Consider the following 72,089-nt stretch of genomic DNA (forward strand, 5'->3'; position numbering starts at 1 on the left):
TACAGCAAATGACTTGTCCCAGATAAATATATGACTCCATCTTTTCGATTACTGCTCCTTCAATCATTATGTCCCTTTCTGCGGCATAGAGGAGAACAGGCACTCTGTGTGTCATCAGACACTCAGTCTAAAACACGAATGGGCCCAATATCTTTCTGCTTAGAAGAAGTCCAGTTGACCTGTCCCCTAACATCCACTCATGCACACCTTCTAGGTGATAAGCACATGACAGCACGACAAAACAAATGGCCCTCAGTCCTCAGCAGCTTTCACTCCCCCTCTTACGGCAGCGAGAGGATCACGGTGGAAGCAGAGGATGTTAAGAATCTCTGGGTACGACCAGGCTGCCATGAATGGAAACTGAAATTGCCTGTTACAACGTATGATCGCTCATCGGTTTGTGGTTAATGGGATACAAACCACTGGCTTTCTTGAGTAGAGTCCACTTGAACTAAGCCTTCTGAACACAGTCTGGTTGGAAATGTTGTCACCTGTGGCTGCAGTAAACTCAAGAGACAGTTTGTGAGAGAAACTCTTAGGTTTCTGTATTGTTGATAGAGACACATAGCGGTCTGTTCTGGTTGACGTAGTACTCGGACGACCTTGGTCAGCTCTTCTTGTAATGGTCTCCCGAAACTGCTCCCATAGTGCCGAGACGATACTACTTGACACATCCGAGAAGTCGCGGACGACTCCGTCTGCGACTTCCGGGATTCAACTTGTCCAACGGCCCGCCATCTCAAAGAATCATCTAAATGACGATGACTTGCCATCCTGAGTACTGGGATGTGGCTATCCCACTGAGCAAGCTAAAAAACGTGCAAGAAGTGATTTGGTCACAACCCGTGTTTCTATGGGCATGAATAATTTGCAAATGTGCGGCTCTATAAGGTGGAAGATCGATTTCTATTGGTTGTTGTTGTTGGTGTTTTAGGAGTATCGGCAATTAAGGTCATGTTGCACCGTGTATATTGCCTGTAAATTGGATGTGGTCCGAGATCGATTTTCTGTTTTCCCGAAAAATTCCGAGTTTCTGGGAGAAAAAACCATGCTACAGGCAATATACACGGTGAGACCTCTCCTGAGACCGACTAACTCAGCCACATTGTGAGAAAAGACCCAAATATTTGTTTTCAGCGACACTGTTCACAATAAAATATTCATGAAAAACATTTTGTTCTGTTAATTTTGTCGAGCAGTGTATTTTATAATATTATTTACATCATCCTACTCAACGTTATTGGACATCTATCCGTGATTTTCATAGGATAATATGCACTACTCTACAAAATGTATGGGTTACCCATCGGTTCATTTCACGTCACTGTCACTCATTTCAATAGAGTTGTCGTTTACAAATAACCAATGTAACATCGATCAATAGAACCCCTTTCTCGAATTCAGTCAGCTCGTGTCATGTCGAGAACAACTTGCCTGCGTGGTTCATTACTGGTACTTCGCCACAATTATGAACAAATGTGTGCTTTTATTTTGGAGACTAGTGCTCATAATTTTATACAAATGAAGTGTATGTATTTGTGCATACGCTAAATACTTTTAACTGTCAAGCAGGATAGTTATTAAGAAAATAAATCGTGAGTTGGGTCAGTCAAGTTAAAATCAAGAAACAAAGAACAGCACTTCGTTTTGGGAGAAATTTTTATTAACGTCATCTTGTCAATAGAAGGAATCGATTTTGCAGAGACGATATACATTTGAAGAAAGGTGGTGGTGCAAGGATATTAGTCAGCATCATTGAGAATGACTTAAGGGCTCGAGGAACTGCTAGTTAGTGGAATAGGGGTAATATAGATACGCGTTTATCTGATGATAGGCCAAATTACTCTACTTTTCTTATTATTTGTATATTATTATATTTTATCTGGTGCAGGAAAAGTAGCCAATACTACACTGGTGTGCAAAACTTAAGGACCAACACTGTTTCTAAAGGTTACACCACAAAATCTTTACTTAAGATACTCTTTGCAGATGAGAGTAGATTCAGTCTCCGCAGCGATTCTGGACGTCAGCTGATCTGGCGAGAGGTTGGAACATGGTATCACCCCGCAAACATCAATAAAAGGGATCGATATGGCAGTCGAGGCGTTCTAGTCTGGGGAGGCGTTATCTTGGATTGAGGAACATAACTCCAGACACTGGAAGGCGGTACTGTAACCGGTGCACGCTACTGTTCTGAGGTAATCCTTCTCCATGTGCGTCTGTTCCGAGGTGCCATTGGCCCCGAGTTCGTGTTTATGGATGATAACGACACACCCATCGCACTGCAGCTGTTGATATGATTTTGGAAAGTGAGGACATTGTTCGTATGGATTGGCCTGCCCGTTCCACCGATCTAAATCCCATCAAAATCATATGGGGCGCTCTGGGGAGACGCCTAGCTGCACGTCCACACCCACCAGAAAATGTTCACCTGCTGAAGATGGCGCTGACAGAGGAATGGACGATATTACCGCAAGAACTTATCAACAACATTGTTGTTGATAAGTTCTTGCGGTATGTACAGCCTGTGCAAAGCCTGAATCGACATTAGAGGGGGTGGCCATATCTCCTACTGAGAACCACCTCTTCCCTCTGTTCCATCTTTGGCAGTGATGCATCTGTATCATGGCAGCCAGTGCTATGTTGCCATTTTTGAATAAAGTCCCTGTGTACCGTTTTATTTCCGGTGTTGTTTCCTTCATCATTTCTGTACCTCACGAGGTTCCTCTGGTATGCTTTTCCCATATCCAAGCCACTCCTATGAGAAGCTACAGGTGAAAACCTGACTGGTCCTTAAATTTTGCACACCAGTGTAATACTAAATTTACTTTTTTACATAATGTAAGACGGAAATTCGTCCAGTCTTTGTGGACAACTACAATATAAAATTGAACATCCCACTTGCCTTTTCTGTCATAATCTAATAAAACATTTTGATTTATTTACTTTTTTTGCGCTTACTCCTTTACTTTTTAGGGTTCGTGTACGTCTCCTGTCTATCTCATCTTTGAATAATCCATTGCACATTTCAAAGATGCCAAAGGAGAAAAAAAGTACAGTATTAAGGGTAGAATAATCGATTTCGATTAATGTTACTCTGATAGCTGAAAGCTCTAGCTCATATAAAACTCAATAATCCGGTTGCTCAGTTTCAAGATTGAATAGCTGGGTACCATGGAAACTCACAGACGCTCTACTGCTACACAGTTGCTGGAAATTTGTTGAGATGTACGAGAAATCCCCTGGCAATGCTGGATGCACTTTTCCCAGATCAAAGAAGTTAAACTTCTGAAGAATAAACAGTACTGGGTGTTTTTTTCTGAAAGCGGGCAATTGCTTTTTGATATTGTGGCAGTGTACATTCTAGTGCATTCAGTGTTTGGTACCTGAAGAACTCCAGGTACCTGTGGTGGAAGTTCCTATAGCTGCCCCCCCTACATATGTCTGGCTAGCTTGGCAGGCTAATGAAAATGATAATGAAGAAAATGCAATCAGACTGAGGAGATACATCACTTGGTCTTCTAGATAGGTAGATCTTGGAAGCAACGACACCGTCTGTTATTTCCAAAGTCAATTACATCCAGGTCCATTAAACTGAGGAGCTTACCTTACCGACTTGTATTTTTAATGGACTATCCCTGAGATATTCGTTTTAGGATTTATATTGATGATGATTCAAATTGATGAATGTTTTTGAAAAGTCAGTCTTCAAAGATACACTGGATTAGGATCTGAAGAATTAGGCTGCCAAGGTAGACTTTGGAAATCCTGGGAATGTTCCTCGACTATTCCAGATGAAATTTTGGCAAGTAAATAATTGCATTGTGGTTTTGAAAACAATCCATCGCAATCCGATAAAATAAAGAAGAATTTCAGGATGAAGTTGGTCTGATATTACAGAAGGATATTCAGTGGAGGTAACATTACCTTCTAGAGTTATCAGTGGACCCAGTCCGCACTAACAAAGCTCACCCCAATAGTAAAGATTTTTAACAGAAAGAGTACATGTTCCCAAGTTTCGATGGATCCACAGTAACAAAATGGATCTAGAGCCAGTCCAAGGAGAAGAAAAGTTGCGGTAAGTGATCCATGACCTGTAATAAAGTGAGATCAATAGATGGTGAGAAAGAATCACTTTCTAGTGGCCTCGTCCGTAGCAAAAGTTACATTCGAAATAAGTTTTAGTGGTTTGTCTTGTTTCATTTGAGTTCCAACGATGTTGCCAAAGGGACATAAATTGTGTCCAGACATTTTATTTATTAGGTTAGTGGTCGGATCTGGTTATGCTTAGAATAGATCTTGAGGTTGTATATCGTACCACGAAAAGCAATGTAGAAGTATAGTGGAAGTATTCCATTTATTACCTGAAAAGAGTGAGTTGATGCAGTGCCAGAAATTCTGTTGATGGCCAGTAGCATTTTCCGCTGGAAAGACAGAAGTTTCCCTTTAATTTTGACTTTGGTTACTCTGTGATACCATGCTCCCCCTGCATAAAAAATGATAGGCAAGAAAAAAGTATAGTGTAACATCAAAGTTCTTCTATTGAGCCTCCAGTTAGCCCATTGAGGTGAAGTTGTTGATTTTACTGAAAAAGTGATTAACATGGCTTTGGTAGTTCAGCCTGTCATCAATAATAACACAAATGTGTTTAGTACTTGAAACGTATGGTATTTGTTTGCTATTGATGGTTACTTTGGGAGGACGGTTATAATTCAAGTGGTGTTGAAATATATTAACTTAGTCTTTGATGAAGATATCTTTAATTTATTGATGGCAGCCCACGACCGGAGGTCACTTAAGACAATCTGTGTGAGTTCCTCTGTGGCTCTTCGACAGTTGCCAGAAATGTAGCCTCATGCGTTCTGTTCTTAATCATCAGTCAAGAACAGAAGTTCCAAAATAGGATTCCAAGAACAGAGCCTGGGGGCTACCAAGCGAAATAAGTTTAGTGTATGACAGATGCTAAGCAATTACAGTTACTGATTTATTGCTGAAAAAGGAACGAATTACGCTGCTCAAGCGAAGGGACCTGAAGGCGCTTTAGTACCAAAAGAATTCAAAAGCACTCTCAGAGTCCACGAATTTGGCTAGCTGATAAACTGCACACGAATTAGATGAATGTTTAACTAGATGTACGGAGTGTACAGTATGTTTAGTGTCAAACGGCACCAGGGGTTTCCCCCATCTCCGTGGGGGAAACCCCTGTGGGTGTGAAACAGAACACTGTCAATGCCAGTGGTTTAAAAGTGTATGGATTTTGTACTGTGTAGTGTCGTGTACTGTTGTTCCTCTGGTCATTTAGCGGTCACTCTGCCCCGTGGATGCAGACCAGGTACACCAGTATTATAGTTATTTACTCTGGCAGGTCCTGCCACCTAATTTCCTAAGATTTCAGTGGCAAGGACCTAAAAAAAAGCCGTTATAGATATGGGTCAGCCAAAAGGAGCACTAGTTATGAGAATTGATGTTATTAAGTTTTTGGGTGTAGGGCTCAAGCAATTTAGAGATGATTCGGACACTAGTAATTATAAGTTAGAGAGAGGGGTGGGCAGACTGAAGGCTTGGGGAAAAGACAGAGATAAGGGGTTTATAGAGAAGATGTCCCCTAAATCAGTGGTGCAGGCCCATGCCCCACCAGAGGGAAAACAGGAAGGCGAGGGGGAGGAGACAGGAGTTACCTCCCCCTCCCACCTGGGGAGTGGAAGCAAAGGACCACACAAGGGAGCGTGGCTAGGAAGGCCTAATGACAGCATCTGAGCTGTGCTGGTGGTTCTATCACTCCTGGGACGAACCAAGGAAAGAGTTGTATGGCTCTATTACCGCGGAAGGAGATTTACGGTTGAGGTTCGTTACCTGGCAAAAAGGTCTTGGGCAAACTTGGAAAAAGCGCGGTAGTGTTGCTCGTGTTTCAGAAGATTTTCTTGATACTGCGGAAGGTAATGAATCTGTGAAATGAGGATGATCTTCGTAAAGCGGGCAGTGGTACATAAGGTGATTCCAGGTTTCCTGGGATCCCCAGTTACGTAGAGGGTTGTCTGTTATATGGAAGGAAGTGAGTTTTGCACGAATGGAACCGTGCCCTGTGAGAAGGAACGTGGTTTGCAGTCCCGGGGAAAACCATGTTGGGCATTTGGGATAAACTGTTTGGACTGCTGGAAGAAATTTTCGGGTTATGGCCGCCTTTGTAAACACCGTCCACCTAGTCTGCCAGGCCTATGTTAAATGGGTGATAAGTCTCTTTTCTTCTGCAGTCCTGTTGTTGAGTGGATTAGAGGTGAAGTCTAATGTTGTGTCTGATTTTCCTTTGGAGAGTTAATAGAACAGACTGTGCGAACAATTTCTAGGTCTAAAGGTAGTACACCTGCTAGCACTTGCAGGGCATGGGTTGAGACTGTGCAATAAGGTCGTGTTATTGTTAGCAGGATAGAGCGCTGGATGGTTTCTAGCTTTCGGCGATTGACAACGGTCTGCCTCTTTGCGAACCACAACCCGAAGGCGTAAGTGATGGCAGGGATGAAAACTGCTTTATAGAAGGTGTTAGGGTGCGCTTTTTGAAGCCCCAGCCCCGCCAAGTTACCCTGGCTACTAGGGCAGTGTAGTTTGTGATCTTCTCATGAAAGTTGACGAGATACGGTAGGAAAGATAGATTTTTGTCGATGACAACTCCAAGCTATTTCATTTGGGCTTTTAGTTTTGTGGTAGTGCCATGGATCTTTATCTGCGGCGGTCTGGTTGGTGCAAGCGTGCCCCTCAGTGAGACAGAGCAGGTCTTAGCATGTGAGATGTTCAGTTGGTTATGAGTAGCCCATTCTTGTAGCACTCTCTGCGCACGATTTGCATAGGTCTCTAAGAGAGCCCTGGAGTCTGTCCCCAGCATCAAGATCAGGTCATTCGCGTCCACTTGTGATTGGACTTCTCCAAGGTCGATGTTCAAGTAGTCATCCAGGATATAGTTCCAGAGTAGTGGCCCTAGAACGGAACCCTGCAGGCAACATCGGTATATATACCTTGAAACGTGAGTGTAGGAGGTCTTCACCATGATGTTCCTATCTGAAAGATAGCTACTAATGCAGCAGTTATATTGGTTCTCCGGGATCTGGGCTCATCTGAGTCGACCGAAGACACTCGGCCACCATAAGGCGTCGAATGCCCCGGCGAAGTCCACGGATATTGCCAAAAAGTATTTATTGTTGCAGTTTGTGGCTGTGGCTATAATATTTTCCAAAGCATCGACGGTTGATTTTCCTGGCTTGAAACCAAATCGGTTTGGAGCCAATTTGGTTTCAAGAACATCAGCAGAAGAAGATGATGAAGAACATCATCTTCTTCTGCTTCTTCTGCGGTTTCGTAGTGGGTTTATAATCTCTGGAAGGAGCTGCTCAAACACTTTGCTGAGGACTGACAACAGAGCAATAGGCCTATTGGATTCTGGCCGTTTTGATGGTTTGGACGGATTCTTGAATATTAGAAGGACTAATGCAGTTTTCCAATCTGTTGTGAATGTCCCACGTTTCAGGCACTGGACAATAGCATCCAAAACTTGTATTGGAACTCAGAACATAAATACAATGTTTTGCAGAAAAACGTGTCAACTAACCGAAGTGCAAGAAATTGCTCACTTTCCCAAGTTGTCAAGCAAGGAGATTGACCTGACGCCCTATGATCCACGTGGAACTTTCCCAAGTTACGTAAGATTTTTAGTAAATGAAGTTTCCCAAAAAGTAGGAAAGATGTCTTCAGCTATTAAACAAAATAATCTTCTTCTGTTAAACAAAACTAAAAGAACATCTGGGTAAAATTAAAAAACCCTTTAATTGTGGCTTTTTCTAATGAATTCTGTCCTTGACATTTCTTGATATTAATTTTGGAAATGGAATCTTTAAGCTCAGTCAAAGAAAATAGTTCTATGGTAGAAGATCCAATATAACACGTTGTCCTGTCTGATCTTATTCTGTTCATCGCTGTCCAACAAGGGGTTATCGCCTAAAAAAGGTTATCAATGAGGGCAGGAACAGTCGACGTCCAGTCAGTGGTTTCGTCATTGTTACGTGTTGTAAATCTCGGGACAAAGTAGCTTATCACGGGCAACCTTGTAAATTACACCCTATCGGTCCGAATTTCTCGCTTGCAAAACCAAGGCTTCCCAAGAACGAAGTTTGTGTAAGGCTATTTCCTTATGGTAAGTGTTACGTTTCTCCTTGAAGACATTCCTCGATTCAGCGAGCATCCAAAGGCCAATGCCTGTGTCATTGAAGGTTTTTTTCGACTTGGTCGGTTTTATTTCGTACATCAGTCAATAGTGGCGACCGCCAAGGTGGGGGTGTTTCAATTGTTTTCTCCTAGAAGAAAAAAACCTGTAAATAATGTTATATACAAAAAAAAATGTTCCGTGGCCGGAAAAATAATTCAAGCTGGCATAGATATCGTAATTCAAGTCCAATTCTAACGAGTGTTACAATTTAGCCTATTTAAAGCTTTTCATTGAATAGCGCTGAAGATCATGAAGATAGAGGTTACTCGTAAGAGTTGAGTCCCGAAGACCTACACCCAATTATCATCCCATTGCACTTACCTTTACGCTTTCCAAAGCAATGGAAAAAATCCATCAACCACCAACCCTTAAATTATATCGAAACGTTCCATCTGATCAACGAGCATCAGTATGGATTCCATGAGTGTCGATTCGCTGGTAATATTTTATTTTACTCATTTTCGGACGAATTCTATGGAAAAGTTTGTTGAACCTCAAGCCTTTGACACTTGTCTTGCGCTTCTAAGCTTTTCATTGAGTTTAGCATAAAGGTCTTCTAAAGGAGCTTCCATCTTTTGGATTGCCGAGTGTTTTTTGAAATTGGGTATCCGGTTTTCTCTCTGAACGCTCACTCCGTGTAGACGGTGCTCTGTCTCATATCTCCCAAACAAGTCCTTCAGCTCCTGTGCTTCCATGACACTCAGATTCCTATCACATATCTCTATTTGCAATTTCTGTTTGCTAGACAAAAACCCCAAGTTTTCGGGAGAAAAAAGCCATGCTACCTCGCCTGAGACCGACTAACTCAACTGTGTTGTGAAAAAAGGTCTATAAAATTTCCTCCATTCATCGGGGGGGGGGGGATTAACTCAGATCTTTTCCACACGGTGTGGGGAAGACAGCGATTCTCTCAACTTTGCTGCCCACAAGTGCCTTGAGTTTAGAAGCACCCATGTGATACTTTACCCTAGGATCACTGCTACCTGTCCTAGTACAGTAATACCATTTTCCACATCTCATGTAAGTCTTGCATTCTCTGTTAAACAGACTTTGTTTTTAGAACGAAATTTTCTGGAAGGAAACAAAAATCACGAAATACTCTGCTTAGATTTATTAACTTGACTATGTTGTGAAAAATAAGTAACCCTTTGCCATACAGCGTCTGGCACTGGCATGTATCCCAATCGTCTCATTGAGTGCCTGTGTGTATTGCGACAATGGCGACCGACCTTCTGAGCGGACGCTATTTTGCACATAATTTGAGAGGTTAGTATATTTAAATGCATGGTGTTCAGTGAAATAATAAGCAACACACAGTACGTAGTTTTTCTGTTTGAAATTACACTTTTTTATAAACATACTTTATATAAATAACAAACATTTAGCGTTTAAATTTACACATAAATATTTTTCTATACAAACTTTTTTTTTATAAATAACAAACATTTAAAACATTGTGCACGGTTTCTTGAGATGGTATGTTGGGGGATGAAGTCCTCACGCATAGTACGAATAACTGTTCTTTGTACGATAAAAATTGTTCGATGGTATTTACAAAATGACTTGAAATGAGACTGACTGAGAGGAATTTTTAAAGAAAATTCGACAACAGATGGCGCTACTATCACTTTACACACTGGCAGTATACATCAAAATAGTGATAAACATATTCAATCTGTCCAGATGCTTTATTTCCTTTAATTAAGGGGCACTGCCCCTTGTAAGATATTTGATTTTTTTGGTTTTTGATTAAATTTGAGTCGTATTTTTCTCTATATAAAATCGCACCATCTCCAAAGAACAGAATATTTGTTCAATTATTGTTAGTGGAAAGATGGGTTCCAGTTAAGAAAATATACAAAATATGTACAGAACATGACAACCATCTAAAGATGTCATCTGGACAGAATGAGATACAGTTTCCAATTACAATCTCTTCTTCTGCATCAGAAGTTGTGCATTTTAAGACGGACCACAATTAAATCTTTGGATTCTTCAACAACAGTAAAACTCCCACGTCACACATTAATCTGGCCTTCAAAACTACGACTCACTACGTCCCTATAGTCCTGGTAACGCCATCTAACCGCTGTTGACGGATTCACGGAAGACCAATGAAGTCCAATATCTCCACATGAATTGAGGCGAACACCAAGTCCGTGTTCTGCGCTATTTTCTGTGCCAATGTTGTACAAGCTGGAAGCACTGTGATTGGTGTGACTTGGAATCCGTCCATCATCTTGAGCTAGAGATGGATGACGTTGGGTACCTAAGCTAATGATAATGTTCTTATAAACAGCACTACTGGACGTGTCTTCGCTCCCACTACTAGCACTTTCTTCGACAACAGATGAGGGCGCATCCAAGACGCTATCACTGTCTCTATAGTTTGATGAACCTTTGGTGTGTTGAGAATCCGTTGGCGAAACTAAGTCCGAACCAACAATAAAACTTTTCTCGTGGAGAAACTTCGTGTCGGAGTCAGCAGGAGTCCTCGCCGATCGTTTCTCACCACCTGTTTCGTATGGAGGAAGCCGATCCGTGTTTAAAGATAGATGGTACGAACTAGACACCAAGGCCAGCTCACAAGGTTTCCTGATTTCTGGTTTTCGACCACGTCCTTCTGAAGTTAACCGATAGCTTATTGGCTGGAGAGGAACAGCGCCACCCTCATTCTCAGACATGAGCCAATCGTGGACGCACAACTTTATGGCAGGTTGTCTCTTGGATATACTGGAATTCCATTTGATGTCCATGTCTCCGGACACAGACGGGACATAAGAAACTCCACTGTTCCTCCTCAGCGTTGTACTAAAATTAATATCCTCCTCCTCTGGGGTCAGCATTGAAATCATGGTCTCCGAACGTACCACCTGTCGTCTGAGCCTGAATACCAATGCCTCGAGCAGTTCATCACCAGTCTGACAAGAAACGGTGTGCTTCAATCTCCTCCGTAAGGTCGAGGTGGGACAGATCCCTTCGGCTACAGTCGGACTGCGCGTATAAGCAGACTTCAGGATTCCCACTATGTTCTGTTCTTCTTTGCTATTACCGTCAGAAACGCTTCTCTGGGCTTCCACCTTTGTCAGCACCGGAAAGTTCAGAGAATCGGATCTTCTCATTTTGGTCTGTCGATCCAGAGCCTCTGCTTCTCTTATGGCCTTGATCCTCTGGATCATCTTATCAGCCATCTTGCTGTGTTTGTGCAGACGAAAGCGATCCAAAAAATTCTTCCTGCTCCTGGGCTGTTTCTTCTGCGTGTGTTGGTGGTCGAAAGTGACATCCCTAGAAACAATCAAGAAAATTGAATTTAAAATTTTCATAAAAATTAAAAATTCTCTGCAATTATCTGAAATGCTGTTTTTAATATTGATGGATAATAATCGAAGTTTTCAAGATAATAATTTCATAAAATTGTCGAATATTATTGGTAAATATTATTATGGATTAAATATAATGTTTAATATTGCATCAGGGGGGTCTAAGACATTGCCTTATCTTAAAATACCCTTCAAAGGATCAGCAGACTCGACATCGAAAGATTTTCTATTGATTTTCTCTCAGCCCTAGAAAAATCTTTCTTCTGAAAAATCTGAAAGAGGAATCGTGAAACGCGAACTCGTGTACCAATTACTCCGCACGGGGATTGTTAAACTTTTATACACAGATCTTTGCATGGATAAACTTGCAATTATTGCTGGAAAATTATCGATGGATTAGAAATCCAGGAAGGAATTGTGGGAATGCAGGCAGGGATGAATGCGTCTGTCCCGAACCGTGTTTTTAATAAAATGGAAAAATATTTGCGTTCCTACTTAACGGAATTGGAAAAGAGCAATTTTTGGTTGCCATGGTGACAGTATGAGTAAGAAGGAATGTTTTAGTGCTTCGGGGATAACATCAGGGACTCAGGTATTTAATATTTATGCGAACAATGCTTTTAATAAAATGCTGTTTTTTCTTGCACACAAGATGGAATGGCACCGTTGAAATATTCCAATTATATGTAATATATACACCGAGTGAGCGCTGTATTAGATACACGTATCGAGTAGGCCCCTTTAACCATTATACCAGATTCTTCATGGATGGATTCACCGATATGACGAAAGTGTATCAAGGGGATGTTTGTTTGTGTTGACTCATCTTCTTCTACAGTTGATGTATATTGGATGGTTCTGGATCTCTACTCTGCGAAGGCGAGATAGAGAAGGAGGTTGTTTTGTCGTGGTATTTTAGAGAGCGCTGTACTCCCTGCTCTAATGGGATTTTAAGATGAAAGGCGATTATGTTTTAGTAGAAGGTTGACTCCGGTGAGCGAAATGATTTTCTGTGAAGAAAGAAATACGTTGCTATCGGAATTGCTCTCAGTCCCGACCCTTGCATTTGTTTATTCATATGAAACATTTTAAGACGTGTCCATGATGAAAAGCATGTTTCTTTTATCAGAAATAAGCAGGTAAAATTTTATATAAAGAAAAATACTGTTGTTCTTAAAAGATCTCTTATTTCAGAAACTGGTCTTTTGACCTTTAAAACTATACTTGTGATCCGGACTCAACTCGTCGCCTGATGATGGAACTTATATTGACTTATTTAAGTGCTACCAAAACAACTTCTACTGCTTCTTAATAAACTCTATGTGGAACACCAGGTCCTTCTCTCTAAACTGGCTACAGCGGACAAGAATTCCCTCCCCATTTCAGCTGCTGCACCTGGTTCTTTATTCTACACTGAAGGAACGCAGGCACCTTCTGCCTCTCCTCCACCTGTGACGACGTGTTTTACTGCCTTATCTTCCTAGGCCCCCAAATCTGATAAGTGCACTCCCAAAACAGAATATTCTTACACTCAAGGCTGGTGAGAATCATTATTATGTCAGATTTCCACGATAAGTGTAATCTTTGGTTTAGTGCCTTTATTGATGCAAAAGGCAGGTTTATTGGAGAATTTCTCCCCTCACATCAGTTAGTTGTTTGCAATCAACCAAATATGCCACTCACCTCAACCAATGGTGAAAGTAATACAGACATTACAGTAACATCCGGTCTGGCAATGTACGATTTCTGCTCTAGTGAATATAGAGCCATTACTTTTCTTATTAATTCTTCATCTCCTACTGTCGCAGCTCCTTTTCAAGATCTTCGGCGCTTCTCTCTTCGCAGCATTCTTTGGGATCGATTTGACAATCTCGTTAATTCCTCTTTTTCTGACTCTAAGCTTGATAACCTTTCTAAATTATCTGATGAAGATTACGCAACTTGCGCTACTGATGCTATATTCATTGCCAGTTCTCGCGCAGCTAGATTTAAAGCCACACCAAAAAGACACAACACCTTGGTGGACTCACAATCTCACCATCTTACGTCGTCGGGTATTCCGAGCACGTTGCAACTTTCAGCATCACCGAGAAGCTGGCCTCCTGAGGATATGGAGCAACTGCGGGATGAATACTGCGCTCTTAAGAGAATACGTCAAGGCCATCAATCACAGAAAAAGAACTATCTAGCGTTGGTTCGTCCCCTCCACCAGTACTTTTAATCTCTGAGGCTCAATTCATCGGTTCAGTGGAATTAATATTCATTTTGTATTGACTGATAGAATTTATTCCAGAAATCTATCAGTCAATACAAAATAATAATTGAAAAAACCCTCTCCTGGACTTAAACTGTCAACTTCATCTTAGATGCTTTTTACCCACGGATGATCTCAGCTGGGCTCTTCCTGAATATCACTAGATCAGGAGTAATAATTATTCTTATGTCTCTTCGGTCACCACCGCAGCTTTCACAAAACCAGAAGTCGCACTGCATGAAAGCTGTCCTGGTTTAGATAACTTAAAAGGCACTTTTATTAAAAGAATAAACAAACTCTTTTGTTCCATCCTAGTAGCTCAATTGAACGTGCTAAACTGAACAGATAAATCCGCATCATTTGGAAAACATCTCTATTGAAACAGCCCTATACTATGTTCTCTCTCTCTCTACACTTGGACTCTCTTTTTACTGAACTCTCATTAAAATCAGGGGCTTTTGACTCCAACCCCAGAAAACAAACTGACCCTCCATATGGAGGATCGCTTTGTTTCTCACCTTACACCTGTTAACCGTTGGTCACAGAAGTACAATCTTACCCGTAGTTACTTCTGCCATCGCTCAATTCAAATTATTTCTAGTACTCAGAAAACTTGCCTTTCTGTTTCACGAGGATGCCCTTAAAGTTCTGTTCTCGGCCCATTCGTTTGGGATTTTGTCCTGGGCCAGTGGCTTCGCTCTGTTCCTAATATTTCAAGATTTATGGGAACTCAAGTTCTCCACTAGCTATATCTGCTAACAAAATTATGACCGATTTACATTCTTGGACTGTCCCGAATAAACTTTCCATATCCTAAGCAAAAACAAAGCTTCTGTATCTCAAAAGGACTCTACCTACATCTAGATCTCCTGTTGTATGGCTCTATGAAAGTTCCCTATCCATGGTTAATTCACATAAATTCCTGGGCATCATATTAGACCATAAACTTTGTTTCCAAAACCATATTTCCCACCTATCCGTCTGTCTAACCAATCTTGGGATCTTGATCAGCATACGCTCCCTCTGTTATGTAAAGTTGTGTTTCTCCCTCTCTGTTCCTCTGGTGCTGGCTCCTGGTTCTGGTACGTTACAAAGCTTCACCTTCAGAAAAAAATTATCATCTATTCAGCGATGCATGCTTTTAGTCACGAATCGAACATGTCGAATAGGTTCAACAGCTGCTTCAGGTCATAAATGACTGCCTTCCACCAGATCTCTAGTTGATCTTCCATCTTCTTCACTCGAGAACAATTAACTTTCTTGGATACACATTAAATGTGTCCCGAAAATTGAAAAGAAAAGCTGCTAGGATTGCGTTGTCGAACTTTGGCAGGATCGTTGGTTCTGTAGTTCCAAAGGTCTGGTAACATAAAAAATTTATTCCATTAGCTACTTCAGCCCTTGAAAAACAATATTTAAATTAGTTTTTCCGAAATTTAAACACATTTTCTTACTTAGTGATCATTGCTCACTTGGAGATAAACTTATGACATTTAAACTACCTGATTCGCCTTCGTGTTTTGTGAAGTTCTTTAATGCGTTTTGGTCTAACTGTAACAATTCTTCCAGCAAAATATCGTATAGGCGCAATAGAATTGGAGGAAGAGGGCTTCATTGCCGAATAGCTTTTACCAGCATATCCTAGACATTCTCAACAGGATTGAGCGTGGTGAACGTTTTCCCCATTCTGACTTCGGATTACCGCAGTCGAACAGCCTGTGCAGTCTTCATACTCAACGGGCAAGACACCACCTCCCCACGTCACAGTTTTGTTTGCATCTATTTGCAATTCTTCTCTCTATCACTGTCTTAATACAAAAGTTCGAATTTTTTTGGCTAGTATGTGTATAAAGTAGTTTTAAAATAATAAACATTACTTATTTATTTTATTGTTTTTAAGCCCAACGTTATTACCCCATGCAGTCGTAGAAGATAAACGGATGAGAATTATTCAGAATGTAAATTTTAAATTAAATGAAAGTGATTTAAAGTGAAAGTTTTGAAAAGGAAAAATATGCGAGTAAGTCCGCTATTTAATTTAATACCCACACCATCGTGATTTTACTGAACTAAATAAACCATCAATTGGCGATATGTACCTGGGGGACTCAATGTCTGTTGTCGAGTGGGAAGAAGTCCTGGAGACTGCAGCCGCGTGATATCCAATATGGCAACGAAGGTCTTTAGTGGTCGTGAAGGCACTTCGATTGTTCTTGTCAGGGCGAAATAGGATGATGTACACTTTAGGGAGAAAGAGTAACACGAGGGCCACCATTGCACTGAAACTGATGCACAGACACATGGTCACCACCTTCGATTCACTCCCGAAGTAGATGGGGACGAATGCCATCCATATGACTAAAGTGGTGTACATCGTGAACCCGATGAATTTTGCCTCGTTGAAGTTCTCCGGCACGTTCCTCGTCTTTACAGCGTACAGAGTACACATGGCGATCAGAAGAAGGTCAAACCCGAGAGGAGCGATGATGTCCAGCGGGGTGGTATTGCACACCAATCTTGCTCTGTCCTTGGCGTACTTCACTATGGAGTCGGCGGGGGCCCACGCCAGCATTGTGGCGATGATAGCACTCTCGACAGCAATCAGCAAACACGTGATCACCACCTGCGCCATTGGACTCATGAAGCGCGGCTTCTTAGTGATGATCTTCTTCTTGCTCCCGGCCAGGATCCTCGCTATCCTCAAAGTCTTAGTAACGAGAGCTGCGTACATCATAGCGAAGCTGAATCCGGGAAACACCCGCGATAATATGCACGAAATCTTGGTGGGTTTCGCCAGGAGAGGAATCGTGGTGCCATGGCACAGGCACATGCCGATCAAGATCAGATAGGACAGCTCTCTTGTGGATGCCTTTACAACGGGGGTGTTATTGTGTCTGATCAGGACTCCCATCACCCAGACTGTAGCGGTGAATCCCAGAGAAGCAATTGACAGCGCAACCACCGCGGTCGTATCCGACCACTGGATGTATTCCTGCTTCAACTTGTAGCAAGCTGTGGGAGAAGAAAATGAAGTCATCACAATGGAGTATTGATTAATAATTAACACATAAATGAAATTCACAACGATTTCTTTTTTTCTTACTATCGCATTTCTTTTTCTACTAATGAGTTGTCTGACCTCTGGTCTACCGATGAGGTGACAATAACCTTCGAAATGGCCTTATTTGATGCGAAATATGTGCGCACGCGCACACTCACCATTACCATCATTTAAGAAGAAAATACAGTAGTGTAAAAAAAAAATCACAACGCCTAATTACCTGTATGATTACTGTTTGGCCATGTTCCTTCAACGCAGGGATCACAAGTGAACTCATCCTTCAAGTACTCGTTATCCTTGCAGGGAACACACACCCAGCAGCATCTTACGTTCTCTGATTGGATATTCTGGAATAAAAAGAAACAATTCGGTTAACATTAAGCTTGACAAAAAAGGTCTAGAACCAAAACATCTTTCCTAAATAAACAACAAAACATCATTCAGATGATGAAGGAATTTCCAGAATGCTAATCACTCTAAAATTGTTGCATCGATCCGATAGCTATATTTCTGTCTCTGTCTTCAGCCTAAACTTAATGTTTTGGGCAACTTAGAGGCTAAGTTATAGTCTCTAAGTTGCTTTTAAGCCGGTTGTATAATTAGAACTGGCTTAAATATTGGGTTATAATTCCAGTTGTATATTTACCTTCACTTGTCCATTATCGCATGGTCTACTGCAAACAGAATCAGGTGGACCTTTACCTTCTGCACCAGGATTCCACTGGATCTGATGGAAGATGGACAATTTGCCAGTCACCCACGAACCAACGAGGACATAGTCGTACGCGGTGTTGTTAATACGTTGATAGTTCATGATATCATACCTGAAGAAACAGAGAGACATTTTTAATTAATAAATCCCGCAACAATCATTATGTCTACAAAAGATTCCGGAGATAAACGTGAAATATTGCACATAACAATCATTTCATGAATTCTATTCATGAAATGGTTTGTAAATTTCTGTTTTCTTAGCTCAGTGATATTGGTTAAGACTGTTTACCTGCCTGGTGGATCTCCATTTTCATCAAAATCTACGTCTTCGTTTTCCCACCTAAAGCTCACATTCATCAAATACTGAAGAAAGACAGATCCGTTTATAGGGACCATCGCGGGACAGAGCCCATTGCTACCTTTACACAGAACTCGTTGCATGTTATGTAGTCCGTAGGCCATGGTGTAGATAGCTTTCTTAACGAATGCCATCTTTGTGTCCTGTTTGTACCTCTCCCACAAATTCTCTCGACCTGTGGAATGGAAAAGAAAAACAATGAGTTTCCAAGACCCTCGGCAGCTTCGGCCATTGATGAAGGAAAAGTTATTGAATACAAAACTCATTAAAAAGTCTGAGCACCTGTGCATGTCCTGTTGTATTTTAGAGATGACCTTCTGCTTCCTAAAGAGCAGTTGAAACGATGCTCCCAGAACTCAGGAAACCAAGGATTCCTTGAGTTATTACGAGGATTTAAAGCGAAATAATACGGATCAAAGCTCTTTACATTGGGAGAGTGAATCCTGATGGATATTCCTCCGACTGCCTGTTCTTCTATGTCTTCAACGACATCTGAGCGATCTGCCCAACCATCGCTAAACAAATACAAAAAATAGACACACTGAATGTTCTTAATAATTAACCGAATGTGTAAGAAAATTTCTCAACAAATCACTAGATTTAGTGAATCCTGGATATAAATTTGAATTCAGTTAAGCCCAAATATTTTGTGGCCAATTAATATGTTTTTACCTTTGGCAATGTCAACTACAATTGGTGCAGTATTGGGATACTTCTTATCGGAATGAGAAGAAAGCTGTTCTTCTAGTTCAGATGAAGAAAATCCATGTCCGACTGATGGTTCCCAAGACCGACTGACCCAGCTACACCGACTTCCAGTAAAAAAGAATATTGTGGCTTTCCTTTTTCAGTTGGTCTTGGGAAAGATTTCCTTGTTTTATTTCTTTCCTGGAAGATTGGCTTCGTTCAGAAAAATAAGACACCTGCTCGTTAGATTTTTAATATTCCAAGCAAAATGACTACAGAATACACGCAATTTAGATTTTTAAAATTTACCACAATATAAGTTCTAAACAATCCAAATCGCATGGCCAAAGGGTAGCCGTAAAATGAAAGACTTTGATTATGTGGGCTACAGAGCTTGGCAACTAGCCACCTTAGAGGGGACCTGATTGAAGTTTATAAGGCTGTAAAGAGGGGTTAGTAAAATGAATGAAGGCAGACTTTTCACTGCTTTAAATAATTCCAGAACTCAATATCATCAGCCATTTTCAATCCACTGCAGGATGAAGGCTCTCCAGCAACTTTCCAGTTCCTTCTATTTTGTGATTCCAGAACTAGAGAGCCATAAATTGAAATTACAGGGAAAGGGGTTTAGACGAGATTTTCATTACTGAAACAAGTTGCCTTTGCAGATAGTTGAGGCTGACAGTTTGAAGAAATTGAGAGGTCAACCGGATAGGTACCTAAGTGAGGAGGGAAGCTCATAATTTGCCTATTTTGTTTTGTGGATGAAAAATCGTGTTTATGGGAGAAAAATCAGTAAATGGACGGGATTCAAACCCAAGCTTTTTCGATCACTGTGAAGAGATTATAATTACAAGTGTGCCACCGGAAGAAGTACAACATACTGGTACATACACTCAGAACTTGTTAATATAATTAGATCAATATATATTTAGATTTATTTACCTTCCAATAAAGAGGAAACTGCCGCTAACGTTGAGTCTTTGACTAGCTCTCAGCAATCCCCTAATGGTCATCCCTTCACAAAAACAGGCCACCACTTTCGCATCCGGGTACCTTTGGAGATGCTTAATAACTTTATCGAAAGCTTCGTCTTCGGCATTACTAAGGACGGAATCTGTAGCCGCTATACATATGCCAGCTTCATTCGCCTGTTTAATGAATTCTTCCATCCCATTGGTCCCATAATTCCCTAAATGAGAAAAACATCATCATTAGCTGTCACTGCCTCTTATCTAAACTAATTTATTGTAAATAACTGAGACACGCATCTTCAGAGCTTAAGAAAATCGAATTAATTTCTGGCGTGGTAGAAGAGCTTAAAATAAACATTTTTTCACCCTAGATTTAATATCCACCCTTCCCTATTGTTTGTTCATTACCTGTTTTACTTCTTAGCTGAAGTAATAGGAGCCAGCATCTTGAGAGATTTTGCATCCTGGGATCGATTTTTTGCCCTTCAACAAGATACATCTTGTAGTCCTCCATAGTTACGTATCAAAAATGACAAAATAGCTGCAGTACCAAAAAAAAAAGTACTTAAAAATGCAGAAGGGAAGTTTTAACAATTTTTCTAAAGAGGTTGCTATAGCAACCCAACTGCAGGAAACAAACAGGCAGCGGATGGATGTCAGGGCGTATTGGAACATCCTTAAGTAATCAGAGAACTCGGTACAGCAAACCCAGAAGGAGAGAGAGAGAGAGAGGAAGGATTTCGCAGAATTCGAAAGATTATAGAAAATTCCCGAGAACGCATTCCAATCGGTTTCCTTTTTGTTCGCAGAAGCTTTCATCGGATTCAAACAATTTGGAAAATCTTCTTCCGATTTCTTCCAGACACAAAATTGTCGTGTCTTGAAGAAACTGCTTTCTGAGAGGCGATTTTTGTGACTAATACTGCAGGTTGCACGCGATTATTAATGAATTGTTTATGTAAGTTGTAATTTAATGAGGGACCGGCGAGCAAGTCCAAAGAATTTTTTTCCTGCTCAAGGCTTAATTATCGAAGACAGTTGAAAGTTATGCACAGCTCTTGAGCTAAAATCTAAATAAATTTTACCTCTAATTAATTGTTTTCTAAGATCTAGCCTCGAGGGAGAATCACTGCGATTTCTTAGAAGTTAACAAGACCTTTTTTGCAAGTAAAAGTCGATAATCTTCTTCACAAAGAAATGCAACTAAAATAATTTGGACAGCCAGTGACCTTTTAATTAGCCTTTTGAATTTCACATTAAAAAGGCATAAAGTTTTAAAATCCACTCATTTCTGACTTCCATTACCTATTGGGAGAAACACAATCTTCATGAAACCCATGAACCAATATCGTAATTTAAAAAAAAAATCACCCTCGTAGCTAGGACATTAGATGAGAGGAATTTTTATTGGCGTTTTCCAATGTGGCCGAGTTAGTCGGTCTCAGGCGAGAGAGCAATTGTTTTTATTCACGGAAACAGCAAATCGACCACAGAACACACAATTTAAATAAATATTATATATGGGGCAATACGATCAAAGTTGCTGACGGCCCTAAAACTACAACAACCAACAGGAAACCATGAGTATGTCACCTCTTTACCATGCATCCCACAGTTCCACTGTGCACAGACATCAATAAATTGCCCTCGTGGGTAGCGCAGTTGGTAGGATCGTCGTCCTTCCCACATCGAGTGGAAAGGAACTGAATTCGAGTCCCGTGGATGACGTCAGAAATTTTTATGGGCCTGTTTCACAACATGCTGAGTTAATTGTCTCAGACGAGGATAGCATGGTTTTTTCTCCTGAAAACTCGGGATTTTTGGTTCAGCAAAATAGAAAATCGACCACAGAACACACTCAATGAGTAAGTTCAGGATTTAGGAGAAGAATTCTAAATAAAGTATCCCACAGAAGTGCACAAGGTTTACCAAGGGATACATCACCACTTTTAAATCGTAAGTTGTAAAGGGAACAGTTGTGGACGAAATGGTGTGATTAACCAACTTCTTTCTAATGGACGATATCGAACTCTTCCATAGAGTAGAGCAGGTAGGTAGCCATGTCATCCTTCATAAGTGTCAAGTAACATATGGATGGTCCATTTTCGTCATTAAAATCACCACAGAGATAAATTTTTCTTTTATTCCAAAACATCTTGCGAAATTACTTCTGGATCATTTAATAATAATTTTATAATTTTGTCCAAGACTTTTTTGTTAACAGACGGTATGAATTTTCAAGAACCCCTTGGCCTTGAATTCAGTTTATACATCGAAATTAAGAGATTAAAACTCTCAAGTAAGTGTAAGATGATATTATCTTTCGAGCTCTAGAGATTTCGTTGCAATCTGTGAGTCTCATGACATCCATTAAGCAGTGGATGAACTTAGGGACCCGTTCTATTTGAGAATATAAATTAATTGGGGCCCGCAGTAGACGCATCTGTTGGTTATTAGAGGACAGAAAGATGACACCCGGTGATTTAGGAAACGCTTTTAACAGGCCGCGCACATGGCCATCGTAATTATTTCGGAGAAATGACAACGAAGATTAGAATGGAAGAAGTTAATGGGGAGAAGTAAGCTAAAATCAATGGCGCATCAAAGTGGATGCAAAATATTAGAGTTAATGGGGAACTCACTTCAACAACCCGCGTCTTTATTGGAACACGTCAACAGGATGCAAAAGAAATGCATATTACGCATACCCTGGAGCAAGGGACCCACTGCAAATGAATGCATTGCCTTAAGAGAATATGGAGTCTCCAACTGGTAATAGAACACTAAGTAAGAAATTTTCAAAAGAGTTGTTTATTTGCATTCCTTGGGTATTAACATGAACCTGGTTATTCTAAATCGAAAGGTGGCGTTATTTTTTTGCGTAGTTTGGCAAGAAATGAAAGAAAAGCAAAGATGTAATTGTATTACACCAAATTTACTAACAATGTTTAACTTCTGCACTGAATAGAATTTATAACCTTTGTTATAAATCAACCCAAACCATAGCTTCATCCCACCTTTCTTGGTACCTCTTCTCGAATGACTTTGTGGGCAGGTGGAATCTCTTCCCCTGTTAGTTCTTCACTAACATCGACTAGATTTGGTCTGATAAAATTCAGGTGAAGTTAAAAAATGCAGGTGGTCTGAAAAAATCCGCATAATGGAGCTTTATTGACACTCTGGCAACTAGTTCTTTGCAACTTTCACTCTTAATATTACCACGAAAGACATTAACTACAAGGAAAAACGACTGTAAACATCAATCATTTTGTCTTCCAGTTCTTATGAATCCAACATCTGCTTTACTTGTAGAACAATAAATATGCCACCTTTCGTTTTTGCACTAGTTTTGGGAACCCAGATTGCATATACTTTAATGCCTCACCTTGAGGATTCAATGCTTTGATAAATTGTTTGGATGTTTGCAGCTTCATATTGAGTGGTGGAAGCAAAACTGTTTCTTGAGCCGTTGGATTCAGAAGAAAATTGACAATCATCTACAGAATCCTAATATTAGAAGCTAGGACATACATATTGTATAGAAAATAAGGTAGTCAGATAATTCATGGAGGACGAGATCGCTTGCCCAATTAAAGCCCGCTCTGTTGGAGGAAAGGACAATTATTTAGATAGAAACATTGGTGTAAATCTTCCAAAGTTGATCCTCCTGTACTAAAATCTATAAACTGTTGTCTTTCTTGCTGGTTCTCCAGAACCTTTGGTAACGTAGTGTACGTAGAGTGGAGCAAATATATTTCTGTGACGTTAATTCTCTGACATGCTAAGTGTACGCTGCCAAAGAACAGGATATGCAGAAACTGATTTAACAGTAAGCTTGCTCTCTGCTGGAATTAGCATCAGCGCATTCAAATATTTGAGCTTTCAATAGCAACTGTGATGTAATTATAAAGTGACTACAAACATTGGCAAATAAGCTTCCAGTATTGATCTAAATTCTGTTCCGGAGCATCAAATAGGCGGTAAAGTAAACACGACATCAGTGAAAACGTAGTCTGCTAAGTTCAGCTGCGATTTGCCATTTGGAGAAATGTTCTCGGCCAACCCCAAAATATATTGCGCTTAATTTTCCTCAACGAGCAACTACGGGCGAAAATTATTCCTGTCGCAGTTGGAAAACTCTTCAAATTCGGTGGGAAATTTGTTGGAAACAGTAGGATCACCATTTGCCCTCGCAACAGCAGCAATATTCCCAGGCATCGATTCAATGAGATAGGGACAGTGTTCCTATAATGTGATCTGCCATGTAAACTGCATCCTTAGAATGGGAGGTAGTTGAGGGCAGTGGATCCATCACCCTGATTACGAGAAAAGCTACTAATCGCTTCCTTTAATACAGCTGTATAATCAACTCATGATCACCTATGGTCTTTCTCATTGTCCTTATCTTCGCCATCTGGGTTTATTTTAGACGCTAAAAGTCAGAGGGAAAGTTAATAGAAATGTTGGGCAATCCATAGTGGTTCTTATTAGGCTGTTTTAATTTTTTCATATCGTACAATTGTACCAAAGGAGGCTGACAAGACTTCTTCAGGGTAAAAGAAGGATTCGGTCAAATAACAACTCAATACAATAGTGGTAACTAACCAAAATGATATTTTTAGTATAAATCATATAAAATTTATATGATTCCAATACTTCCACTAATATCTAGTAACTGGATATTAGTGGAATTACCAATTATAATCGGTCTAGCCCACGTATCAGAAACAATGATTTATGACATTGGTAAGCTCAAAAATTCTTAAAGAACCTAATGCACCTTTAGCCATAACAAGTCATAAAAATTGAAGAAACCAACCTGTCTGTTGTTGCTGAGTTTTACTCAAAGCATCTTTTAGTAGACCTTGTAGCTTCTGGGTCACTGACCCAGAACCCGCATTATATACGCTACTACCATAGGATGCGCAGACACTACAGACTTGTTCCTGCGAATGAAGGAGAAGGGATAGAGCACTTCTGCATATCATCTTAAGAGCTTTCGTAATGTCTCAGCAGACAGACTTTAAAAAGTCCGTTGAAATATTAAATGATGAATAAGCGATTTACCAAAGAGACCACGATAACTGTTTGTTCTTAGGCAACACACTAAAGAGAAGCACTTCAAGAAAAATGCTCTATTTTTTATTTTGAAACCCAGAAGACTCGAAAAATAAAAGTGGCTTAAAGTTTCTTAAGTATTAAAACCTCAAAAAGAAGTAAATACAATAAAAATCTTTTGAAACAGAGAATTCTAAGGCACAGAGCTTAGATGTGATAAAAAATTCAACTTTGAAAAGAAAACTTGAACAAGACATCGCGCAATTTCGGACGCTTAAGACAAAAACAGCCATCTAATATGGTTCCATCAAGAAGCGAAAGAATTTTTTGTAGAAGAAACGGGCTGCATAGATTACTAAAATAAAGGGATGCTTGTAACTGTGGAAAATCCTGTGTAATTACCTATGGCAACGTTTGTCCCATCAAGGTCTCAATTGAATATGTGATTAGTTTTAAACGGGACAACTCTTCATTAATTTCGCATCATAGTTATGCCCATCTGTCATTATAACCCCATTACTATTTCCAAAGCCTCCTCCTCCCCACATCGATATCACTAATCTCTGTTTCAGCTCTTTTAATACATTTATAATGCGTTGGGCAAAACTACCACGATTTTACCCAGAGAACAGAAAACTGTATTTTCAAGTAATTATTTCAAATTTTAAGCAAATTTCATTTTGATCAATTATATTAAGGGAGACAAGAAAAAAGTTAAGAAAGCAACAGCCATAATTATGAGAACATCTTTGGATTCAGAAAAGGTCCCTATGAAAAGGATATATGCAAGTGCATCCCCAATTCACAAAGTGGATCAAAAAGTGCCATCAATAATGACAGACCTGTTAGCTTAACTTCTGTTCCAGGGAAAATAATGGAATCCCTGGTTAAAAACGTAATGCAGGACCATCTGGACAGCAATGCAATTATACTGCAGTCAGAGCGTGGATTTTTAAGCGGCATCTTGCCTGACCAATCTGATTGGATACTATGATGTAGTAACAAAGGAACTGGATGCAAAAAAAATAATATCAATATCATATACTTGGATTTCAGGAAGGCTTTTATGCTGTTGTACATAAAAGCATAAAAGAATGTTGTACAAACTGGAGTAATGTGGCATTAAGGGCAAGTTACTGCTATGGATAAAGGGATGGTTGAGTGGAAGCAGACAGAGTGTTTATCAATGGGCACTGCTCTTCATAGACTAATGTTATTAGGGGAGTCCTCCAGGATTCGATGTTGGACCTATTGTTGTTTTCTGTATTTATTAATTATATTGATGAAAGTATATTAGGCTTAATGTGTAAGTTTGCAGATGATGCAAAGTTGGCAGGGTGGTAAATGATATAAATGACGGCATGCTACTGAAACAAGATCAAAAAAATTAGGCACGTGGGCTTAGAAATGGCAGATGAAGTTTAACATTGACAAATACAAAGTACTGCACATGGGTAGCATTAACAACAGCGTGACGTACCAACTGTGTGGTACTTCACTCAGGGTAGTAGAAAATGAAAACGTCATGGTGGCGATTGCGCAGTAGGGTGTCAAGTTCTCTGAGCAATGCTGCTAGCACAGCTCATGGGGTTTTGTCAATGATATAGAGAAAATATGTTAACAGGGATAAGAAGGTAATTATCCCATTGTATAAGGCAATGGTCAGGCCGCATCTTGAGGTACTACATACAGGTCTGAAGGACTCATTTTAAGAAGAATGTAAATCTGCTACAACAGGTGCAGAGAAGGGCAACGAAATTGGTGATGGGGAAAAAGATACTCTTATCAAGAATGACTTTGCAGAGCTAAAATTTTTCTTATCAAGAAGAATTTAGTTCTTCAAACTGAAGTGTCTTGAGGTACACACCTGCTAGGAGATCTTATTGAGGTGTTTAAGGCTTTGAGTGGAGAACATCGACATTGAATCAAGCTGAATGCTGATGTTCTTGCTCAATGCTGTTGTTCATGCATGATGGGGCATAACTTTAAATTGAAGATGGAGAGTTGTAGAATGTATATGAATGGAACTTTGCCTTTAGCGAGCGGATGGTTGATTGTAGGGACAATCTTCCATCTGTTGTTGTGGAAGTCAGTATTTGAATAAATTTTAAAAACTAAACTATTGGAGGAGATGGACTGGTGACGTGGGAATTAGTTTTTTCCCCTTTGATTGATGCTGTATTCGTTTGCTGTCTTGAATCATTTGCCACTACTAAATTGTCATCAGATTAATTTATTAGCAAATGAGTTACACAGTCAGTAAACTCATGTTTCATTTTTATAACAAATAATTTTTGTAAACATATTTCTTATTTCCTGTATCACTACAGAATACACGGAATGGCATTATTAGTATGCATACCTAACAGCGAATGGATTCCCCGTGTCCCTCAGAGCAGCATTTTGTTCATCGTGGTATGGAAGTAATGAAGTGTCGAAAGCATTCCAAGGAATGCTGGTGAATGTTGGCTCAATTGCTTCCATTGCTGCAAGGTGGATGGCTGTGTTGCACTTCATCCCACAATCTTAATTGGATTATGATCTGCTGAATGGGGAGGCCACTGCAGTAAGCCAAACTGTATTCCCACATTGGTCCTGGAACCAATTCTGTACAGTACCTGCTTGTGATATAAGCCCATTTTTGTTTTCTTGCAAAAAACATCAAGGTGCGGTTACAGTAGGCTCTGAAACATCAGTACCCGATCTATTATTACAAGGAATGATGAGTTGTTCTTTCTGAAATTTCCCTTTGTTTTCCACTGTTGTGCTGGGTTGTTATTTGGCTGACTGTGCAAGGTAGCAGAAAGCTACCTTGCACAAGTCTTATCAGCCTCCGTTGGCCTGTCGCATCAACGATCTGTTTCCCAGAACAGGATTGCTGTTCGCTGGTTGTTATTTGGTGATTGGACCACTCTCAAGTCACCCATAAAAACGTAGGTTAGAAAGTTTTTGGATAACATTTCGGGAAAGTCATTGTACGGTAAGTTAGAAAGGTTTTAACTAACCTTTTTGGAAACCCTTTATAGATATGTTAGAAAGGTTTTTTGAGTAACATTTCGAGAAGGTCTTTGTAGATTATAAATTTGTGGGTAACATTTTCATCTCTGATGAAAGAGTTGATTTCGTTACTTTGAATATTCAAGTCGTCGGCATATGGAATGAGTAATTATGCGCAGCAAGAAGGTCAAATCCAGTCGCAAAAAAAGCGAAAACTCGTACAACTCCTTGCAGTAACTTAGGATATATCAAAAAGTTAATGTTTTGTGTCATTAAATTTGTTTTCTGTTTCTGAGCAGATTTTGTTGTAAGGATGTGCTCACTGAATGCTTGGGAAATGAAGAATATCAATGGGAATATCTGAAAACAGGTTGGATTTGCATGCGTGAAAAGACCTTCAGAAAATGAAAGTCAACCTTTTATATTTTATATTTATAGTTTCTTTTATATCCTTGCATTGTTACTCAACAAGTGACCATTCAGATGGAGCGTCTTCTCATGGAAAAAACTTCATTTCCAATCGTCCTCCAACTAATTCTAAAATAAACATTACTTCAGTAAATTAATTTTTTTATATCAAAAACGGAATTTACGGAAATTTTATTTTATATCAGCACTTAAGTCAAAACTTGTTGGTTTAGAATTAAGTGATGTTGGTGTCCAGCTGCGGTTCATTTTGTAGTGTCTGTGTGGGTGGACGTATGACTGGCAGCGGTTCAAATTCGATGTTTGTATCTCCTTTCCCATGAAATCTTGGTAAAATTCGTGTAAGTTCTTCTGATTCCATGTGGTTGTTCTGAGTATAAAAGAGGAAATACTTATTTATCATCCCATTAACCAGATTGTGAAATCTAATAACAGTTTCAGAGCGAAAGTGATTGTCTTATTGCTGTCCCACACTGTAATAAATCAGCATGATAATACTAATTTAACCGTTTGAATATGAGCATTCCCACGTTATACCTAAGGAAACAGCTACACTTTGAATTCAGCAATCAAGTGACCTTTTACGCAATATAAATAACCTTCAGACAATCACTTAAGTGACGCGAAGGTTGCCCTTAAAAATGAAAGAACCAGTCTTACTAGTTAGACAGGAGAACCTTGCATTTAGCAAAAGACCAACTCTTTTTTCGCTTATTACGCTATAACTGAAGTTTCACTGAATTCTCACGAGATCTTCCTCATGCCTTTCTGAGGGAACTTTTTTATTAGTTTGTAACTGCCTTTACACCTTGAGAAGCGTCTTAGTCCTGAGATAAAAGGTCTTTCCAAGTATTCTCAAATCGGCAGCTGGAACACTACAGATTATCAGAAAAGAAGATTTTTGTCTAGACCATGACAGATGGATTTATTCTATGTGCCTTCACTAACGGTGACAGCACAGTTTCATCTCCAAAACAATTTTTTCCCTACTTGAGAGGGATTCGAACTCAAATCTTTTCCACTCGGTGTGAGGAAGATGATGATTATACCAACTGCGATATCTAGGAGGGAAAGGTTTGGATACATTTCGGGTTCATAGAGTGTAAGATAAAATAAAACGTTCTGTTCATATTCCAGGACGACCACATGGTCAGAGGAGATCACAAGATGGAGAGAATACATGAAACAGCACCTCAACGCTCTAAAAGAGACTTTTATAAAAGCTTTTCTTTTAATTTATTTCCAAGTACCCAATAGAGCACCACCTCTAATACTAGTAATTGAAAACAAATGTTCTTAGAATCCTAAATCAAGATTTTTATGTGCCGGAATAATTTCTCTTTCCACTCAAGACAATAAACACACCATTGTAACTAGAGAACTTTACAGCTAACCATTTAACTTCGAATTTTAGATAAATATCAGAAAAATGTTGGCTCATCGGAATATCTTTAAAGAGAGAGATAAATTAAAGACATTTTTAATTAAATTAAGTTTGTTCTTCATACTCGGGCACAATGAAAAATAAGAAAAGGGTGGGATCCAAAAAAAGAGTGGATGAATATGAAAGATGATCACCATCGAGAATAGAATTCATTTAAGCGTGTTCCGATAACCTCTTCGGTTAATGAAATCCTTCAAACAGTTGGGACACGAGTGGCAAAGAATTGAAGCAATTACACCCTCTCATTGGCAAATACATTAACCTTAATTAGTCGCCTTCCCTTTTCGGTTTGGCCGCGCGAGTCGTCATAACGTTTAAAAAGCGCAAACGTTGGAGTATTTAATGAAGTTGTGAGTGTGGAGATAAAGGCAAAATGTTTGGTCCACAGATGGCGGCTCTCACTGGGGGCTCTAAGAAAGTTAATGAGATTATTAATACGTGTAACGCTTCTCACAATGTCACGCGGTGCTAACTTGTATCTCCATCCTCGGAAACATGCTCCTCATTGTTAAGAGTGATTAATTAATGTTTTCAAAAGAACTCATTTTCCCCTCCCTTTCAAGTGAAAATCGTTAAGAAAGTAACTTCTTTCAGTTGGCTTCTAGTCTCTTTACACCCCATATTTACAAGACTATTTTAAGTAACGTTCACAACTTAGGGAAACTCCGAATTCAAAAGGCTGTCCAACACTTGCCGTGAATGAATACGATATTCGAAAGATGCAGCGGTGCATCTGGGAATTGGCACAAACACGCAGTCTTTGGCATCATTGAACTACATCTCTGTTTCTGAGTTGAAAATCTTTAAATTCAAAGCGGTCTCTCTGATCCACAGGCTATGACGTCATTGGAGTGGGGGGGGGACAAGAAGAACCATATCGATCTAATGCACCAGTAATGATGGTACAGCTTGCTGTTTTTCAAATCGCAAGAGAAAGATCAACATCGTAGCCTAAAGATTACACCAAAGACCCCTGGTTATTTATCATCATTATAAGCTCTTACCCAAAGAGATTTACTCTATTGCTTTGCTAGTTCACTGTGCCGATAAACAATCGATATTCAGACTAGGATAAGTAAGGTCATTATCCTAGTTACTGATGGAGAAAGTTTCAGTAACAAGGTGGATCAATGAATAATTCTAATTTTCAACTGGTATGAAACTAGGAGCTAGCCGTTCTAAATAGCAAAGTAAAATTAAATTTCTTTCAGCAGTTAATGATCTAGGCCATATGATTTCCATTGCCAATTATCCAAGGAGGAACAAATAATGTACGAGTACTGAAGGAGATACAAAACTTCTTTGCAATACTCCCCATATTAACTACAAGATTAATAAGGGAAACAGCGACTTACCATCTGTGTGTACAGCAGATATGTAGGTCCATTTGTGTTGCCGAACCAGGTCCACCATTGCTTGAGCTTGATGGTTATCGGAGGGAACAACGCGCAGGAAGTACTTATAAAAGCTCTTGTCACTTAACGATCGACTTGTTGCAGAGTAGCCAATCTGTGGGATGTTGAAAAGCTGTAGCAGGTTTTGAACTTGAATGGTTACGGTACTCGACCCAGGTCCTATAACTCCCACCAGATTCTTGGCGTGTTTTGTAGGACGAGAGCAGTCGGGATTCGGGTCTGCACCCGACTGGCCACTAGGATTAGGCATCTCTTCGTTAAGGGCAATGGTGTCCCGAATGAACTCAATGCTCTGCTCCAAAGCGATAGGAGAGTACCAGCAGGAGTCACGGACTTCTATCCCAAGGGTGATATTGGGCAGAAGGGAGTCGTCTTTGTTTATGTGGTCAATAGTATGGAATGCAGCTTCCACCCGCTGGATTCCATATTGCTCTCGAATTTCGCCGCACGTCCTGGTCTCTGCTTGCTTTGGCCCTGGTGCAAAATGGACAGAAACCAGAGCTCCTATCATGATATCCCCCGGAATTGTAGCTGTTAATCTTTGGTTCGAAGACCCGCCAGTTTTGACAATGGAAATGCAAACAGTCCAGAAAGTAACCAGCAAGGAGTACCTGTAGCCTGCCACTGTGATCATTCTACACGTCGAACATTTGGGCAAGATTTGCACACGATAATCTCTAACAGAGGACATCTGACGAAATCTCTTCAATAAGCCTATAAGAGACAAAATACTCATATGAGATGCACTAAAATATTTATTTATTTATTTGAAAATAAAGATGTAATAATTTTTTGTAAATTTTTCCATAACGTCTGATTCTAACATAAACTGATATTATGATTATTAATCGTCTAACCTCAATTTTCAAGACTCTCTCTATATATTTAAAAAAGAAATCCTTTGATCAAACATATTATTGTTTTTATCCTATATACTCGCCAATTTACAGTCTTTGAACTTGAAATTTCATCAAGGTATCGCGTCACCTTCAGATTGGACCCAATTCTTTCCGATGAAAGGAACATTAATAAACTTCGCGTAGATCCAAAGGAAAAATAATCTATGCCTCTGGCTCTCTGGAATCAGCAACAAGAACAAGAGATTGTAATCTGGCCAACCTACAAGTTGCATCAATCATATGCTTGATACTTTATAGTTTTTGTTTTAGTAGAGTTTTTCGGAGTATCAGCGACTAAGGCCATATTGCTCGATGTATATTGTCTATAAATTTCGTGAGGTCTGCGGTAGAAAAACCCATGTTTCCAAAAGAAAAAAAAACCATGCTACCCTCTTCTGAGACCGAATGTAATTGAGCCACGTTGTTAAAAAGGTCCATAAAATTCCTGAGGTCATCGAAGGGACTCGAACTCAGGTATTTTCCACCCGAAGCGCGGCAGGATGGCTATTCCACCACCTGTGCTACCTATGAGGGAATAAATTGCTAGAAGGAGCCGCCGGTATGCATGGTTTTATTTTTCTTGTGGATAAGATTATCAAAATAATAACAGAAACTTATTTTATGTATGTTATTTGGTCACATGATGGTTTTGACATTAAAACCAACGGTTTATTAGATTGTGAAGCACGAGAACCATCCAGTTCGCACTGGAAGGGGTGTCCGAATACTACTGGTAGTGTGGTGTATGCAGCATATCCCAGAATAAAGTATCCCGCACGGTGGCACAATATAACTCACTGCGCATGCCTCATTTTATAAAACAAGACTACTTCTTTGTCTAGTATATATATTTATTTATTTCTATAAAAGATGTTTTTGTTTGTGGAGATTTTTTTTTCTTTTTTCACTGACACCGAAAAAAGCATGTTGGTGGATCAAGCATTGAATCATCGATCAAAGTCCACAGATGCCAGTGACTACCTTCGTCAAACTGACAACTTGTTCACATATGCAGGTGGCTTGAAAAAGGGGTAAAAATAGGCATGGTTGTTGGAGGAAGGGAAAAAAAACTTCAAACAATTTTCTAGTTCAATAATCTGCTTGACCTAGCTGCTCAAGGTTTATACAGTTTTTATTCATAACCAGTCTCTCGCTGTAGTCCAATGTCACAGCTAGTACTATCTGGGTTTCTTGAGTTTCTCCGATCGATAGGCCCAAGAAAGGTCTTACGAAGTTTTTCTTGGGCCTATCGATCAGAGAAGCTCAAGTCATGTGGGATGTTCCTGAAGGCAGTCTAGAAAGAAATAGCTGAGGAGAAGCAACACGTCTTGATAAAGGAAGTAATGTCCCGCTTTCGTTTAAGACTCCACGAGACGTATCACGTGTATGGACTTCAAGGTTGATGGATGATTTCTTTAAGGAATTGACGTCTGTCGACTTCCGCCAATGTCCACAACACATTTCTCCTTTCATTTATGGACGCAATCTCGTACGAGAAGGGGGAACTCAGAAAGAAGAAATGTCAACAGCCAGTGTCAGTGACTGACATACGAAATCCTCAGATAACTCGAAAGATCTGAGATTGTAATTGATGCTCGATACGACTGTCAACACTCCACCTGCACAAAAACTATTTTTTGTTATTTTAGAGAAGTATTTGCCACACGCTTGTTTGGTGTTCTTTTAATTAATTACTGTTGTGGCATCACAGATAATCAAATAAAAGGGCAGTTCTTTTTCGCGGTTCTCTACAGACCACAATATAGCTGCTGACGTAAATCATGATGGAAGAATAGTTAAATCTGGACCTAGGTTCCCTCACATACCTAGTGCAATCGACATGCACGAGTTGTAATTAGGGCGAAAGGTGGCCTACCAGATAGTGGTTAAAGGTTTCTAATTTTTTCGCCTGTGAGTATAGATGCATGTATAAGTAACATCGGGGTATAAAACGTCTTACCACTGATTCTACAGATTTCGTTATTGTAACAATTTATCGCTTATGAAGTAAACTTCACTGCAAATTCTGAGGATACCTTGCATGTGAATGGCATGAAAAACTGAATTTATGTTGAGGAATGTAATTCCCACTTCAGCACCCTCTTAAAACGAATGAAGGATAGCTTGTCTAGTAGCAAGAAGATTGGCAACTGCCGATCTCTTTGGGTTTATGATGGATTCGAGGATTTGTAAAACTCAGAATGGATTTGTAATGGTCATGATGAAAGTACCCGTTCAATTAGGAAGAGTTTCAACCATCTTTAGGAGGCATGGAACTTTTTAAGAAATGATACCATCTTGTACCTATTCCAAACGGAGTGAAGTAATTGAGATTTAGTATGTTCTGAATGACAAACAGCAATGCTACGCTTTTAACGATGAGAGGCTGAATTGTCATCATATTCTGAGGAACTCGATAATGACACACTGGAATCGCTTATAAGCTTCTTAGAGCGTAGAGTAGCAATTTTATGTGTTGTATTAAATATTAGTGATGTTCATCATCACCCATTTTCAATCCAGTGCGAGATGAAGGCCTCTCCAGCAACTTTCCAGTTCCTTCTGGTTTGTGCAATGGACATCCATTTACCCATGAACTCGTGCATTTCAGATACCCATGAACTCATGCATTTCGTCTGTCCATCTCCGTTGTTGTCTTCTAGGTTTTTTTTTTTAGCTACTCTTGGGTACCATTCTGTTATTTTCTTAGTCAATCTCTCATCATATCTTCGAGTTATGTGTCCTGCCCAAGTCCATTTCAGTTCTTTAGTTTTTATAAAATTATGAGTCAGATGTTTACAACTAAATGAAGGATATTTATCCTTGATGGTTGTTGAGATGACCTAATATCTACCACAGAATTGGTGTTAATTGATTTCGACAGAAGTGTTGATTTTCCTGCCACAAATAATTTTGAAAATTTACTTACATTTTCCTTATCAGCTGTTCGTGATAATAAACATTTCAATGGCGATTCAGGAAACATTTTAAACCACGAGGATAATCAACGCTAATTTCCAACTATACAGCAACAAAAATTATTTGTATAGCTGTAAGAAGATCACCTTGACAACTGTGGTATATAACTTGAGTACCCCTGTAAACCAAAATAAGGAAAACATTGATGCGCGTGTAGCTTTGTAAAAATCTGTCCGTCGTAATGGAAAAATACCACAAACAAACTTCTCAGTGGCGCGTTTAAGCAAAGGCCCTCGCCTACTGTTCCAGTATTTGGGGTTCCCCAAAAGTTGCAGTTTACAAACGTTCCACTGCGCGATGTACAGAAAGAGAGCGGTCACAGCAGGCTCGCGGCACAGTTCAGGTACCTCCTTTTCGCATCGTTCCACTGCTCTGCGCATGACATGTATGCAGTCATTCGGCTCCCCTCACAGTGATTTTCAAGGTCACCGTTGTGGTACTGGCTTACGAATTAAAAACTCTGGTCAGCTTCATTATAGGTTACCCATTTTCTGGGGTCTGATATTTCTTCTACTGTATTTGGAACTCGTGCCAAAATGGACGTACTCCAACTTGTAAAATGAGGTTAAGAATAAATAAGCACGTGTAATTGTAGTATGGCATCGCACAACATAAAAGAAAGAAGAGAAAACATTTCTATATGCCATCTGAAGGATCATCTAGAACTGTCTTGTTACAGCTGGTCCAATATCTGATGTGGTTATTTGTCTAATTCGAATTTAAGTAGGCAATTACAGCTTTCAATTTCCCTAATCATCGGTTTATTATGGGAGGATGCAATTTGAACAGTGATTATGAATCAGATATAGCGATTAGAATCGTGTATTCTGGTGGGAGTTGTAGCTCGAGCAGCCAATTAAAATGTACCCTGCTCCTATCACTGTTATCGAACCGAAATCGTTTCTCAAGATAGAATCAAATGAAGAGAGATCAGCGTTTAAACGTATTTGCCATCGAGGAATCCGCCCGAAGCTCTTCAGTTAGATACGGCGATACTTGGAAGTAATTGTGCAATCCGATATGAATTTCTACATTTATTGGATATCCTATGGATGCTCTCATTTATCCAGTATTAGAAATGACGCCTGGATGCAGTTTCTTTCATTTTAAAGCTGTCCCGGCAGATTTGCTGGAAAAGGTAGGCAATTGCAATAGAGAAAATGTTCCTACAGAGAGATGCTCTGCAGAGGCTGGAATTGGATCAGAAGTTATTGTTATCTTTCTTACTACCACCGGGTAGGAAAAACTAGAGTGGAAATCCTGCCGATGAGATGAGGATTTTTATGGGCCTTTTTCACATCGTGGCTAGTTAGTCCCAGGCGTTTTGCTCCCGGAAACTAGAGTATTTTCTTGTCTGTCTGTTAAATTGCTATGAAAAGACAAATTTTGTGAAATTCAAACTGAAGGACATTTTAAACACGTGAACTAAAGCGAGTTATTCTTATTTTTAATTGAAAATTTACAAACTTTTAATTACTAAGTTTGTGTTATTTGAATACATAGATTACCAGACATAGAATTAGTCGCTTGGGGTATTTAGGGTGTATAACAGATTGAACACGTCTATCTCCTACGCTTGGTGACTTACGAAACCAAATTACACTAGGGGAGGATTAACCCTTTCCTCTATTAAAGGTTAACCGAAGAAGTGACGGAAGACACAGAGACCAGATGCCGGAAGACCCTTTCCATAGCGATGGGGCCTCCCAGTAAGTAAGTGGCCAGGTGAACAACACAGAACTCACATACCCATCTGGCCTTGGCAGTGCTTTGCTTCAACACAGAGACAGGTGTTGCGGTTTTGTGTGCAGTTACACACACTATGTCCCGAAAGAACAGTACGAAGTGAATGGCATAACATGGATAATTGAGCAAGGATTCCCCGAAAAAAGGCCAAAGCTGGGGAAAGGAACAGAAATTTTGCGTATAAGATACGAGGGGGCAGGAGCTAAAAATGATTCAAGAGGAAAAAGATTTAGCTCCGAAGATGCAGGTTGTCCATCACCACGGCTATGACTTCCATGAGCTTTCCTAGTAGAGAAATGTACGTCATCCTTACAAGAATCGTTCCATATACGGTCCAACTCTCATCTTTACAAAGTGATGGTTAGACCGTATTTGGAAAAATATGTTTACAGCTGACGCTGGACACCAAACAGCACTTACTCCACATCAACGATGGTGCAACCAGTATCCGATATCTACAGACCACAGTTTATCTAATGAACTCCCGCGCCGCTGAAATTTGGATATCTGCTTCGCCCTCACTTCAGAAACCGGTGTAGGTGTGTGAATATTGAATCCTAGAATGGCTGCTCATAAGCATCACCGACCTCCTCGACTGAAACCCCTGCCTTACCTATGTAAACTCTAGAAGGAAAGGGATGAATCAGATTGGTCCACTGGATATTGGTAGTTCAACTGTTGATGATCCTGCTCACTTGAATACTGAATCCTAGAATGGCTGCTCATAAGCATCACCGACCTCCTCAACTGAAAACCCCTGCAATGTCTGAGCAGCTAAATGCACACAGGAGCTCCCAAAGTTAATTGGGTGCATTTAGCTGCATTCAGAAGTTTAATTAGTACCGTAAAATGTCCAAAGGTGCAATAAATATCACGAACATCTGGGATGTCAATGACACAACTCTCCTATGTCCTTGAGATGTAGCCCACACTTATCCTGAAACACAATCGTCTGAAACTATGTGATCCTTTCTTACCTGCCCAGGAACTTCCAAAAATAGTCACCCCTGCTACTTGGAACTGACCTGCAGAAGATGACTACCAATAAGAAATGCCGTCGCATTCTCCTAGAGAGGATCACACCTCTACAACTGGTGGCAAATTTTGTGATATAAACCGTGCCAGATTACCTAATGATGAAGTCAGCCATCCTCATCGCCTGCAACATCAATTGTATTTCATCTGATGTTTGTCGGATCAAAAATCCAATTATATTTTTTCCTAATCGATATAAAAAGTCCAATTTTTTATATCGATTTTTATAATCGATATAAAATATCTGATTATATTTTTTCCTTCTGAACAACCTGATGAATAACATGACATAAAACCCATCCATGGGAGTCATAAAGAAATTGAAATGTCAAAGGAAAGATTGAAGCAGAGAGTTACACTCCGCTGTTCATTTTCTCTTTAATTTCCGAGAAAGAAAAGGTATTTCTTTTGTAGGCGAAAAAATCCTTTGTAGGATTTGTTGACAGCTCAGTGATAGGTTGCCCAATATCCAAGCGAAAGTGCCTCCCACATTTAAGCTCAGATCAGACGTCCTCTTTGACCTTTTCGGAATAAACTGCCACTTCTTTTCAGAAGTGTTATTACCAATGTTGCTTCTGTCAGTTCCTCGGGAAGATACAGCAATCATCATTAACGTTTAGGGACAGTCTTATTCAACTGTTTAGGGCAATACCAAGGGAATATACTGTAATAACTACCATTCTTAACCATAACTATTTCAGCTCATCAAAGTGTAAATTAGACGAGTCGCTGTAGATCTAATCGGATATTTAAATATTCAAAAGCATCCATACAATCACCACGCCATTCGCCTCTTACTTAACTTTTTCTGTTCCTTCAGTGAAATTCTTGCAAATTATTACTGCGAAAGCGAGCTCAAAGATGTAATGAATAATGCAGAACCTTTCAAAGTACCACGCGTGAGATGTGACAAGTCCCACGATTTAAAGAGTCGAAACACGTTACATATATATTCAATTCCTTTTTAAAAGCAGCTAATCTTTATCACAACATCTGTAAATTGCCAACGAACCTATTGTGGCTTGATGCATGGCAAATAACGAAATCCTAGACAGCTTTGACTTCGTACATCAAATGAGGTATTTTTGTTAGCCTCGTATGGAAACGAAGAATTTCGAAACACCCTTCTGGCATCCTTTGAATGGACTTTATACAGGAAAATACTAATACTGAAAAACACTGTTTGTATATTCTCTAATTAGGATGCCATTCATTAGAAAGCGCAAGAATCATCAACGTACGCTGGCCAAAAAATATAAACCTTTGTATTAAGACAGTTATAGACAGAATAAATGCAAATAGATGCAAAGAAAACTGGCGTGGGTGATGCTGTTTTGCATCGTTGAGTATGAAGAGTGCACAGGCTGTTCGACTGCAGTAAACTAAAGCCAGAGTGGGGAAAACGCGTGATCTACCAGACTTTGAAAAAGATCATATCGTTGGTGTATGTTTCACAGGAGCCTCTAATCAAGAAACGAAAGACATAACTGATCTAAAAGGTTTTTAATGCATACAAAGCAAGCGATTCTTCCACATCTAGAAGGCGCAAATGTGGCAGAAAAACAATACTTCAAGAGCGAAGCCGTTGTGCTGCTCTAAGAAGGACTGCATGGAAAAATAGGACATTTAGTGTACTGCAAGTAACATCTACATTTAACCAAGCCCATGATTGTCCTATTTCAACGTATATCATGTGCAGGGAATTGAAGAAATTGAGTATTGGTAGTCGCCTGCCTATTCGGAAGACACTTCACTTATTTCAGAGAAAAACAAAAACTCCGCTTTCAGTGGTGCCTGAAACATCATGATTAGACAGTGGAACGATGGAAGAAAGTCATATGGCTAGACGAATCACGATACACTGTTTTGCACTGATGGTACGCAGAAAGTGGCGAGAACATCACGAAGCGATGGACCCTGCTTGCCTCGTTAAGACAACCTAAGCATCTGGAGATGGTATCGGAGAATGGGAAATGTTTCATTTCTCGGAATGGATCCGTCGATACCGGTGGAAATCGAGTGTTATAAGGGAGTACCTGAATTTTGTATCAGATCCACTGCACCCTGCCATGTTACACTTTAACCAGAAGGTGATGGCCACTTTACGAATGACAATACAATAGTGCATCGTGCTTGAATGGCTCAGAGAAGATATGGATTTCCAACATCTTCCTTGTCCCACATTCACCTGATCTGAGATTGTATGGGATATGCTGGAGCGAGCTATTCGGCAACGAATTCTTCCTTCAACTTTGTCACAGCTACAAGATATTTTGCTGGAGAAATGGTTACAATTAGACCAAAACGCATTATAGAATCCATGCCATGCTAAACACTTCATGTCAGTCGAAACAAAGGCAGCCCGGATCAATACTGAATAAAGGTTCGAATTTTGTTGGACAGTCGGTGTATAAAGGACTAATTTTTAGTTTCGCTTACAGAGAATCCTCAACTCTAAAGAATTGCACAAAATTTCCTCTAAATGCAAAATGAAAAGGATAAAAATTAAATAATTCTGTAGAATAATTTTACCAAATAATCGTGTACAAAAGTTTGATCAAAACGTTCGACGAATAGTTCTGTAATTCAAGGAAAATGATGGTATGGTTTTAAAAAATTTCAAATGAATTCAATGATTTTTTGAGCGAAATATTCAGAGATTATTTTCTTTTTGAAAGGAGAGCACTACAACCTTCATCGTTACGTTCCTTCTTTTAAATTTTAACTGAGAGACTGTCTAACTTATCCGCGGTGTTAGAAACCCCTATAAAAGTTCCTTGAATCACTGTCTGGTTATGAACACCGATCTTTCCCAACCGGTTTGCCAGGAGCGTGATTATAACCAGCGCTATCCTCCAGAAGAAGAACTTAGGAGTTCTTCCTCTGGAAATATAGTGGAAATCTCCTCTTTGATTTTATCTATAAGATTAAGCATCCCTCCCAGCTGGACGCCACTTGGACTCAATAATATATATATTCACTGGAAAGGATTCTACAAAAGAAATATTCTAATTATATTTGCTTTTACAAAAGCCATGATCATTTATATTCAGTGAAAGATTTATTTTATGCTAACAAAGATATAGTTTATGACCTTTATAAGTGTTTCCCAACCTGTGGTTCGTGTAACTTATGAAAGTGGTCCTCTGGACTTGAGAATACAACTGAGCTTTTTTGGGGGACAACGGTCCTATTAACAGCGAAGGAAGATACAAGTACCTTGTGCAACGGATATATTCACCGTCTTCCCCACACAAGGTGGAAAAAGCATAGATTCGAATCCCATCAATGACATCAGCAACTTATATGGGCTTGTTTCGCTCCATCACTGAGTGTCAATCGCACGAAAGGACAGCTAAGTTTTTCTTTCACCAAAACAGGCCACCCTACTAGAAGACTCATGCCTTCTCGAAAAATGAATTGACATATGGAGTTTGAATTAACTGAGAAAATCTTATGTAACATTTATACTTATTTACAGATGATTTTCTTATATACCATGAGTTACAGATGATATGAAAACGTGCATAATTATTTACAGATTGATCAATACTTATGGCTATCATCAGGGTATTGTCTATACTTATTTAAAGCATATATAAAATTAATTGAGTCAGGCTACGATTCCATACCGTTTTACAGAAATTTTATTTTTATTTACGATTAATGTTTAATATCTGAGAAATAAAGACTTTTGAGACTTGTGTTTGTATATTCACTGGCCAAAAAAATTAGAAACCTTTATTCAATATCTAGTAAGGCTACCCTTTTCACCGAATTAAAGCCGATTCTCATCGTGACATGGATTCCACTAGATCTCTGAAGGAATCTTGCTCCAGATTTGGCCGTTCTTCCAGCACGATATTTGTCAACTGCTGTGTTATGGTCGGTAGAGAACTGCGAAGATGAACTGTCCTTGCCACCAAATCAAAGACATTCTGAATTCGATTCAGACATGGAGAACGAGACGACCAGCATGGATGTCAGAAATCTTGGGAATCCTCGAACCATTCAGGCAAATTTTCGCACCGTCGATAGTTGCATTATTGTTTTGAAAGAATCCAACAGAATTCGGGTAAAAACGAAGAATTACAAAGCGAATTCGGTCCTATACAACAAAAATATATTCACTAGGGGTAACACAACCTTTTAATAGTACGAGCAGGCCCAATTCGTACCAACAGCCCTCATGGGGCAGCACAACGGGTGGAAAAGACCTGAGTTCGAGTTCCATCCATGACGAAAGGAATTTTCGTGGGCTTTTATTACAACGTGGCTGAGTTAGTCATTCTCAAGCTACCCTCAAGCATGACGTAGCATGGTTTTTACTACCGCAAACTCAGGGTTTTCGTTTGGCAACCAGAAAATCAACCATAGAACACACTCAATTTATAGACAGTATACACGAATCAATTTGGCCGTATTCGCTGATGCTTCTAAACCCTACAACAACAGTACCAACAGAATATATTCCATACTATGATAGCACCACCAGCCGCTTGAGTGGTGGACACGAGACATACATGGCTTCATGAAGTTCACGCCACACTTTCACTCTACCACTGATGCAAAAAAGTGTCAATCGAAAGTCCTCAGACCACACAATCTTTCTCCGCAGACAAGTCTTGACGTTAGTGGCATCACTCCAGTCGAATCTTTCGAATTTTTACAGATTCTTCAACTCCCGCCGCATAGTTCGATTGAAAATGGGTGGCGTTCTTCGACTAAATTTAATTTTTCAGTCACTTGCTGCACACGGGTATTGCACTTTTCTCCCAAAGAATGCTGATTCAAGACCTCCTCTCCAAAGAAACTTAAAAAGCCTGGACAGCCTTGGTCTCTTTTACCCAAAAAAAATACCATAGAACTTTTGAATCAACTAAAACTTTTTTACAGAAAAATTCTAACCACAAGACCAGGTTTCAAGTCTTTGCAGACATGTACTATCTCCTGGAACTTGAGTGGAAATCTATTAGATAAAAGCGGCCGCAAAATTAAACGTACCGCTGTAGTTGCAGTGTAAAAATGAAGAGGAATGATGGGGCGAGGTTTTAGACGATGTTCAAGTGGATTCTTCACCAGTGGCCATTTAATCTCTGTATTTAATGCGGAAACACGATGCTTATAACCTGATGTAGACGCTTTATGTAGCAAACTGCCAAAGGTCAGAATCAAGATTTTTGATAAGTGAGTCATTTGAATCCTCATGGGAGGACACGCTTTACTAATAACCAGAGCCGGGGTCATACCGACGGTGGTCGCACGCATGGGAAGGTGGAATTTCTATCCTGTCTACTTCAGGAGCCATATAACGAATAACTTCGAAGATAAAATAAGCAAAAGAAGTACAACCCCTTGTGAATATGGCACTGAAGGCCCTTGTGCCAAAAAACCCTCAAACACAACAACAACAACAACAACAACAAGTTGTTGTTGTTGTTGAAAAATATCCCATAGCTGTGAGATATAGTTTTAGATTTCTTTAAGGACAAACAAGCGTACAAAACAACAGAAAATTAATAGAGCAGGAAGAAAATATAACATTGCGAAAGCTTGGACATCTAAGAGTTCTACTATAAGCAACGCAAACTGACACGCCCAGTATATATGGCACTCCAATCTTAGAAGAGATAATTATTCAAGAATGACTGGGCGTATCCGAGGAGAGAGAGAAAGAGAGATTGCCCCATATATTTATTTATTATGTTCTTCTTTTTTGTCAAGCTGGTTACTAGCATTGCGAAACCATCCAGTAGAAGAATCCACATTCAATTAAAGTCATATCTTTTAAACGAGGCTTGTTCTTTGCAGGTAATGTCCATCAAGAAATAAACTATTCTGGCACTTCACACAACGGGATAAATAATTTTAATAAATGACCATCAAGTTACCAACCACTCACCAGATTCATGTTTACATGAACAATGAGTAAAAATAAAAAAAGGCAAATTGGTAATTCTTATTCATTGCACATGTGAACAAGAACCAACGATGGTCATGTATTAAAAGTATATTTCAATAAACATTTTATAAAGCTTTAGAGAGAATTTTTCCAGCAAACACTCCAAAGATGTCCAATGACCTGAACATCGACCCTGAAAACTCTGCACAGACAAAGCATATGCAAAAGAAGTCTTTGAGCCAAGAGCCACTATACCATGCCTAGAAAAGCTTCACAATGCCTTCATGCACCCGATGACCATATGAAGTAGGAGATGCATATAAGCGAGGACGGGTTCAACACATTTTTTTAATGTACCACTTTATGAGATTGGAGTTTCTGATGCCAGTGAGCATGTAGAGGTTGTGATCATAATGTATTGGTGTTGGATTTCTTTAAAGAAATAACAACTGAAAAGGGTAAATGGAAGGGATTTTGCTGTCATAAAAGTATTAGTATTAGAAGTATTTTGAAAGATGCAGCAAAAGACTTTTGCTGCATCTTCCAAAAGCCTTATAAATAACAACAAAAGTAATAAATTTTCTGTTTATATTCTGGGAGTACCACCTTCTCCCACTCGACGATCGGCTTATCCATAGCAGTAAGGTCAGAGGAGCTCACGAGATGGAGGGCACGAGAAGAGCACCGTAATTAGTCAGTCACGCGGGCTTTAACCGGTCAGAAGTATGCGCGGCCACTCAAAGCGCGTACACTTCTGTACGTGGGCAACCCTCTCCTTCTGTCGTCCAGCTAACTGAATAAACATTTCGCATCTACATCCGCCTGCATAAAAGTTGTTCAGGATGGGAATACCAGAAGTAAATGAAGTTATAACTGGGAGATAAATGCTTTTGTGATGACCGAGAGAAGGGTGGAAGAGAAATTGTTGAGGCGAAAAGTAAATAAGGCACCTGGGACTGATGGAATCAAATTACTTCTGTGGATAAAGAGATCGCTGAGTGGCAGGAAACAAAGAATTCATATTAATGCCAATGCCAGATGAATGGGTTAGAACGTCTGCGGCTGTGGTGCACCTTGAATAACTGCACCGCTCCACTTGGTAAATACGTCCGGGCTAATGGCCACTCCTTTTTACCGACTACCCTCGTGGGTAGCATAGTTGGTAAAATAACAGTCCTCCCCACATCGGGTGGAAGTTCGAATCCCATCAATGACGCAAGGAATTTTTATTGGACAACGTGGCAGAGTTAGTCGGTCTCAGGGATAGATAAATAAAGAGCCCAGAATAACCACCCTCTATCTTCTCCCACTCAAAGACCGGCTTATCCTTGCCCTTAATGCCACACTGCCCCAATTTGTATAAATGATTACGAGATTGTTTGAAAATTTCGTAGTCTAACCACGAAATACAAATGAAAGCGTGGTGATACGTGTTAAAAATTTCTGCATTTAATGAATAACACACCAACCAAGTTTCATTCTGTTTCAGTGAGATCTTTTTTTTTTAATTGGATGTCCGGAATTCAACAAAGTTGTATGAATGAGAAAAGATGGACGAAATCACTAGTCTTGTAGTCATCCAATATTCGCAAAAAAAATGGATTAACGCCATTGGAAATTCATAAGATTATGGTAATAACACTGAGGGAGGATGCTCCTTCTAATTCCATGGTTAAAAATTGCAAAGCAGAATTTTAACCAAGGAAGGAAAGCTTGAAAGATGATCTACGCTGTGGAAGATGATTGACGAATGACAGTTCAGTGCGTTGTCAGCAACTTGGGCATTTCATTCAAACATGTGTACCATATAGTAACAGAAGTTATTGCTATGAAAACGTGTCAGCACGATGCGTTCCAAAGTTGTTGACAGCAGATAAAAACGCACAAGAGTCGTCAAGTGAACATCTGCATCACTTTCAAGCAGATCCAGCAAATTTCGTTGTAAGGTTTGTGACTATGGATGACATGTGGGTTCGTCACTTTCAGTCAAAGAGACAAAGGAGAAGTCCAAATAGTGGAAACATAGCTTTCCCCACCAAATTAAGCCAAGTGGATTTGTTCTGCTGGAAAAGTGATGCCATCAGTTTTTTTGAGATGCTGATGGAGTTTTTCTAGTGATTATCTTCAGAAAGGCCAGACAGTCACAGCGGTATATTACACAAATCTTGAGAGGAGTTTGCGTGAAAACATCAAAAAAAAAAAAAAACGCCAAGGGTAACTCAGAAAAGAAGCCTTGTTCCACCAGGACAACGTGCCTGCTCACAAGTGTATCATTTCCATGGCTGCATTGCGTGCGTGTAGCTTTGAGATCTTAGACTGCCCCATATTCACTAGATCTAGAACGATCCGACCTTTACCTATTTCCTAATTTGAAAAAATACCTTGCTGTCATCTATTTTCCCACCGATAGTGACTTCATTGCTGGAGTGGATGCATTCTTGGAGGCCAAAGAGAAAACTTTCTTCTCAGTCGGACTCAACGCATTGCAGCATCGGTAGCAAAAATGTATTGAATACAAAGGGGACTTTGAAGTCAATACTTTGGCGTGGTAATCAATGGACGTTGCTCTTCGTGGACTATTGTTATTAGTGGAGTGCCACAGCATTCGGTGTTGGGCCCACTGTTGTTTTGTATATTTATCAATGATATTGATGAAGGTAAGGAGGCTTAGTATCGAAGTTTGCAGATGATACAAAGGTTAGCAGGTTTGTTAATGACAGTAATGGCAGTGTGCTACTGGAACAGGATCTAGAAAATTTGGGAAGATGAGCTGAGAAGTGGCCTTAACAAATGCAATGTACTGCATATGGGTAGAAGTAACCCCAGAGAAACGTACCAACTGTGTGGTACTACACTTAGGGTGGTAAAAAATAAAAAAGACCTGGGGGGGGGGTAATAGTGCAGTCAGCTATGAAGTTTTCTGAGCAATGCAGACAGGCTGCCAGGGCAGGTCACGGGGTGTTGTCAATGATATATAGGAATTTTGCTAGCAGGGAAAAGGAGGTGATTGTCCCTCTGTATAAGGCAATGGTCAAGCCACGCCTTGAGTACTGCGTACTGGTCTGGAGGCCTCATTTTAGGAAGGATGTAGATTTACTTGAGCGTGTACAGAGAAGGGCAACAAGATTGGTGAGGGGAATGAAGGGATCCTCTTACCAAGAGAGGCTTCAGTTCTGCAAATTGCAATGGCTGGAGACCAGGCACCTGCGAGGTGATCTCATTGAGGTGTATAAGGCCTCGAATGGGTTGAGCACGCTGAATTCTGATGGGATCCTTCCACTCTTTCTGATTACGAACCTAAGGGGGCATAAATTCAAATTAAGAAAAGACATGTAGAATTTATGTGCGGAAATTTCCTTTTAATTTTACTATTAAAGACCATGTCTGGATCTCGCCATCAAAGATTTTCAAACTAAAATAGTAACATATTACTCCAGATTGTTCTAATCGTTTCTTTCTAAGGTAGTTGTCTAGTTGCCAAAGTTTCTGGTTTGCGAAGTCAACAGGATGCCCATTGTATTAGATACTCCTACTTAACAGCAGATAGGTTCCCCTTTAGCAGTCAGAACAGACTGGAATCGTTGTAGTACAGAGATAAAAGAGGTGTCAAAAGTGTGCCACAAGGATGCCCTTCCACTTTACTCAACTCTTCCCACAGTTGAAAACTGGATGGCTGCGCATCTCTTCTCCGAAGAATTCGTTTCACCTCATCCCACAGCAACTGAGAACTGAGATTTCGAGAGAACGCCATCTCAGTAGGCTGAACTCTTTCTCCTGTTCCTGGAACGAGTCGTGTACAGATCTGCCCTTTTGACAGGGTGCACTTTGTCGTTGGAAGAATTCACTCTCAGATAGATACACTGCAGCCATGAAGAAATGCACTTAGTGAAATGATTTGCGGATAATGTTGGACGTTCAAATTTGCTACCCTTATAATATGGGAGCCAATGTTCATCATAAAAACGCTCCGTCCAGCCTGATAGGTAAACACCTGGCAGAATGGGTTCAATGGAACGGATTAAAATGTTTCGTTATAAACTGGTTAGTCCAGTTCTAAGTAACTTCGCAAGCGCACCGTATTTAGATATATATTTATTTTTCATGCGCCTGAGTGTATGATCTGACCACAGAGTATTATTACAGAATGATTTTCAAGCTATGTATGCCAGCCGAATCACACAAGCGCAAGTGGAAGATAAAACTGATTGGTAATTCTGATTTGGAAATGATAGTAAGAAAATGGCCTAAACGAAATTAACCTTGAAATATGGAAAGATCAATAGAGATCTCCTACCTGTAATAACGTACCACTTGGCAACATTGCACCCACGCCATCAAGGACATTAAAGCAGCAGCAGCAGACTACGAAGGGCTGTCGTAACTATTCATTTGAAGGTAGTTGCCCATAGGATGAACGGAAGGAGGCAACAGGATGTCTTGCGTCACCAACTGGATTTTGCGCTATTTTTGCTCGCGGTTGCTTCCGTATTGCTCCATAACTTTAAATCTCAACATAATTTTGCTGCTGGCTCATCCTTCTTGGCTGCATGACTTGAATATTAATGAAGAGGGAAACCCCTTAAGAGAAAATTCACGTGTCGTTGGAAAATATTCATCAGTCATCCAATTTAACAAGTTCGCTTGATGAAATCCGGTTGAGGGACATAAAGCACAGTAAAAGGAATCATTTTATAACTGTGGAGGAAAACAACCAAAAGAATTCCCTCTGGAGGAAACTTAACATTACGATGGTGGAAATTTTTATTAATTAGCTTTGGCTGTTTAGAATAAATACCGAGGTTAACAAGGACACGAAGTGCTCATGGAAACTGTCCTAACCGCGAATACAATAATATTTTTGAAAATATTCTTTTTCTTAAGAAACGTTAAACACACACTGTGATCCAAAACACTATTCTATGGGGATCCATCAAACGTCTAGGCACACCCATCTCGGGTGTGTCTGCACTTTTGGTAGAATGGTGTATACTGTTTAGCAGTCTTTCCACACTGATGTAAAACCCGCTTAAAGTACTAAAATTTAATAACTTAAATCTTTAAGATTCTTGTTTCTTACTTATTAAAATAAAAACTAAGAATTAGACAGAAGAGGGGAACTCAGTTTCTGCTAAGCGTGGATAAAAAGGAATTCTTCCCACACCATTCCTTTTAGTCACAGCAACAAAAAGTACTTTCGACGACTACTTTTGAATCAAACATCTCCTCTTACCTGTAGATGCGAGCGAACCATCTCGAAACCAATTTTCCCGGTGTACTCGGAGTGCACGAGCTCGAAGCGTCGATCTGTTAGAAGTCTTCAGCAACACCGCAGATGATGAGCACAACAGGTGTGGCGAATAATGGAAAGTTTTTCCAGCTTGTCAGTGGAATGTTCTTTGATCGGGGATTAACCACAACATCCCTCTCCTCGCATCACCATCAATACAACTGCTCGCGTCTCGTTCGTCTCCTGCCGATGCACATGCCATACTGCCTCGTTTAAGACAACGCCCTCAAGCGGCTACCACCGCTGTCAAGGAACTTACTGGATCGATTTATGCGAATTACAGGAAATAAAAGCTCCCGTCCGTTTAGAAGTGTACTTGTTTGGAATATTTAATGTCTGCACGAATCTAAAATTCCTGGGAATCAGTTCACCCATTCGGATGCTCATAAATGATTCCAGCTGTGCCCCTGTCATGCGCGCTGCCAAACCTGATTTAACATTTCAATGACTATCAAGGACAAAGTCTTTTTATGTTTACTAGTACACAACTCTGCCTTCTTCTAGATGTTCATTTAGGTCCAACTTTATTAGTTGCGTTACGTTTTGCCCCACATACGTATTCCTTACTTATCAGATATAATATTTGGCTTTATATCAAACTAAACGACAAAGCAGTCTTCTTGGAACTTCTTTTCATGGCTTTCTGCCCAACTTATTACGCACCACCTACTGCGCAACTCCCTTTATGTACGTATACAGTAAACGAAGCTAAATTATTACCATAAATGGATCTGAACTTGGCACAAATTATTTTTAATATATAAAAACGTGCAGAATACTTCTTTTTATAAAATGATTAGTATATTAGCAAAGTCAGCCTAAACTACTTGAGGAAGAAACTTGTTCTGTCTATCAACGACTCTGGCTAAAAGAAAACTTTCAACAGTCTAGTCTAAACCTCTTCTCCTGTAAGTTGAATTTATGGCCCCGAGTTCTGGAATCCTTTGTAACGGTGAAAATTCCACCTTCATTCATTTTACTAATCCCTCTGCCTTATGAACCTCAATCAGATCCTCTAAGATGTCTAGTTGCTAAAGCACACTTAATCGTAAGGTCGCTTTGGACCCTTTCAGGGAACTCAATGTCTTTTTAGATGAGATCTCCTTATCTCTATAGGATTATGTTGATAAATCATCAATAGGATCTGCCCGTTTCGTAATTCCCAGATACCTTTCTTTCTCTATTGTTTTTAACTCAACGCTACCAAGTGTACAAGTTATTTTTGGACTGCTATTTCCCACAAATTCTACAAAATTTTGACAGCACGCCCTTGGCTCCTCCTTCGATGTCGTTTATGAAAATCAGAAACAACAGTGGTCCAAAATTCGATCCTTAAGGCCCTACTTCTGGCGTTACACCAATCTGAAGAATATCCATTGATCAAAACCCTCTGCCTTCTTCCTGTGGCCACCCTGGAATCTATATTAAAATTTCGATTCGCTGTTTAACCATGAAAGATAAATTCATAATAAAAATGCCCTGAGAATCAAAATATACGATGTGTGATGGAGTGTCTCCCTTTTTGTAGTCTTGGATAAGACAGAATCTTTCATTGAGAGGACTGAAACTTTATTTCCTGGTCATGGCCATACAGCTATGATTCGTCGCTATTTATAATAGAAGAAACAAAGTATGGGTAGCATGTTGACGAGGATCCTGGCATAGAAGAACTTGTTTTCTCTGTGATCATCACTGAGGATGCGAGACCCGAAACTCACTGAAAAGTATTCCCAAATATTGTGTTAAAATTGATTGAATTGTCCAATAAGAAATACCAATTTCAGTAGAAACTTCACAAATAATTAACTGTCGATCACACCTGAGTCGATCACGAAACATGAATGATTGAATAGTTGATTTTTGATGTTGGTGGGCAACCAAAGAGAGGATTATCTTTGACGGGCAAATGGCCCTCTCGACAAAGAAACAATATTATCCAGTTTCATTTGTTGATCAACTACATGAATTTATATATACGGATTCCTGAAATCAATTCAATAAAGACAGGACCTTTAAACCGAAATTTGAGACCTGTTAGATCATGCGCTACCATCTGTAAGTTAAACCAATACTCAGGTCGACTTGTCGTAAGGTTACGTTCCCTCTTTACAGCCATGATTCGTCCCTTCTCAGAGAATAAATTTTAAATATCTGTTTGTTATGTTATTTTGGTTTTTAGGATCATTAGCAACTAAGGCCATATTGCTCCAGGAATACGCCGGTCATTCCCTGACCTTTCCGCATCCTCCGTATTTGGTGGTCACGGGCTTGAACCCAGTCTAATCAAGAAGCGTGTGCTTCGCACTGCTGCTCCTTCCCACCTGGCTACGAAGGCGCCTTTAAATATCTTACGCTGATGACATAAAGCTTATTAGGACCATACATCGCATCAATTTGCTTTGGGAGTTAACCATAATAACTCAACATTTTCATCTCGCTAACACCAAATCCAACACGCATCTCACCAACACTGAACGAAGCCCACATTTCAAACAATTCTTATCACTGAGATTTGGAGATCTTCTTTGATAAAAGGTTTAAGCCATACAATCAGTCCCTGGACATCAAGGTGTCTAAAATAAAATGTATGGCAAAGCAACATCTACTTTATGTGACCACCAGAGGCTATACATGAAACAATACTGGAAGGCAACTAAAATAGGGCTTCACAGTTTGAATCTCGCCACAGATGAGTGGTTATAGCAACCACTATCGTATCCAGGTATTATCGTAAGGGGGGGGGGCATGACGACCAGGGTTTTTGAGTGTTTTTTAGATAGACTTAGAACAATTATACGCATGGTTAAGGGAGCATATGCCCCCACTGATTTATTTTATTTTAGACATCTTGATGTCCATGGACTGAGCTTAAACCTTTTATCAAAGATCTCCAAATCTCAGTGATTTGAATTATTTGAAATGTGTTTCATTCAATTTTGGTGAGATGTGTGCTGGATTTGGTGTTAGAGAGATGAAAATGTTGAGTTATTATGGTTAATTCCCAAAGTGAATTGTTGAAGATGATTCTACTTGTTGCATGGATTCATTTAAGTCATATGTGACTTTCCTGGGATCCAGCTACAAGACGAAGTGAAGAAAATGAAATGTGTTAAAGAATATCCAATCAGCGTCTGAAAACACAGAAAACAACCCCATCTTTGAATTCTAAAGGAAATCTGAACGAAATCCGAGCGTGTGACCAAACAGAAGTCAATCTTAATTTGGTGGAACAAATATTACACAAAAGACAGAATTAATTTAAGAAGCGGGCATTTTTAAGAAAGAAGACACGTGGAATTTATTTGACTTAGTCGGAAACTTCACTTTTATCCAAATTAATGCATTCGTTACGTCTCAGTCGGCAACCCTGTAGTTGCTTGCTCAAACATAATCAAATCTCTCTAATTAAAGTGGACTTTATGGTCCATTGGCCACGGGGCAATTCTGGCTCTACGCGCCCGCGTTATGAAGATTGTATTGCCAACCACATTTATTGGAATAAATGGATGTCGCATGGTCTGGAACAGTTTTTATAAATGTCAATGTACATTGGCTGGCCAAAATATTAGAAGAGTCCATAACTGAATTCCCCACACGCTTCGTAATCTAAATCTAAACCGAGTGTCCACTTTATTAGACACACCTACATAATAATAATTGTCTTTTTCGCGCAGTTGTTTCAAAATAGATGGTTAGTTTGGGTTGGTACAAGGGTTGGTTTTAGGAGCATCAGGACTACTTTGCTCCGTGCATACCATCTGGAAATCTCAGAAAACATGTATAATGTTATCAAAAGTATTGGGCAACAAAAACATTCATTGTTACGCAGCAAACCATCCAATTTTGGGAAGTTTCAAAAAAAAATAATCGTTGTTTTAGGATTACCAAGAACAACCTCATTCACCTACGTGTATTTTGTCCATAAATTGCGTGCGGTCTCTGATCGATTTTCTGTTTCCTGGACGAAAGAATCAGAGAGTGAACCGCAATGACACACTCCAGGAGAGTGGAGTATGTCCTGGTGGTCAAGGAGGGACCCTATTGAACTAACAGACGACGACGTCAATGAAAAACCAACGTGTGCTGGAACACTTCTTTGGAGATGGAGTGGTCTCTGTCAAGAATTTAAATACTGTTCAATGCTACTCTTTGATCTTAAATTTACTTGATCTTTCTTCCACCTTGACACACTGTTTCATGAATAATAATTCTTTACTTCTTGAAGACTGCGCTTTGTTGGTGTAACAGGACAGTAGGGCTTGCACACTAAATTCTTAGAACTCGTTTCTCTTGTCAGGCAGCTCGACGTAGTTATGACGTGGTTCCTATATTTAAAGAAAAAGGAAGGTCGTCAGAAAGAGAATAGTTCCCAAGTTCATTCTAGCGCTTGCGTAAGGTACGGTCATTGGTCATCAAGTACGTGATCAGCTTCCTAACTAGTACTTTCATCTTTCTATCCGTTGTGTCTAGAAGGTGCAGTTTAAACGTGGGCACTGGAACGATATTTGTGGTTGATCGGCCTGAAGGAACTTTGAGATGTCTTTTACGCATCTTTTCTGTGACATTTCAACTGTGTTTACGTCTCCTTTAAGTCAGTTTACTGCTGACGTGACTCTTTCTGTGAAGCCATGAATTATAAAACAAACAGTTAAGCATCCAGTAAAAATACAGGAACCTGTCCAATCGAAATTAGTTTATTTTGCTTTCTTTTTATTACTTCAAGATAGTCATACTATTTAAAAAAAAAGTGGTTTCTCACTTTCAATAAGGCCTCAAAGGAGAAAAACGTAAGATCATGATATGCCTTAACAGATTGTAGAGGATCCAGCATGGACTGAAGGATCTATATTTGCAGAGCCATGTCGAAATCTTTTGTATACTATGAGAAAGGGGTGATATCACCAGCCTCATTGGATAGAGGTCTTCCTCTATCCAGTGGTCTTCCTCTGTAGGATATCCATAAGTGTGACATACGACAACAAGGAAATAGATAACTTCTGCTCATCCCATATATATAACGGTCTGAGTCTTTGTTTATCCGTAAAGGTCCAATGTCTGGACACACTATGGAAGGTACTGGACTTGGCATTCGTGGAAATAACTTCTTGATTCACTATTAAAAGAATGAGACTTAGAATTTTCAGTTTATCAAAATTGGGCCTGTGTGGCACTAGGGGTATTATTGTTAGAGATGAAGGGATGGCTGAGTGGCAGGAGGAAGGTTATAAATGGGCACTGCTCTTCTTGGATTAATGTCATTAGTGGAGTCTCAGGGGGTCAGGGAGTTTATTCTCAGCGGAGAATAACAAACACCTGGGAGTTATTGTGCAGTCAGACATGAAGCTTCTTGAACAGTGGGGACAGACATGAAGGTCTCTGAACATTGCAACTCATGATTTTTTTTCAATGATATACAGGAATATTTCCAGCAAGGATAAGAGGTAATTAATCCGTTGTGTAAGGCAATGTTCAGGCCATATCTTGAGAGCTGCATACACGTTAGGAAGGCTCATTTTCGGAACGATCTGTCTATTGGAACAGGTGAAAAGAAAGGTAACGAGATTAGTGTGAGACTCACTAATATACACCAATAGCCCTCCCAAAACAGAGATACATTTGGGGAGCGGTGTTTATTTGAAATAAGTGGCAACACATTGATAGTCGAAATTTGAATACTTAGGAGATAAGTAACCAAGACGACATTCGCTTTCTGCTAAGGCTACCTTAATAGGACAACTTCCATCTTCAGAACAATTTCCAAGTAGCAAATAGGAATACTATTTTGAAGCTCTAGTAATAAATACAATACACACTCCCTATCATTAATATCCAGACACCTCTCCACTCACAGTTGGTTACGTCCTTCGCAAGTGTCAGCCACAACTCGTAGGCCTTCGCGGAGACAGCAGTACAATCATGAATGCAACATGCCGCAGTCGAAGGAGGTAACAGACTTCTAGAGTTAATGATGACAATGGGGTGCAACGTAAGCAATCGGTCTGAAGATCCCTAAGTCGACAATGTTGATGTGATCTGCAAATGGAAGCGGACTGGCGCTAAAATCGTTAAGAAACAACCCGATAAATCTCCGAAGCTGATGACAGGAGAGCCCTGCAAAGAATCGTCCGCTCGAAACGGAGGTTGACGTTGTCGCAGCAAACATCAATCCTTAGTAACACCACCTGTACAGTCGCAGGATGTTGTATGATATGGGTAGCCACAGTCGTGCAGCCGTTCGGAAGCCACTAATTAGCTCAATTAATGCCAGCCTCCGTCTCGTTTCCATTAAAGCTGACCGTTTTTGAATTAAACCAATGGAAAGTGGGCTTTGGATTAATGAGTCACAGCAAATAGTCTCTCTCTGTATGACATTGTGACTGAGTGGGGCGAATGCGTGGACAAAGCTACCTTCCTGTTACGTCCCTACGATGACAGAGAGAGCGTGGTGGTCTGGAGATGTTTTTAATGGTTTAAACTGGGGTCATTGGTTGTTTTCTATACACTCAGGGGACAGAAATTGCTGCATCGCTGTCCATAATTCCGTCGCATTCCTGGGTGGAATATCCAAAGCTCGAACTGAACTTTCCACATCATCCCTAAGATGCTCCACAGGGTTCGTGACCGGTGAACGAGGAGGCAATTCCATGGTGGTAAAATCTGTGGAATGCTATTCGAACCATGTTCTAGTCAACACGGCTCTGTGGGGAGACGCATTGTCCTCCTGAAAGAGTCCATTGCCCACACAATGACCATGAAGGGATGAAGAAGGTCAACAAGGATGAACACGTAACCTGAATCGTTCAGAGATGTGTCTAGACGTACCAGAGGTCCCAACGTGTGCCATTTGAACACGCCCAAGACCATTACCGACCGTCCACCTGCCTGAACAGTTCCTTATTCACATAACTTCCTGCGGTTTCCGTCAGATATGCACCCTCCCGTCAGTTCTAAATAACTGGAAACGGGACTCATCGGACCAGGAGACCCGTCTCCAATCAACCAAGGTCCAGTTCCGATGTTCTTTCGCCAAGTTGAAGCGTAGAGTCCTGTGTCGAGGGTTAGCAATGGGACTCTGGTGGGTCCCATAACCTATTGCGGCTAATGATTGCCTGATGATCTTGGTGGACTCATTTCTGGCACCTCCCTCGTCGAATTCGGCGGTGATTTGTGCCACTGTCGATCTCCGGTTAGCTGACGTCGATACGACGGACACGTTCATCCATCACCTTTCTCCTCCCACAGCGCTGTCCACGATGAGATGTTATTACGGAAATGGCGTATTCCCGATACACTCTTGATACTGTCGAATGAGGATAGTGAAATTTCTGTACCACATCTGCGATAGAGTGACCCGGGCACCCACTATGGGAATATCAACTCACTATTATCCCTCTTTCAAAGTCGGTTAACTCACGACGTTTATCCATACTGACATCGAGTTACCGTCTACGTGAATGCAGTGTACCTGTATACCTGCCAAGGGGTAGGTTCGTCCACTAACGAGAGGGGTGACAGAATCGCCTTGCCAAGGAACCAGGTGTCCTTTCAGTGCATTTCTTAATGATATTGATGAAGGGATATTAGGCCTGTCTAAGTTTGCAGATGATACAAAGCTTAGCAGGGTGGTTAATGACAGTAATCAAGTTAAGCTACTGGAACACGATCTAAAAAAATTAGGCCGAAAGGCTGCGAATTGGCAGTTGAAGTTTAACATTGACATGTTTAATGTGGTACACATGTGTAGCCGTTACTCCACATTAACATAACAAAGCGGTGGTACTGCACCCAGGGTAGGTAGTAGCAGTTGTAGGGATTTAGGAGCAACAGTAAATTGAGTGTTCTCTTTTGTCGATTGCTGTTTTCTGGATGAAAGACCAGAGTTCCCGGGAGAAAAAACAATGCTACATTCTCCTGAGACGATTAACTCAGCTTTGTTGTGAAAAAGGCCCATAAGATTCCTCGCGTCATTGACATGATTGAAACTGAGGTCTTTTCCACCTGGTGTGGGGAGGACGGCGATTATACCAACTGTGCTACCCACGAATGACTCAGGGTCGTGGAAAACGAAAATGAAAATGACCTGGGTTAATTGTGCAGTCAGATATAAAGCGGTGAAGATGGACTACCAGGACAGCTCATGGGGTTCTGCCAGTGATATACAGGAATTTTGCTAGCAGGGACAAGGAAATGATTATGCCATCATAGAAGGCAACGGTTAGGCCGCATCATGAATACTGCATACAGGTCTGGAAGCCTCATTTTAGGGAGGATGCAGTGAAGAACAACAACTAGATTGGTGAAAGCAACAAATTGATGCTCTTACCAATTCTGCAAATTATAGCGTCTGAAGACTAGACGCCTGCAAAGAAATTTGATTAAGTTGTTAAGGCTTTGAATGGATTGAGCAAGATCAATGTTGATGACATTCTTTCTCCTACTTACACTACACTCTCGATGACATTAATTAAGATTGAGGAAGGACGGTTGCAGAATAGAATCGAGGGGGTTTTGTCTTCAGTCCGCGGGTAGGTAGGAACAAACTTCCATCTGTCGTTGTGAAAGTGGGTAGTTTCAGTAAAGTCAAGGATAAACTATACAATTTATTGGAAGGGATGGACAGGTGATTGTGGGAATTTTTATTGCCTAATAAGATTACTTCCTCGCATCATTTGCCACAGCTAATACTAATACTTACAAAGTATTGGAGGCCATTTCACAAAAAACTGACAGAAAGTGTTCCGTGCAGAATGCAGGCTGTTACAAAGGCTAAACGTTATTAGTTTTCCTGAAAATAAAGGCTATTCGTAGATATGCAAGTTTCCGTATATTATAATGGGATGACAGCGTACCTGTCCACTTTATTAAGGTACAGGCACCAATCTATGCAAAAAGATGTAAACCACTGGGATCTGTGATTTGATTTGTGCAGAAATCTATAAAGCCACTTGACCCGATTAGTTTCCAACTCAATTCACAGGTAATGATAAACAGACAGGAACCCGAAGACTTCCCCACAACCATGATTATCGATGAGCGTTCAGGTGCTCCAGCTAATCCAAATACAACTGATCCAGATAGTGTAAACATTAAAAACACGTTCTTTGTCTCTAATGATAGTAATTATTGTCTTCCTGATTTGCTGAAGTTTCCACTGAATCATGTTTCAGTATAATTGCTTCTTTATCGCAAAGTTAATCACAGCTAATGAGATTAGCGGAAGGTAGACTTACTCTACAAGTTCATCAACAGCCGTGGATTTTCGCCTTGCTGGTTCCAGTGTTGGCAGCGTCCAAAGAAAGATATTTCCCATTTGGTTTCTGCACGTGTACCTCGATGCGCTGCTTAGAAGTCTAACGTAATTAAAGTCGGCGTGTTTCTCCATGCTGCGCCGCCCCTAAAGTGTAGTGAGCTAATTTGCCCTAAAACTTTGCGAGTAAATCGGTCACCTGTCAGAAATTAGATTCCTTCAAGATTAAGTAAGATTATCCAACCGTTTATGATAGAAGCATGCTCGGATGGGCAGTAACTGTTATCGATATAATGGCATTGATGATGAAGTTTGTCTTCAGAGCAAATCTATTTACCATAATGTGATTAATACTCGGAAGCAGAATACGAAGTTACCAGATCTGTGGTTTAAACATTTTCTACGCATTTAAATGAAAATAATTTTAAATCCTTTTCAATTAATTAAAAATTAAATATTGAAATCAAATATTACGTGTAAAATAAGACCAAATATATACACTCAGTGATCACTGAATTATGGACACCCCATAATTGACTACACAGCTCTGGGTATATAAAGCCTAAAAGCTTCTTTCTCTAGAACAGTGGTAATTTGAATCTGGTTGTGCAAGTTAAAGTGATAAAGTAGCAGTTATGGGACTTAGTAAAGATATCATGGAGTTTCAAGGGTGCATGATTGTGGGCTCTCGTGCGTCAGGTGCTTCCAAATCGGAGACGACACGTCTTGCTCACGGCTCACTGCAGTTAAGGTGCACAGAGAATGGTGTGGAACGGATCAAATCACACCCCCCGGCAAAATGCAAAGGATTACTCAAGGTGGTGAGCGTATGTTGGAGCGTTGTACGAGCTCAACGTCAGGTCTGTGCGACAGGTCACATCGCAATAAAATTTCCCAAATGACAATGCTCCTCGCACTCAGATGTATGGAGTTCCCAACCCAAGGGATACCTTCCCCTCACTGTTAATCACCGACAACGGCGAATGCTGTGGTGCCAACAACACGCTGGTTGGATACTGCAGGACTATACTTAGTGCAACATCGACTGACGCCTTCGTGTGTAGTTCAAGCAACACGAGTCCATGGACCCATCGTATATGGTGCTCACTGTCCAGGCAAGTCGGGAAGGTTGCTTAATATAGGGCAAGTTTTGCCTGCAAGAACTAGGACCTAGTGAGTATGGACCAACGTTACACAGGCGAGGTCTACCGACAACTCTTAGGAGACCATGTGCAGTCTGGTATGTTGAATTTTTTTTTCCTGACAAAAAGGGGATCTTCCAATGCGCCATGTCATCGCGCCCCACGCTGTTCGCAAGTGGTTGAGTAACACAATGATGATATCACCGATTTTCAATGGCGTTCAAGTTTGCCTGACCTCAGTCCAATTGAACACCTGTGGGATATTTTGGAACGGGAATTGAGGCGTATGGATATGCAACCTCATCTATTATAGATGAGGTTGCATCTGTGAAAAGCTTTGCGGTTAGCTTGTTGTTGTTGTTGTTATTGGGTTTTAGGAGCGTCGGTTTTAGGAGCTCAATATTGTCTATAAATTTGGGGTGCTCGGAGGTCGACTTTCTATTATCTGGACGAAAAACTCGAGTTTCGGGAGAAAAAACCATGCTACCCTCGTCTGAGACCGACTAACCGACTGACAATCTGGTAAATTACTACAATTTAGTCGTTAAATACAGTAGATGGCTGCAAGTAATAATTTTGACATTATCTATCTAGAGTAACGTAAGGCTTTTAATACAGTCCCCCACGGAAGACTGCTATACAAACTGGCAGAAGATGGAATTGCTGATAAGATCTTTCTTTGGATTCCAGGCTAACTAAAAGATAGAAGACAGACTAAATGATTAATTTTCACTATGAGAATTAGAGTCCCTCAGGGCGCAGTTTTGAGTCCACTCTTATTTATAATTTTTCATAAATAATATTGACAAGGTATCGAAGTCTCAAGTTTTCTGGCGATTTGATGGTGGGAAGGACACTTAATCATCCCAGCCAGTCCATGTTGCTTAAATAACTCTTGCATCAGTTACATATATGGTCCGAAAAATGCCAAATAAAGTTTAATGTTTCTTAATGTAAAATTAAGCATTTGGAGACAGAAATGGTGGAGCTCATAGGCTAGAGGGAGAGAATCTAGTAGTGGTTCAAAAGGAAGGATAATTAGCAGTTACGATTCCATCTGACATGAAATTATCCGTACCGTTTTAAAAAAGAAGCTTTTAGAAAAATATAGATATCCTCTTCGTGATTTGTAGGACCTTTGCTAGTAGGAGAACTATATCATCATGCCTCTCTACAAGAATAATTGTCAGACAGCATTGGGAATATTGTATTCAGGTCTGGAAACCGTACCTAAAAACACATAGAACTTCTGGAAAATCTTCAGAAAATCATGAACCAAATATGGACTGCAAATTTTTACAACTTGGCATCTAAGGGGAGATCTGACTGAGGTGTATAAGGAGTACCCCGGCGAGTAGCACAGTGCATATAAGCACCATCCTCCCCACATTGTTCATAAAATTTCACAAGCTGAAAGAGGTTGAGAAAAATGAATGAGGAAAGTCTGTTCTCCCTCGTAGGCGACACACGAGCCACGGGACACAAATATAAAATCTCAGGGAATAAGAGAAAATGAGATTAGATGGAATGTATATGGAGTCTTTGGTGCAAACTTTAGAGAATATAAATAATTTGATGGTGGTAAGTTGCTATGATGTGAACCATTGATTCTGGTCGGCCGTGATTGGGTGAAAGGCAAATGAAAATTGAAAATTCTGTGCTTTAAAACCATTCCCAACTTAGTGAATTCTGTCGGAGGAGAGATATCGACTGCATTTCTGCTTTTAATTGCACCAAGCGGGCAGTTATCGAGGCTAAATAGGACATCCTGACAATGGGAGGAAATTAGAACAGAGCTCATATTTCAAATAGTCACACGTGGGACAGAATGCCTTATTGCAGATTGCAAGGGCATTGCCGTAATTGTCCACGGTGAAAAATCGATTGATCTCTAATGCCGATACATTTACGAACCATATTACCTTCTCTCCTACATATTCAATTTGATGCCGGCCTTTTTCAAGATTCTCTCAGAGCTATTTGCAGGCACAATAGAATTTCGCTTTACTCTATCTCAAAGACAAAATTTCTGAAGAGAAGCTGGTGACTACGCCAAGATGTAATGGTGTTCGTCCCTTATGAACAGGCGGATATGTTGATTTTCCTCATGCATACACACATGAACCTCTTTTTATCATAAAATACATTTTTATGGTTCCTTCCGAACATAAATATCTGCAGTTTATAAATTGTCTCTGTGTGTTATAAGAGAGAGAGAGAGAGAGAGAGAGAGAGAGAGAAAGAGAGGCTGGGTTATCAAATGTACTGGAACAAAGAATGATAATCATAAAATGTGTAAGATATCTGCTGCGATAATGACATAAGGCGTTAGTGAAGCGCATGCGTATATAGAGCGAACCACATCCAGGATGAAAAACCTCTGTCATGTCCGTGTCCATATGGACATCAATTGACACCCTCACCAATCTGACTGCTCTTCTTTGAATCTTTTTCTACAAATTGTTCTACGTCTTTCTTCAAGTGTAACTTCCAAACCTGAACAGTCTAAATGGGGTCTCGTCTCAAAATCGTCTTATATAGAGGGACAATGACCTGCTTTTTTGCTACTTATGAAGGTGCTATAAGTCAAAGACAGGACTTTTCACATTGCTTGAAACGTGTCTGTCTTATTGACTCATAACACCCAACTACTACGTTCTGAACCACTTTTAACTCAATTTCCCCATATTCAGAACTTTACATTTAGAGGAATTAAACATCAGCTACCATCAGACTATATTTTCAACGAATCTGAGTCATTTTTGAGCAGAATGGGCTGGTTCTGGTCTTTAATCACACTTCCTACATTTATATTATCTGCATTAATATCATTAAAGATGAGGAAGAGAAATGGCCCTAACACAGATCCCTGAAGGACACCAGATTCACTAGTCCACTCTGAGAAGTGTCCTATTTTTTAGTCAGCCCTTGACCCAACGAAAGCCCTTATCAATGTAATCAATCAAAATTTGCTGCAGTTTATACAATAACCATTCATTGAGACACCGATGGTGGTTTTGCACCTATTTCAATGTTTTTTTTTCCTGTGCATAATACAATTACCGGTCAAACATAGCTACTGAGAGTGTGCAAGTCTGATTTCATTCATGTCGCTAACCTGTGTCATTCCAATGCCTTCCTTAACTCCCCCAATCAGTATTTATCTTGGACCTTTCTCAATGACACTATCAAAATCCTCCTCTGTTCACACGAATCCCCTTTACAAAACATTTTTCTTCTATTAACTAGGGCTTTTAAAACATATTCTCACTTTAAGCCGCGTAAACACAGAACTCTTCCAGGGAGGAAATTTATGAAGAGTTTTGTCATGACCTTTGCCTTTTTTAGTTAACCTCATAACGGAGAAACTTCAGCCCATTTCGTACTTACTTTCCAACATAATTCTTTCCATCTACTAAGCAACTGCGTCTCATTAGCCATAAGGATTGTTTAGATCCCTCCAATTCTTCATCGTTCATCCAAGAAGACGAGTCCAGGCGTTTGTGACAGCCTTGGCACATTTCTGAGAGGTTTAAAACATGTCAGACAACAGCTCCAAGCTCTCGGCTGTAACAACTTCGAACCGTAATTTACCATTTGTCGAGATCAGGCTGTCCGCTGTTGTAAGCGAACTGTTTATGGTGGATTACTAGGGATGAGGAAAATTTGTAATCAGACGAAGGCATCTACAGCTGTCATAAAAATATGTTTGGGTTTTTTATGGCTGTGCTATACGAAATATCGATCCGATGATACAGAATCGCTAATTAAGCCACATATGGGGTTGGTTGTAATGTACTGTAGCATTCAGAAACTGAAAAAAAAACCTTCAAATACGTTAATCAGTTTTAAATAGGTATGTTAACCAAAATCGAAATAATTCCAGGATAATTTGAGTGAAATTTAAAATTATTGTATTTGTTGCGTTGTGGCAACAAATTCAGCTGTTCGTGTTTAACTTGGGTTGCTTAGAATAGCGTGGCCAAAGCCACGCTAAACAGGCCTGACGTAGCCCAGTGGTCAGGAGCGAGAGTGCATAGCACGCGTTCCTTGAGTGGACCGGGGTTCAAGCCCGTGACTACTAAATACGATAAATATTTGTATTGACGATTTATTGTAAACTCTACTGAATTGGTTGTCGTGCCGGAGTATAAACAGAAAATTTATTTTAGGGGAAGTGCGCGTAGCTATGAAGACTGCCTAATCTTGTGCTCCTCAAGTTTACAGTGATTACATGTATTTATTTCGCGAGTTACACTAGTTTTTTTGTTTAGTGACCTGCCTAGTGGTAATACTGTGCATCCTGTGGAAAATCATTACTCTAACATTCTAGGTAATTAGGTTTTTGCATGATATGTTTCTATCCGTATATTCACATTTGCCAGCGTTGCTTGTCTCCGAGGCCTGAATTCAAACTTCACTTCTGTAGGGCTTACTCTGCTGGCTGACCACTGTCCGCTTCGGGCTATATCACAAGGTCAAGCAGTTCCTCTGCGGTGGGAGCTCTCCGGCAGTTGACCGCTTGTAAGGTGCGACTTTTATAACTCTGACCTAAGGCGCATTTAGGGCTAGAGCCTCAAGCTGCGAACAAATTTAGACTATGTATATAAAGTGCTTAGCATCATAATACACAGCCATTTCTGTATAAACAGAAAATTTTTAAGGTGGCATCGTTTTAGGTTATATCTCATATTGTGAATACCTTCACAACGAGTTGTGAAGGTATTCACAATATCTGAGAATAAGTAACACTAGTCTTCTCCTTAGGTGAAGCGTTACTTATTCGAAGTAGTGCAATATCATGGCAACTCGTTGTGAAGGTATTCACAATATGAGATATAACCTAAAACGATGCCACCTTAAAAATTTTCTGTTTATACAGAAATGGCTGTGTATTATGATGCTAAGCACTTTATATACATAGTCTAAATTTGTTCGCAGCTTGAGGCTCTAGCCCTAAATGCGCCTTAGTCTAAATACATCATACACCATCAGGCATCTCTCATATTGTGGAGTTATACTTCATAACTGTTTTGCCATCATTGCATCACTTGGGTACCTACCCACTCACTGACGAAGGGCCAAATAGCCCTGAAACAGTGCTGCTAGGGGGAGCTTGATGATGTCCGGAGTTTCCAAGAATAGGTAACAACAGCCTTCTCCACTGGGGAAGCGTTGCCTATTCGAGGAGTTTATGAGTTTTTGAGTGGTGTGAGTTGACGGAGTTACTGTCCCTTTCATTCTTCTACACTGTTTCTTTTCCTCTTCCACTCCTACTATAACTTTCCCTCTACCTTTTTTGCTTTTCTAAGTCTAATAGGGACAAGTGGATATTCGAGTAGATATTCACATAAATAGCCCTGAAACAGTGCTGTCTGGGTGGTGGTACCTATCTGAGAATAAGTAACACTAGTCTTCTCCTTAGGTGAAGCGTTACTTATTCGAAGTAGTGCAATATCATGGCAACTCGTTGTGAAGGTATTCACAATATGAGATATAACCTAAAACGATGCCACCTTAAAAATTTTCTGTTTATACAGAAATGGCTGTGTATTATGATGCTAAGCACTTTATATACATAGTCTAAACTCTGACCTACTTATGCATCTGTTTAGCTTAAGAGATTGCATGTTGACAGCGAGTTAGAAGAAACTCAGCAAACTTAACTCTGATTATTTTTGTCTACTTCTGTCTGGCAATCAAATATTCGATAAGATGACCACTTTTGCCAGACCCACTCATCAACAGGTCTCAGATGGCCCAGCTGCTCTTTCAAAACTTACTTAATTCGTGCATCTCCGGAATTTAGCCTACACTTCAAGCTAGTAAGCTGCCCAATTGCAGCAAGACTTTGTTGCTCCCTGCTTTTCACCCACCCGATTACTGCCTTTCTCGACGTGCCATCCGCCCCCTTTTTCAGCTCAGATCCTTCGATTATAATTCAGCTGTATACAATGAAGGATAGAACGGGCGTTCAGCAAAAGTCCTGTGCCGAATGTGGGTTCAAACCCGAGGCTCCGGCATTACTTTGTGTTACGTGTCGTAGAATCTTCTGTCGTGATTGCCAGCCACCTAAAGTTAAAAGGCTGAACAAACAACGGAGAAGAAAATGGACCTGCCACCTTTGCGCAAGTAAACCAAAAAGCGCGGACACTTCGAAGGAAGAGATATCCACTATCACTCTTGCAGAAGAAACCCCATCCAACCCCCCTGGCCTTCTTGATGTGCACAGTTCGATTGATGGTAGTATTGTGTCGTCTGCGTTGAGAACACTTGGAGATTCAAACTTATGCTTTGGGAAAGACGTTGCTTCTTCGGATAGAGAGTTTGATACCGCTCCTGCCGCCTCCGCAAAGGACTTGCAAGTTAATAGCCCCTTCGATAGTTTGTCAATTAAAAGCGCTCTAAGGGACAACACGTCCATACTCAATGCCCTCCCTGAAAGATTTAAGATCACTTTCGGGGAGATTCTGTCCCCAATAATCGACTCTCTTGCCTTTCTTAATGACGAAAATAGAAAACTCAGAACCCAAAATACGGAAATTCTCGACCAAGTGCTCGTAATGAATGAACAACTCAGGGATCTCAAAATCTTTATAAGTGAATGCTGTTTTCCCTCTAGTCAGACGACAGTGATGGACCATCTGGAACCTCAGGAGCATTCACAGAAAGCAGATGATGCACTTCCAAGACCTCCAACTCAAACTGAGCGCGTCCAGCAAAGAACAAGAGATCTCCAAAATCTGCAAAGTTCGCCTCTTTTTGCAGACAGAACAACTGAACAGATCGTAGCCCCGGCCGTGATGTTGAACCCTATGGGTACTCATCCCCCTTACACCGCTCTCCATCAGCGCGATCCGACCTTCGAGGCTGACAGACCTTTTATCCAGGACAAGTGTGTGATTCCTGGTGAATCTAATCTGCACCAACCTTGCAAAAGACGTCAGGAGAAACCTGGTGGCCAGGCTCATCACTGTTACAACAGGATGGAGATGAAAAAAACCCCACGCCTAAACAGGGAGGAGCGGATCTATGCGCAAGCAGACGCTTTCTGTCTCTCTGATCAATTTAACCATCATGCGCAATTTCCCAGGCATAACCCACAAATGGCTTGCCCTCAAAGTGTTTTGACTGTGAAAACACAAGGTAACAGAGTTCCATGCGAGGAGCCTAATATGTCGGTTCCTACTGAACCTACCTCGGTCCCGCTGTCGCGGAGACTTGAGGAAATATATAATATTTCTGCTGTCCAGACCCGAGAGAGAATTTTTGTTTCCAGACTGGGACCAGCAACAAAAGCGGAAAATATCAGGGCACTCTTTGCCCAAGAACATGGGATCAACTTAGATGCAAAAGCTATCAAAACTAGACACCCGACCTATTCTTCCTTTATCATCTCCTGCCCTGCGAATGCAAAGCATATCGTCTTGGATTCTAGCTGCTGGCCGGTAGGCACCCTTATAAAGCCGTTCCAAGAGAGGAGTAGATCGATCGCTTACAGCGGATCCAGGCGAGATAAACAACCATAGCTACAAAAGGATGACTTGCTACCAGGTTCACACGAAGGAGAAATTCTTTGGTTTATGCAGAATGTACGCAGCCTAAAAAACAAGCTTCATTGTCTTCAGACCCTCCTATTGCTTAATGAGTTTGATGTCATCTGCCTTACAGAAACATGGTTAACGGCGGATAGACAGCTTGATCTTGCCCATTTTAACACCGCTTACAAACACATTGGGAATCACAGGATTAACGGGCGAGGCGGAGGTGTTGAAATCCTGTTCAACGATCGATTCCAGCCAATACGGACACGAGTGAGCCAGTCTAACAACTTTGAGGCAGTCTCCCTGACGCTGAGGAGTCCTCTTCTTCAAATCCAATGCTGCCTGGTTTACCTTCCTCCAGACCACAATGAAAACTCTAGAGCTGAGCTGCTCACGTGGTTAGCAACCAACTTAGTGCCTAAAATTCCAACTGTTGTAGCAGGCGATTTTAACTTGCCACTGCCCAGGCATGGGAATGCACTTGAGGGCCTTGAGGTCACTCTTCGTGCCTTTAACCTTACACGGTTAGTGACGCAACCAACTAGAGCGTGTCAAGCGCTGGACCTAATCTTCCACAACTTGCAAGATATCAAACTCCTACCTAGCAACTTTCGATTCCAATCTGATCACTCGCCAATTGCATGTAAACTATCCTTACCGAGCAACTCCCTTGGGTTACCTGACGAGTACTCTGCTGAATTGCCTAGGATAGCCTTCTCTACCAAATATCTGAAGCCTGAGATCATTCTCCAACGCTTGATTGGGTTTGACTGGGAGCGTCTCTATTCTGAGCCGTTGGAGGATGCCGTTATGCTCTTGTCGGAACAACCGAAGTTAATTGCACTACATGGTGCAGCCAGACTCACCAGGATTGTTAACAGGTCGAATCGGGGTTTCAATAAGGAAACTAAGATGGCTTTCATCAAGAAGCAGAAGGCCTACCGGAAATGGCAGAAAACTCAACTTCCCTCAGACCGTTCCATCTTTAAGAAAGAAAGAGCTTGCTTCTTGAAAAAGAAAAGGCAGGTCCTTAACGAAGCGGTTCTCAATAGGTTGAAGAGTGGTAGAAGGATCCTTTCACATCATCACCATCTAGCCATTGACAAAAAGCTTGTCCAGGAATGGGCACAGTTCAACATACTGCAGGCAGATTTTCCTGACTCTGATTCCTCTCTCTCTCAGGAGGACTGGTTACCTAGGGCACACCTGTCTGAAATAGAAATAACTAGAGAGACCCTAATCGATGTCATCAATAAGCTACCCAACAAAGCCACTGTAGGTCCAGACGGTTTCCCACTCTTTATTATCAAAATTTGCAGTCCATATATAATCGACCTTCTCCTTCACCTTTTCCGACAAATTCTGCAATCTGGAATAGTTCCTTCAATTTGGAAAACCTACCATGTTAAGCCCATTCCAAAGATCAAGAAACCCAAATCTCCTAAAGATCTGCGACCAATATCCATCAGTTGTTCTTTACTCAAAATTTTTGAAAAAGTAATTCAGCCAACAATTGCCCAGCATTGCTTTGCACACAGGCCCGAGTACCTGCATACCGTTCTACAAAGGAGATCGACAACTACCAATCTTCTTGATACCCTCTTCAGAATTCAGCGCACCCTCAACAACAAATCACAGATTGATATCATATTCCTCGACATAAAATCGGCTTATGACAGAATACACCTCCCAGCTCTTTTTACCATTCTGAAACACTACTTCGGCCTGGCAGATACTTTACTTCAAATTTTGAAGTCTATTTTACTTCCTAGACATCTTTCTGTGACCCACAATGACTTTCAAGTAACTATTGACGTCTCAAGAGGCATTCCACAAGTCAGCTATCCTGTTTGCAGCAGTTTTGGAACCTTTCCTTGCTCAGAATCCGAACCTTGTCTCTTATGCCGACGATCTGAAGTTCTACGTGAGCTCAGATCATAGTCATCAGATTCAACATATCAACGAACAAGCTTCTAGGCAGATATTAAGCTTGGAAAGTTATCTTGCCACAATTGGGCTGCATCTGAGCCCTTCCAAATCAGCGCAACTGACGATAACCAAGAAGAAAGTCAAAAATGATATCCAAATCTTTGTTAGTGGGGAACCGGTGCAAAAGGTGACCTCTCATACTGATCTTGGCCTCACCTGGGATGTTGGACTCACTTTTCAGCCTCACTTTGCCAGAATGAGGCAGAAGACGTACGCTGCTCTTTGGGCAGTGCGTCAAGAACTCGTTGGTGTGCATCAGCCAGCGCTGCTTGTTCGGCACATCCTGAGGTGTATTTCGCCGATTCCTCTCTATGCTTCAGAAATTTGGTCATCTGCCCCTGCCTCATACCTTCAGAAGTATCTCAGTTTAGAGTACTGGTTGCTTAGATGGATGAACAGGATGGTAGGCCACCCCCTAACTATCTCCAGATCTATCCTACAAGCAAATCTAGGCACCACTCCCTGGAGACATATCATCATGACAAAAAATGTCTTCACGCTCGCACGGCTTCTAACGAGGCGAATTGATGCTCCATCGGTATCCACATTAATCTCTGGCCCGAGGAGGGCAAGGGGGGAGCACCCCGACTCCTGTGTCCCTCTACGTCTTATGCTGTCAAACATTGATTCCCTGAGGAACATGTTTCCAGCGAATTGTCTTCGGATCTTCAATAAATTTAGGATCCACCCTGATAGGTTCTGTGAAGACAAGCCCTACAGGAAGGAAATCCTCAAGAACTGCTACCAGATTATGAACTTATAATAATCACCTGCTCCTGGATATGACAGACTGTTTGTTTGTTTTTTTTTTTTTTTTTTTTTTTTTTTTATTACTGTATATCTTGTATATTATTGTATATTTAATCCTGTAAATATCTCGGGTCGAGCACGCATGTACTCTTGTTTATTGTACATTGTGTTCCTCGCACCTTAGTGTGTAAATATTCACACCCTTCTGGCACAGAGCCGTCCCAGGGTGACCCAAGGTTTCTTGGGAAATAAACTGATTTAATAATAATAATAATAAGGTGTGACTCTATTTATGGGATGAAAAACATCACACATGATTTCTCCCAGAAATCATGTTTGTCATATGTCTTAGAAAGCAAACTTTCATCAGCCAAAAAAATATTAATAAAAAACAATTCCCCCATCCGTACCCTCGAAGAATTCGTTCAGTTCTTCCTTGAATTTATTCAACCATTCTTCCACTTCCACAACAACAGATGGAAGCCTGTTCCAAAATTCAACCACCCTCAAGTTGAAAGCCAACTTTCTATTCTACAACCATCTTTCTTCAACTTGAATTTATGCCCCCTCATGTGTATAATTTCAGCAAATGGAAGAACACCATTAACATTGAGCTTATCAATCCATTCAAGGCTTTCAACACCTCAATCAGATCTCCGCACAGATGCCTAGTTTCAAGACCCTGCAATTTGTAGAACTGGAGCCTTTGTTTTGTTTGCAGACCTGTATATACGTACTCATAATACGACATAACCATGGCCTTATATAAAGGGATAATCACCTCCTTATCCCTGCTAGTAAAGTTTCTGTACATCATTGAATAAACCCATGAGCTGTCCTGGAAGCATATCTGTACTGCACAGAGAATTTCGAGTCTAACTGTGTAATTACCCCCCAGGTCTTTTACATTATCCACTACTCTGAGTGTAGTACCACGCAGTTGATAATTTACTCTGGGATTACTGCTACCCATACGCAGGAACATGAATTTGTCAATGTTAAATTTCAGCTGTCATTGTCAGCCCATCTGCCTAACTTTCTAGATCCTATTCCAGTAGCTTAGCTTTTGCTTACTCTCATTAACCACCCTGCCACCCTTTGTATCATCTTAAAAATTAGACATTAAACCTCATATACCTTCATCACTGATAAATATACAAAACAACAATTGGCTCAGCACTGAACCTTGTGGGACTCCTCTAATAACGTTAGGCTACGAAGAGCTGTGTCCATTGATAACCACTCTGTATATTTCCACCTAACCATCCCTTTATCCATAACAGTAACTTGTTCTTAACGCCACATTGGGCTAATTTGTACAGCAGTCTTTTATAAACAGCGCTATCAAAAGCCTTCCTGAAATCCAAGTATATGATGCCAAAATTATTTTTTGCACCAGTTGCTTGGTCACTGCATCATAGTAACTTATCACATTGGTTAGACAAGAGCGCCCCTTAAGAAATCCATGCTCTGATTGCAGTATAATTGCATGCCTGTCCAAATGGTCCGGCTTTATTTCTTTAACCAATGACTCCATTATTTTCTCTGGAACAGACGTTAAGCTAAATAAGACCAAGTTCGGTTAAATAAACTTTATTTCAAAACTAATGATAGTGTTGTTGCGACTCTCAAAGCAAAGAAACGTAAGAATGCCTTGAGCAAAGACTGTTTTGAATTTCGAATTTTTCATTCAATGTGCCACATGTTTCCATGACAAAGAGCTTTTTTCAATAAAGCTTCCAGTAATTATTGAACATCCTGTGGATAGTGAAGGTCAATTCACCAAAGTAGTTCTTCAGAAACGAAGAATTACTGGGATCTTTCTTCTTTGAAAAGATATTATAAGCGCTTAGCCGTGAAAGAGCCTTCTTGGGTAGTTGGTCGAATCGTCATGTTCACCACACCGAGTGGAAAAGATTTGAGTTTGAACCCTGTCAATGAAACGAGGAATGTTTAGAGGCCTTTTCCACTGAGTTAGTCACTCGCAGGGAAGAGTAGCATGGTTTTTCTCCCGGAAACTCGGGGTTTTCCCCTCTAGAAAACAGTAAATCTACCACAGAAAGAACGAAATTTACAGAGATAATATGTACAGCACAAAACGCCTAAATTGCTGCTCCTAAAAACCTACAGCAACCGACCGTCTTCTGCAAACGAGTCGCTTTTTTGCACCTTCTCTTGGAGTTCTATTCTTTTTTTAGATGGGGCCACCAGATGAACTTTAAGTACAATATTCCAGGTGTGGTCTTATCATCCTGTAATAGAAAGGGGAAATGCTCTTTCTCTCTCTGTCTTCTTGCAAAATAACAATAAACCAGATGGACACTCCACATGCCCTTGTGGAGTGTCCATCTTGTTGGACACTCCACAAGGTTACCTTGTTGCGCAGTAATTTTTGAATATTCTGAATAATCTGATATACTCGTACAGAATAATTTTAAAATTGACAGAGATTTAAATTGCGAAATATTCAACCATTAACTTTCTTCTAAATTCTTTCTTAATAGAAGAAAAACCAACCAAAATACAAAATAAAGAAGGAGTAAGCGGGTCAAGCATCATCTAAAACTAACAAGAGGATTTGGTCCAAGGAACGTTGCCAAACAGGACACT

General features: G+C 40.3%; 1 protein-coding gene across 1 annotated transcript; it reads right to left on the bottom strand.

Annotated features, from left to right (window-relative positions):
- Positions 1–10,095: 10,095 nt before the first annotated feature.
- On the bottom strand, positions 10,096–48,909 carry LOC150081210 (metabotropic glutamate receptor 5-like). The gene is made up of 9 exons (XM_090378884.1): positions 48,751–48,909; positions 30,900–31,673; positions 19,591–19,837; positions 18,241–18,473; positions 17,890–18,133; positions 17,533–17,710; positions 17,107–17,233; positions 15,925–16,837; positions 10,096–11,536 (listed from the first exon to the last, which is right to left on the bottom strand). Exons 2-9 carry the CDS (start codon positions 31,648–31,650, stop codon positions 10,270–10,272), a joined length of 3,960 nt encoding a protein of 1,319 aa, XP_090235010.1. The 5' UTR covers positions 31,651–31,673; positions 48,751–48,909; the 3' UTR covers positions 10,096–10,269.
- Between the last annotated feature and the right edge of the window lie 23,180 nt (positions 48,910–72,089).

Source organism: Mastigoproctus giganteus, chromosome 8, assembly GCF_048544385.1.
Source record: "Mastigoproctus giganteus isolate SK-2022 chromosome 8, ASM4854438v1, whole genome shotgun sequence".
Taxonomy (NCBI): domain Eukaryota; kingdom Metazoa; phylum Arthropoda; class Arachnida; order Uropygi; family Thelyphonidae; genus Mastigoproctus; species Mastigoproctus giganteus.

Bases quoted from the DNA above. Each gene is read 5' to 3' on its own strand.
- LOC150081210 (XM_090378884.1), bottom strand. From the start codon at position 31,650: ATGTCCTCTGTTAGAGATTATCGTGTGCAAATCTTGCCCAAATGTTCG. The intron at 16,838-17,106 runs GTAATTAGGCGT...CTTCTCCCACAG, and splicing joins GCCAAACAGTAATCATACAG to CTTGCTACAAGTTGAAGCAG. The intron at 11,537-15,924 runs GTACATATCGCC...GATTGTTTCTAG, and splicing joins ACAGACATTGAGTCCCCCAG to GGATGTCACTTTCGACCACC.